Genomic DNA, 72089 nt, shown 5'->3' on the forward strand with positions numbered 1-72089 from the left:
TTTTTAATCTGTCACATCAATCAAATCCTACACTAAATCTCACAAACTTTACTTCCAAATCCACTCTCACTTACCTCCAAATCCACTCAAATAAACAACAAAAAATTTACCTTCAAATCCTCTCAAATTCATTCAATTACTCTCTCCCAAATCCATTCAAGTGAACAGAGCCATAATGAAAGAACATTTGTCATTATATCATATTCGCTACAATGAAACCATCAATTGTTGTAGAGAGAAAATTCATGTGGAGTTTGTCAAATGGTAGTAAGAGACTACGATTATTAAAATATCTTATTCAATTGAGATACATGTTACTGTGCTTGGTAAAGAGTGAAGACACAAAAACAGTCAGAGGTGCACTTAATGTTACTCGTTGTGACGTGTTCTTATAAGATCTTTGTCTTTGTATATGGAAGAGTAAACTATGGTTACTATGTTGTCAAAACATAAAATTCAAACTCCAATGTGTGTGGTGATGATGATGCACCTTCTCATTGCCCAATAATAACTAAAAAAAATAATATAATCAATATTTCAACTTATGCATCACACTCACTCACTCTCATGTCTTTCATATTAAATTAGTTAACACATGTATATAACACACTTGGAGTTATTTGTGAGAGCAAATTAATCGTGTTAATAAAACTTAGATAAATAGTAAATGATTTGGCATTGAACACTTAGTTTTTTTTTCTTAATTCTAATATAGATCAATATTCAATATATTTTTAGGAAATTTTCTTTTTCTTGAATTATTTTATTTTTGTTGTAGTTATTCAAGTTCAATATATTCATAGAATTAGTAAATTTTAGGTAAATTATAAGTATTCGGTAATATTATTTGTTGTTAGTAATACATTTTCTATGAATATAGTGTTCCATTATTTCTTAAGAAAGATTTTATTGATTTTCTTCAATGATATTCTCATATACAATAAGATTTTGTGAGATTAGAAAAATCTCAAGTTGGTTCTTCTTGTAATTTGAAAAGAAAATAGTTATGTTAGTTCACCAAATTGGTTATCCTTTCTCATACAAAATATGATATGTTTAACTTTAAAATAATTTGTCATTGAATCAGTTTAACTCAACTAATATATTAGACTTGTTTCACTAATCATATCATGCACACCATTTTCAATTTAAAACATCCCATTTTAATTAATCAAATTATCATTGGGCATGAAGAACTTATTAATAACCTAAAACATTGGTAAAAACCAGAATACTCTACCATCATATCAATTAACTTATGAAACTTATAGGAAATTAAATTAGTTTCCCCTTGTATTGATCAAGTTTTTGACTTTGTAGGAACTTCAAGAGCTTTCAATCTCACAAGGTGCAATACATCACTAGTGCAAGAAAGAGATTTGACACTGGTTTTTTTTTACATTAAACTTCGTTTCTTAGCCGAAGCATATCCAGGCGAAGTAAAAAAAAGAGGCTTTTGAGTTTGATTCTAATCGATGCCTATACCTCTAGAAGAGGCTTCAGTTGTATACGACCTGAAGCATAAAACAATTAAAAAATATACGAATAGGCTTTGGTTGAGTCCTAAAACCAAAACCTATTCCCTTTTCAAATATAAAAATTATTCAAATTTGGTAAAATGTGAATAGTAGAATAAACTTCAGTTCTGAAAACAATTGAAGCTTATTTAGTTATTTGTTTTAGTTTCCTAAACAATTGAAGCTTGTTCATTGAAATTTCAAAAATAATATAAAATTATTAAAACTCTTGTAAGAGAATATACTTTGGTTCTAATAGTAATGGAAACCTTTTCTTGACAATATGTTTTAGTTTTAGCAATAATTGAAGCCTATTCGTCATATATTCTTCTATTTTGGTTATAATTGAAGCCTTTTCTAGATTTTTTTACAATAATTTTTTTTTCTACCTACATTACAAGAACTTCCTTTACCATGACCTTGACCTCATTGTCTAATAGCTTCATTCCATGAAGAACTGTGACTGCCTTAAATAATGTTCCATGGGCCACTAATGTCCTCCCTATATAATCCACAACATATAGTTGACATGGATGAGTGTCGTCCATGTCATCCCTTGGTGGGGGTGGAGCTAAACAACTCCATTTTTTTGCTTCTACTTGTCAAGCCAATGTTAATGTTATTTTATAAAAAAATAATTATTCAATTCATAACTTAGCACAAAATGATTACTAATTTTACTTTTGGGAGACACAAAAGATTTTGTTGGAGGAGATACTTGCAAATGAATGACGTAAGTATCAAACTTCTGTTAGAACTAGCACATAACCCTTTTAGTCACTTGCCTAGAACTTCATGATAAAGTTATGCTTTGGCCTTATGAGTGATTTGCTCCATCAGTCTTTCATCATACTCAATATTGTGTGTGTTATATAAAGGGAGCCTCCACAACATTGGTGAAGAAGGCCATGGAAAATTACCCTCAAAAGTGGGGGCTAGATTCTTCCTTTACCTTTATTATCTTCTCTTTAAGTTTTCTATACCCATCATGAGACAATAAGTGTGTGGCTTTTCATTTTGAGCACTTATCTCTTGGATTTTTGTCTTAACATCCTATAACATATAAAATATATTTTATGAATTAGTTCAACCTATACACATTTATCAATGGAGAAATGGATGATTTCAAGTAAACTAACCTTCTAGAAAATACAATTTTTTGAAAATTGAAGCTTGTACATGCTCAATAATTTCAAAAATGTCACTTCAATTTTATAGATTTTGCTTGTCTAAAACTTGAGGTATTATTAAGTGAAGTTAAAACAAATTTTTGCACTAGCACATGTATACAAAAAGCTCACATTATCAATCTTAGCAATATTAAACAAACAAAATTTCATCTTAAACCTCGTTGAGTCACATGTAACAACTTTATACTTATGCATGTAAAACTTCTAAAACTAATTTTATAAAAAGGTAAAGATGAATTTTTCAAATAAAAGTTTTAGGAATTCTGATTGATTAGATCAAAATCTCTATGAAAAACTCTAGTATTCAAAAAGATAATTAGGTTGGTAAAAAACTTAAAAGAGTCAAAAACAAAGATATATAAGTTTTTATGAAATAAAACTCAACTAATTTATTTATTTATTTATAAATTTTATATCTTAATAATAAAATATTCAAGTTGACTTATCATATACAATTTCTATTCTTAACTATTTTCTTGTTTCTTACACATAAATTATTTAAAAACTAAATTGAATTATTATTTTAATTTTAAAAAAAATCACTCTTAAAGATACTTCATTTTAATAGTTTAGATAATTAAAACTTAAACCGTCAATTCAATTTAAGTAAAATGTAATACAATTTATTTAAATTATTATAATTTTTAGACTTAAATTTTATGCATTTTACACCCGTAACTATTAGTTAACCCGAAAATATTATTTTATTTGTTTTTGATAAGTTGTACACCAAAGTAATTAAGCCATAAGATTAGGGTTTTTGAAAGAGGACTGTCGATCGCACGCACAGAATCCAATTTACTGTTCTTTTTAGTGATTAATGACATCTTGATTCTCATAAAAAGAGATAAAGATGGTCTGGCCAACCTTTTTAGCTTATTTTTCTCTCTCTCCTTTTCAACCCTTAACGGTCACTTCCTGTTCTTGATGGCTATGGAATGGACTTTCCCCTCTTCCTTCTTTTTTCCTTCTCCCTTTTTTTATTTATTTTTTATTCATTTCCTACGTGGAAATTATTCTTCCACGTAATCATGACCTGGAAATTCTCTCAGTACTTATCTCCTTCCCATGCTTCAACTCTTTGGAGCCATGCACACTCTTTTTCCAATAAACAAACAAGAAAACGACAACAAACATCACATTGTTTTTTTTCTAAACAATGACATTACTACGTTAATTAAGAACAAGCTTAGGTTATTGTTTTGCATTAAATACATGCAAAATCACGCCGATGATGAAATGAACAGTCCATAGATTTCGTATTTGATTATTTATATTCTCGTATGAGATATAAATTTGGTTATAACGTTCTCATCATTTAAAATCATCATATACTATGTTGATTAATTTCGTCCACGTCCCTTTCCATTATGTTCTCTACCCTTTTCTTTTCTTTTCTTTTCTTTTCTTTTCTTTTCCAAAAACCAATCATTGTTTCAAGAAAATGGATGGTTATTGAAAGCCTTTTGAGTTTTGAGTTGAAAGATAAAACGCAGTTGCTTATACGATTTGTTCTACTCCATTTCTAATCATTTTAGACAAAATTCATTAAAAAAAAAAATATGTTATATAAAATAAGTTTTTGACATCTTATTTATAAAACAAGTTATTGATACCTTAAAAATGATTTGTATCTAATTTTTTGTTTTTTTTTTATTTTAAGTTAAAAAAGTTGATATACTAATTTTTATAATATCACGTGTTAAGTTTAGAACTAAATTAGTAATTTGTTAAATGTATTAATATCATTATGCATGAATTTTAGGAGTGGAAAAGAACTTATTTAATGCTGTATGCAATTATTAAAATCAGCATCCAACCAATTATCTTATTGGATATTCATGACGTCCTCTTTTTGAAACCAATGGCTCTCTTACACAGTTTCACATTAACCAAAGACAATCAATTATTAAACATTCATCCTTCGTTGTTGTTATTGTTGCATTTATTTCTATACCAGTACATTGTACTTTCTTTTACGAGTACCTTATTTTAACTTTTTAATTTTGAAACTATATTTTAAATTTATTATAGTTAAATGTTACAGTTTAAAAATTCTTAATACGTAAGATCTGTAATTGAACTATGCTTTAACTTGCTTAAAAGACTTTTAATATTTTCAACGTAATTTTTATAGAACAAGTATCGAACTATAAAAGTTAGAACAAAGAAAAATCTTATAAAAGTACATTTAAGTGTACTAATACTAATGTATGGACGTTTGGAACATAATGTTCTTATTTAACCCTAATTTTAAAGTAATATTAAAGATTCATTTAAAGGAGTTTATTAGAAATGTAAAGTAATTTAATATTCAAAATATTATTAATACAATCTATCATAGTTTTTTTAATTTATTTATAGTAGAATTTTAACATTTTTATCATTTTACTAATTAATAAAGTAAACTTTTCATAACAAATAAGTAGAAAGTAATTACATTATGTTCCAAATAACCTTGATAAATTCTAACATCACGCGCAGCTGCAACAGGTGAAACAGAATTTTGTTTTTTCTTTTACATTTTATACTTTTTAAAGTTATTCTAAAATAATGTTTGACACATTTATCATTGCATACGTAGCTCACATATCAAATTAAATTATTCATTTGAACATGTAATAAATGGTTGTTTTAATTTAATCAACTTTTTTTTAATTTAATCCTAAATATATCATTGAATCAAATAAATTGTTTTCAAGAACTGAATTAGATATTTTAAACAAACTTTGTTAGACAGAAATTATAATAAAAAATTATTTGTCCTGGGAACAACAATAATTAAAAGATATTTATAATTGTGACAATAATATATTTTATTTTATTGGGAGAATATATGCTAATTTGAAGAAGCAACTGACTCTGGTCTTTCAAAGCAGATAAAAAGGTTGGAATCAAATCACTTTTCTTGAAAAGAATTGATAGATTCCATGGTTTTTCAAGGAAATGAAGATTGAAATTATTATTAAATTTTATTTTTGTCAAAAAATGGAGACAGAGAAAAGAAAGTACACGCGCCAACCATGGAGCGTGGAAAGATAACTGGCATTCTGAAAACTTTACAGAGTGGATATATATGGCTTGACTTCATTTCTAGCACAACCTTTTCCTTTGTTTTATAGAAGTGAGAAAAACAGAACAGTGAGACAGAGAGGAGAGAGAGTTTCAGACCAACCTCCTAGCTTCGTCATTGTACCTTTCCAAATTTGCCTTTGCCTTTTTCCTTGTTCCCAGCTCCTTCTTTTACAAAGGTTAGGGTTTTACGCAAGTTTCAACTACTTAACAATAATTATCAGTTTATTATTATACGCCAATTTCCCCTTTTTGATGCAATGCCTTGTGTGTGCTTACGTTCCCTTCCTTTTCATCACTCTTACACGCCAAGTTTGTTTCTCTTCACCACTTCTCCAACAATTGTAACTACTCCTTATAGCACAATCTCAGAACAAATTCTCTGCATTTGCCAACCTTGTTTTGCTCTTCATTTATTTATTTTTTACTAGTGAGTTAGCCTCATTCATTATTTTATTTATTTGACAGGTTTTACTTTTTGTTTCATGTTTAATGCTTGGTGTCAAAGTATGCATTTTTTTTTGTTTTGATCTCGGGGTGTGTTTTGCTTATTTACGGCGTGAATGGATGGGGTGTGGACTTTTTTGGTAGGTTTGATTTTTGGATTTGTTGAAGTGGTGATAATAGCTTCAAGGGAGTTGACCGGGTTCTTCTTCAGTTAAGAGGATGGTTCTGTGATTGGGTTCACTGAGAGGAGTGTGCTGAAGATTAAGGGTGTGGTGAAGATCAATGGATTGGAAGAGATCTGCTTTGGAGTGCCAGAGAGTAAAGATCTGTGGACAAGTTCTGTTGGGATTTTTGTTGATCTGCATAATTCACACTTCAAGTGCCGTCACCGATCCCACTGATGGTAATGATTCTTACTCTTTTGACATCTTGAGATTTGGCATTTTGCGTGGTCTTCCCATTGAACGACTGTAGATTCGGTGGTCACACTGGTGTAGTGGACCGTTGATAGTGCAGACTTCTGGGACTTCTTTTGTTTTTAATATTGTGTGTTTCTCAATGGTGGTTGAAGTTTATCTTCTTCTCTGCTATCTGCTGGCGATAAAATTGGATTTCATGTATTCTTAGATGATGTTTTGGGGTTGATATCCTTCTTCCCCTTTAAAACAGAAGTTATTACACTTTGTGTTCCCGTGGCCCATAGTAACAATTAGCATTATATTTAATAATTAACACGATGATTTTAATATTAATGTTCAATAATTGGTCCGTTCATCTTTAAATGAGCTGAATGGTGAAGTGTGATTCGTGTAACCAACCAGAATATTTATGAATTACTGCTTCAACATATTCTTCATTTGTCATGTCATACATCTGAAGTCTTTAGGAGTTCTAAAGTTTTCTGATTGTATCAGTTGCTGCAATTAATAGCTTCTATGTTGCACTGGGATCCCCTGTCCTTCCTGGGTGGGTTGCTAGTGGAGGAGATCCATGTGGAGAAGGGTGGCAAGGCATTTCTTGTAATGGGTCATTCATACAAAAAATGTATGTTATATTGTTATCCCTTTAGCTTCATGTTGATTTGTCGATTAGCATCTGAACAAAATAGATAATGACAAGTTTTATTATCATCTTATTTATGACAGAGTTCTAAATGGTGCAAATTTGGGAGGAGAACTGGGAGATAAACTGTCAACTTTTGTTTCAATCTCAGTAATGTAAACATCTCTCTCTCTTTCTCTTTCTCTCGTTCTTCATTTATCTGTGTGCACATGCATATATGCATGAACATGGACATGTTTGCGCATCTATTGCTTTTTCCCTACTCATGTATTTTTGTGGTCATGCTTCTTATAGTACATATAAATTTCTTCTGCATCCTCTTTACTGTTTGCTATGTATTTTGGAGGTAGTGATCTAAGCAACAACAACATTGGAGGAAATATTCCATCTAGTTTGCCAGTTACCATGAAAAACTTGTATGTAATAACCCAACTCTGATACTAGCTATTCCTAACAATTTGTGCAAAAAGACGTGATGGATTGCATTTTCAGTTTTCTTTCAGCCAACCAGTTTACTGGAAGTATTCCAACCTCTTTATCCACTCTGGCTGGACTGACAGACATGTGAGTTTGTTGCTTCTCCTGTTTTATATTAAATTTTATGCAAGTTCGTCCAAATTATATTGAGTTATCTCTTTGCAGGTCTCTTAACAACAATTTCTTAACTGGAGAATTACCGGATGCTTTTCAGTCACTTACGCAATTGATCAATCTGTATGATCCCATTTCATTTAGCTCTTTTGTACGAAGATTCTCCGCTTCCTTATACATTAAAATATTTCATTAAGGCATTACCTATTGTGCAGTGATTTATCGCATAATAATTTGAGTGGAGCATTGCCTTCTTCTATGGATAACTTGTCATCTCTGACCACCCTGTTAGTATTTTGTCTTAGCCTTTCATATTATGACCTTCTATTTTTTGCGCCAAGCAAGCTCACTATTTCCTTGTTGGCAGACGCTTACAAAACAATCAATTGTCTGGGACACTTGATGTCTTACAAGACCTTCCTCTGAAAGATTTGTACTTCTCTTAACCATGTCTCTTGCTATGTTAGTTTATAAAGTTGTTTTAATTTTGGATTTTATTCCTTTTGAAAAGTGTATAGGGTTAGATGCTATCTTTCTGATTTTAGTACTACTTGATTCTCTGAAATTTATGATTTTCTGCCCTTTTTGAGCAGGAATATTGAGAACAACCAGTTTGCTGGCCCAATACCTCCAAAGTTGCTGAGCATCCCAACCTTCAGGTGAAAGTCTTAAAAAATCAAGAACTTTATGTATTTTGCTTCTTTATGCTTAAATGGGATGATACCTTGAATTAGTAAATGGGAAGATGAACATGGAAGTAGGTGGTTCAGCTTGCCTTTTCTCTAGTTAAAAGTGGCCAGGAAAAGTAAACACATTATTTATGATTAGTCTCACAGTCAATATTACACACCATTTCCAATTTGTAATAGTTACTGTGCATTAAATAAGACGCACACTTGTGTTGCATTCAGATTGGTTATTTGTGAGGGCATTAACTTGTGTGGGGTATACTGTTTGGGATTCTGGATCAGTTAAATGACATAAGATGTGAGTAGTTTAAGTTGTACTGAAAGTAATACTGGGCGGTTGGCAATGGCAGGACTTACGTTTTGTTTTGGTTTATCATATCTGGCTATCCTGTAGCTTGGTATTTTTTCCTTGACTATTGTGAGTTGTTTATTTCTTGATTGAAATTTATTCTATAATTATTGATTTTGGTCCCCTCAGAATTTTTGGATTTTGAAGTATATATAGTTATTTTGTAGCTTTAGTTTTTAAAGATGATATTTGTTATTTAGGCAAGCTGGAAACCCATTTAATGTTAATGGTACAACACCTCCAGCTTCTTCACCTCGCTCCCCAGCACTAGCACCACCAGGAACTCCCATTTCTGGGGCACCACCGGGAACTCCCACCTCTGGGTCACCACCATCTTCTGGCCGTGTACCTACTAAACAGGCCGATGGACCAGCTGCAGCAAATGAATCGCACACTGGGAAATCCAAAAATTCCACAAAAAGGGTGGTTTGGATATCTATTGGTAGTGTGTTAGGATTCATTATTTTGTTACTAGGATTCATTCTCTTTATTCCAAGATGCAGCAGAAGAGAACGGGATGGCAGAAGGTCCAAGCATCAAATTGGTGCGTATGGGGCTGAAAGGGAAATGACCAGGGATAACGGGAGTTCAGTCCAACCACCTAGTCAAATGGAAAAAGGTAAATAAATATATCCATTTCTTCATTTTTTTTATCTAACATTTAATTACTCATTGGAATGATTATCCAATTTAAACCTTTTATTTTTAAACAATTATAATTTATTAAATTAGTACCAGTAGGGGATGTTCCAAGGCCAAAAGAGGACCATCAGGCGGAGAATAGGACAGCCTGGGCTAATCCAAGGCAAAACGAAGGTCGTCAGGCAGAGATCAGGACAGTCTCGGCTATTCCAAATCCACGGAGTAAGCAAGAGAATGATGTGCAAAGAATGGCAACAATACCAAAGCCAAGAGATCATGAGATAGATATTAGTACACTAGAAGTATATTCAATGCCTCCTCCCCCTCCACCCCCGCCACCTCCTCCACCCCCACCTCCACCTCCACCTCCTACTACTGAGAAGGTGACTGTTGAGCCAGCCACATCCCGCAGAGCAACTAACGTCACTACGCACAAAAAGAGTGCAGTTCCTCCTACTTTTGCGAAGTTTTTTGGTATTGCATCCCTTCAACAGTATACAAATAGCTTTTCTCAAGAAAATCTTATAGGAGGAGGCATGCTTGGTAATGTGTATAGAGCCGAGCTTCCTAATGGCAAGGTAGCATTGCTGCTTATCAATTACATTGAATATGTCATGTCTTAACTTTTATCACCCTTGAATTTGCAATAATGGCTACGGTTATCTTATCGATACTTTGTCCTTTTCAGTAGCAGTCTCTCGAATGTATTTGTAGTTGAACAGACGGTGTCTTCGTGTTTGTTCTTATTTCAACATTTCTAGCCTGGTGTCAAAATATAGTGTAGTATGCTATTTTTTATTAATGCTGTTGGTGGTTTATTTTCTGATGGTTACTCTTGCATGGTAATGTGAATTGTACACATTCGAACTTTCTTATTTTAAAAATCTTATTCAAGCACTACCCTTCCCAGAGATGCAATTGCGGTATATGTATTGATGGCTCCCTCTCTTGCTAACGCAATTGCTTGTTTCTGCATATATTGATCTATCAAAGTTTTAACCACTGATATTTGTGGATCACATTTTGATTCTAGTCTCTCTGTTTTCCTTACTGTTACTAAAATATTGGATTCATATCTTACGCTTGACTTTCTTTATAAATTGTTAGTTTCTTGCTGTAAAGAAACTGGACAAGAGAGCTTCGGAGAACCAGAAGGATGATGAATTTCTTGAATTGATCAATAGTATTGACAGAATAAGGCATGCAAATGTTGTTGAGCTTGTTGGATACTGTTCCGAGCATGGTCAGAGGCTTCTTATATTTGAGTACTGCAGTAATGGGTCACTGTATGATGCACTCCACTCAGACGATGACTTCAAAACCACACTCTCATGGATTACTAGAATTCGAATAGCTCTTGGGGCAGCCAGAGCCTTAGAGTAAGTCAAGTAGCTATTATCATGAAGAAACAAATTTGCTCAAGCTTGTTATTTTAGCTTAGGTTCAAAGGTTTTTGTTTGCAGATTCTTGTTATATTTCAATTGTCCTCGTTGAATTTATTTAAGTCTGAAAGTAATTTTACAAAAACTTGATCATTAAAGAGATAAGTATGTTTGAACCTTACCAGAACTTTCTGAAGTGCAACTCGATAAAACTCATGCTTACCATCAAAGCTCAGTGCTTCTCGATGTGGATCTTACTGTTACTCAACAAACATTAGGCTCTGTTCTATGTATGAAAGAGAAAGAGAAAGAGAATTAATAGTTAAACACAATTTGAAGAGCCAACTGAAGCCAAAATCATAAGATGTTGTAGTTGACCAAATCATTGTTTGTTAAACTAAGAAATCTCATATTCAGTTTCTTTAGAGAGCTTAAGGAATTTCTATAATTTATGGAAAAACGTATTTGGATGTTGTGTGGTGTGAACTTATTTTTTTAACTTTTAATATGTTTTATGATACAAAATTTGATGTTCTCAATGTAATATTTCTCTTGTCCTTCAACAAGATATCTGCATGAGCTATGTCAGCCACCTGTAGTACATAGAAATTTGAAGTCTGCCAATATTCTGCTTGATGATGATCTATCCGTGCGGGTCTCTGATTGTGGTTTAGCTCCATTAATAGCTTCAGGATCAGTCAGTCAGGTAAGATAGCATTTGATATTGTAAAAGTTTTTTCAACATAACGAGGGACATGATAAACATTTTACTGGTTTGATGTCTCCATGCTACTGAAGGAAGATTTCTCCTTAAATAGCTTATCATTAAATAAGCATGTCAATGCAGTTTGCATGATATAAGTCTGTTCATATTCTGTGTATTGTTAGCTCTCGGGGAACCTGTTAACTGCTTATGGATATGGAGCTCCTGAATTTGAGTCTGGAATATACACATACCAAAGTGATGTGTACAGCTTTGGAGTGATCATGTTAGAACTTTTGACTGGCCGTCAGTCTCACGACAGGTTAGAATGGACAAAATCATAACCAAAGTACTTCAGTCATATGTTTAACAGTTATTATTTGGAACATCCTCCACAGGACACGTCCCCGGGGTGAGCAGTTTCTGGCCAGATGGGCAGTTCCCCAACTTCATGATATTGAAGCCTTATCGAACATGGTTGACCCTGCTTTGAATGGAAATTACCCAGCAAAATCATTGTCAAATTTTGCAGACATTATCTCTAGATGCCTTCAGGTGATCCTTTATCTGCATGAACTTCAAGTTCCAGTTATTATTAGCTAATTTATTTCATCTTTATTCTATGGAATTAATTTTTTTCCTTGAATGTATGTAATGCAGTCTGAGCCAGAATTTAGGCCAGCAATGTCCGAGGTTGTCTTATACTTACTAAATATGATAAAGAAGGAGTCTCAGCTAGGTGAATCAAATGAAAAATGAGAATGGTGATGACATTTGTTTTTGAATTACTCCTAATGTGCACAGAATCACTTGATGAGTTTCAACTAGTAGAGATTTCATGTCATGGGAGCCCAATTAGTTGTCTCCATGCTTCATTATTTCCTACTAACCTATTCAACATTCAATGTCAAGTTCTACCAGGAGTTTTTGTCCTATCAACATAAGAGAATTGAATTGTTGTGATCAACACTTGTGTCTGTAGCCATCGTATCTCATAATTTCATAGTTGATTAGACTACTGCCATGTTAGTATTGTAGAGGTGTGCTAACTAACCCATTTGTTTTGATAATTGTTTCCAAATTCTTGATAGTGATGTAATTTCGTGATGGCATCCATGTGCTTTTTAGGTTTATCCTTCACAATAAAAATTTGTCGATCATTTGTACCAAATCATAGATAGGCATTGTAACTTGATATTTATTGTTTTTTGTACACTTCAAAATTATATCTATTGTTTACTTCTGCTGTGCCCGTTTGATCTATTGTTTATTATCATTGTGTTTAGATAGAGTGAATTGTTACTTTTTCTCTTTGAAAGATCACAATTTATTAATTTTAAGTGCAAAATAGTTGTTTATATCTTTGAATTTTATTTCTTAGATATCCTTAGGATATCTTTGTTTCAGGGATTATAAGTCGTAAGTTAAGAAGTTCATTAAGTTTAAGTCTTGAGTTCTTTATTCTTCTATTAGAGTATTAGGATGCCAAATAAACTCGTTTCGTGGATATTATTTGAATCTATTTTTGTTTCTTTGTATTGATTGGGTATGGAAATGAACATGAGAATGTACATACGCTTCTCATTCTTGTCTTTAATGCCATAATACCATTCATGTCCTATTTTAGTTTTCGATTAAATTATTAAAATACTCATAATCTATATAATCTTTATTTTTAAGATACTTTTTCTTTTATAATATCTTTTGTATAATATGTTCATTTGAGTATTTCAATTAAGATATTAAAGGATTATTTATTTTATTATATTTTTAATTATACATTTGTTTGTGATTTTATTTAATGATTTATCATATTATTTTTAAGATACATTTAGTTTTTTTTTTATGTTGAATATTATTTTGATATTTTTTATATAATTATTTTTATTTTTCAACTCATTATTATATATATAATTTTATCATTGTAATTATATAAATAAATTTTATTTATTATAACATAATAATTTAATTTAATTGTTATATGAATTTTTTTATTACTATCCAATATATATTAAAGTTTAAAAAATTAGATATTTATATTAAATTTTAACTATAATTAGTTTATTCTTTGTTATTTGTGTGATTTTAATCAAGTGTCCTGTAATAATTTCTATTAATGTATAAAAGGATATTTTATTATAATTTAAAAAATTTAAGTAAATAGATTTTTAAAATATTTTTTTGTTTGAATATTTGTTTACCTTTTGTGTTTTTAAAATTCTATCAACTAGGTTTCGTTAATATGTACAACACTAGTATTCTAATTTTACATGTATATAATTATAATTTATTTATAAATGTTTGTTATTGAAAAAATAAGAATATCATCTTTTAATATTGAATATTTTGATAATACTATTTTTTTATTGTAATTTTTTATTATTTTATAAAAATTAATTAATTGATATTAAAATAGTAAAAAAAATAGTATATATAAGTATGAATATATATTTATTATCCAATGAAAACGAAAATGAAAATTTTCTGATATCCATTAAATTTGGATATGAAAAGGGAGATGGATTTTTTCTTTGAAAACGAGTGAGATACTGAAACTTATCCACGTCTTACTTGCCATATCTGTGTTAGAGTATGCTGATATGATATATAAGGCAATATATGAAAATAAAAAATTATTTTTGTCTTAAAAACAGTAACAATAAAATAAAATATTAAATAATTAAAGTGTGGATATTATAAGATTTAATAACTAAATGAAATATCAAATAGAAATCTAACATTTGTATAGAACAGAGGTAATGGGATTTGAATCTAGAATTCCACGTAGGATAATCATTTGCCAATTGGACTAATCAAGGTATTTTTTCGCCTCGGTCAACACATATCTTTCTCGTACCTAAGATGATTTGATTTAGGTCATTTTCAAAGTTGTCATTATAAATATTGATTATATGATATCACATTGTTTATACAAATAACGTTACTTGTTTAAGTTACGCTGTTTTATATAAAAAAAAAATGTTGCTGAAAGAAGAAATAATAATATAAAATGTAGTATTAGTAAATGATTATTAACAATCTTAGTATTACAGTAAATGTTTGTGTAAAATGCTTAATCTATGTAAACAAAGGACAACATATTCAAGCAATGATGCATTGTAAATATTATTAAATGGTTAAAAAAATAAAACGTAGCACAAAACAATATAGACAAAGAAGATTAACTCTCAAAACTACGAAATAAGATTACAACCTATCATAAACAATAAGTATGTAGGAACATTGTTGCTATATTTTCTCAACCTATCCGAATTCCTATATAAATATATACAGAAAAAGGTGTATTTCAAAGAGAAAAGGAACATATAAAGGCTGAAAAAACAGATATAGACTCAAATGGGTATTAGGTATGCATGGACATCATTAATTAAAATCATGGCCTCTCAAATCAAAAAATAAGAGAAGAAAAAGAAAAATCATGTACTTGTGGGAAATTAGATGAAGTGCTTCTTATACTATAGGACCAACCAGTCAGTCAAAGGACCAAGCAGCTGACCATCTAATGAGAAAACGATTAACCGGTTTGAAAATTATTCTTAACAATAATAACCATCAATGGGAAGTTAATAAAAATAGTTGTCATTTATTGACAATTAACAGTCATTTACTGGTTATTAATGAGTCAGATGGTAAGTTCATTATAATAATTTATAAATATTTGTCTGAGAAAAAAGACAATTAATTTAACTTTAATTATTAATCTTTATGACAATATTATTACGCAAAGTCATTGACTTGAGTGTCTTTTGCAGACACTCTCGCCCACGGCTAAGACAAAAGAAGAGAGAGAATAACACAACTGGATGATGGAGTAGACAACTTTGAATGTTTTGGATTAAGGATCTCAACCCTACCAAAACACTTCTATATCTATATCTATTTAGAAGGTCCACAACATTACATCTCATACAAAGTTATTTATCTAAACTTTGGGTAAATTTTATACATGACTTCTCTCCACAACTCAATATTTTCTTCTAAGATATGTTAAGTGTATAATTCCTTATGCTGAGTATTAAAAATGTAGAAAAAATATATTAAAAATATGATTTAGTTTTTCACCTTAATTCTAAAGTAGCCTGAAGTTAATTCATAAAATGAACATTTAGTTAAATTTGAAGTATTTTATAAGTTTGATTATTTTTTAATTGAGTTTTTATTAATTTTATTTTCAATTGAGTAGCATTAAATTTGTATATATATCAATTGATTTTTATTTTTTTATCTTTTTTAGTTGGATAATTATTTTGAACCATTATGTTACTTGTTTTCATATCATAAAAAGTGTGAAAATTTGTGATTATTATAAAATGTAAAGTTAATTTAAGACTATAGATGACCTATTATTTTGTTCAAAATTATAATTGATGGACTTGTCACTACAATTCATGTATTGGTTGTTGTATGTGATGATGTGAAAGTTATTAGCATGATTATCTCGTTATTTAAATATTTTTAATTAAAAAATAAGAATTATTTATCACTTTATAATAATTTTAATAATATTTTATATTTTAATTACAAAATCTCATCTTTCTTAGTACGTGGATATAAGTAAGCAAAATGACAAGACAAGATAATAATTACGTTGTTCAGTTAAGATAAAAATTAAAGTATAAGAACTAATTTGAAAATATAACAATTTTGAATGCTCAATAAATAAAATAATAATAATAATAGAAACTAAATTAAAAATGTTTAAATGTATGAGATGAGAGATTTCAAACTTAAATAAACTTAAAATTAACTATACTTATGTTTTAAGTAACATAAACATGGAGATTAGCTTTTAAAGTTAACCATTAATATAAAACCAAGTCATTTTTCTTCTGTGAGTAATGGCCTTTTGTTTGGTCTCTAAAAGTATCAAAATTAAAATTAGTTCTTAAAACCACGATTTATATGATACACCTTAATTCTTAGATAAATGAAAGTTAATTAATACAATACTTTTTTTCTTTCTTTTTCAAGATGATAAACGATTGTTAATTACATCAAACTTCAAACTTTTATTAAAGAGAGAAAGATCTTTCAAAGAATTTTCTTTATAAGGCTTGCCTCTACCGACAAATTTGATATACTATTACAATTAAATTTTTTATCTTTAGTTTTGACCGCCAAAATTGTACGACTTTGGCTTTTAAATCTTTACTATTCGGTGTGACCCATAAATTTTAGTGTTTTTCCTTTATAATCTTTACCATTTGTCTATTTTATGCCTAATACTTCTTATTGCGATCCATATTGTTTTATAGTGAATTTTGTTATTTTAACATATTTTCATTATGTTGATAAGAATTTGCGTATCATATGTTTCTTTCATATTATTTTGTATAGGAATGAAAAAAAGATTGAGTCTAGCATATCAGACCAGCAGTTCGATAAAAAAAAAATACTTAAATGACTTTTTCAATTCGACAGTTCGACTGTTTCTCTCAATCCAACAGAAAAGTTTGGACAGTTCAATAGCTCGACATTATTAAAAAATTAAAAATAAAGAATTTGTTCTTATCTAATCTAGCACGTCAGTTCAATAACCCAACATCATTAAAAAATCTAAATGCAAAGAACTCGTCCTCGCCTACGTGACAGGCCAGCCCGACATAGATGTTATATTCAAATAAGTGATAATTATTTAATTATGAACATGTTTTGGTATTTAATGGGAAATTAAAATGTAGAAACTAATGTTATATTCAAGGAATTGATAAATTATTCAAATGCAGCCTAATAACCTAACACTAGCTAGGTAGCTCGCTTGGAAGTGTGCTCGACATGAATCAGTTTCAACCCGATAGCTTGACAGGTCGGGTTGTAAAAGTCAATCAGTTATTAAGTGACTGGTTAGTTCAATCCAACCTGTTTTTAGTGGGTTAGGCTTAAATGAACTAGATTGACCCATTTTGTCATTCCTAATTTTCGTTACACTTTTATCTTTTATTAATCTAACTTTCTACAATTGTTCTTCAAATTCTCCAACAAAAAGTGGTTGAAACTAATTATACTATTATTTTTTGTTTATCTACCAAGAAGAGTGCTTCTTCTTCCTCTAATCTACCACTTATATTATAATATATTGCTTATGAGATATGAATGAGAAATTTGCAACTCTTTGGACGAATTTATAATAAGAATTTTCAATTACCAAAATATTTTAAGATATGTAATTATTAATAAATTTCACTGATTGAAAAATCTATGATAATTAAAATTGTAAAATCTATTGGTAATTCAAATTTATCGATAGCTAAAATTCTATTGATAATTTCAAATTTTTTTGGAGTAATAACTAAAATACTTAATACAAACAAACAAGAAAAATTAAAACTTGATAAATTTGAATTAACCTATACAAAATATTTTAAAATAAAAAAATTTAAAATTATGTCAGTTTTTAAACATGAAAATTAGAAAGTTCTTTATCAAAACACATAGTAACTAATGAAAAATTCAAGTTAATTATTTATAGGCAGACATTCACATGAGAGGCTACATGGAAAATGAACTATTACTTAGCATGACAATTAAGCATAGTTTAGTTTATTAAACCGTTAAAAGAGCACCGTGACAAACATATTATACCATTATTATTTGGTGGGAAATTATATGGAAGAGATACATAGACAGCCACAAATTGATGAAGAAACAGGGTTAACTAAAATTTATGTTTCTGTATGCAGTCTCTTCTTTCTCCTTTAATAATTTATTTTCATATAGTTTTTTTTTTTCTCCTTTCTAACTCCAATAATGCATGATTTAATACAAGAAACTTAAACTTGTTTATTAAAAATTTTAGCCATCAAATCAAATGTATTATTATAATACTAAATTAACAAATATTCATCTTTATTCATAAAACTATATATCCAAACTCATATTTCTAGACATGTAAATCACCCTATGGACAATCAACTTGAAAGAAAGTGGCAAAGAAAAATTTACTCTAAAAATAAAATTAATAAGTAGCATTCTCTTTTAAATAACTTTATAAAGAAATAGAGAAAAAAATAAAAAAATATTTAGAAAAATAATGATTCTTATAAAATGAAATTTAAATAATTATTTTTTATTTATAAATATTTTAACATGAATAAAATATTCATATTTTATTTTATTTAAACTATTTTTACTCATAGGCCAATTTAACTCGAATGTTTTGTTTCTAGGTTAAATTGAATCAAGAGTCGTAATCCACATTTAAATTAAATTTAATAATGCTTTTATTTTCATATATGAAAGTTGAAAATGAATGAGAGGTCTATGTGAAAATCACACTTGATGAAATAAATAAAGAAGAAAATAATAATAATAATAATAATAATAATAATAATAATAATAATAAATGGAAATATTTGAATGAATTGGTAACGGAACACTTGTAAATATAATTAATGATATTATTATATAAAAATATTATATATAAAGAGTTATTAGATGCTATATTTAAGTGAGTAATTTGGAGGACATGAAATTGATTAAAGTTTAGCCTAGATTTCACTATCAAAAGCAAATTTGGCTGATGGTTGCTGCAATGTGTTGGATGATTAAATAATTTGTGCTACGTGACGTATCGTGTTAAATCGAATTGACTCCTCCTAATGCACCGAAAGAGAAATCTTTTCTCATAAAATGGAAGAGTTTTCTTTTTTATTTTAGTGGCTAATTCATCACCATACAAGCCAAAAAGTTAAGTATAATATACTGATAATAAAGAAAATGACAACTACCAAACTGTAGAATATTACTATACGTGAGATATTCTAAAGTAATGTAATAACATTAAATTTAGATAAAGTATGTAAATTTGCTAAATACTAGTAAAAAATATATTAATTGTTGAGTTTTTTTACTAAAAAAAATATCGATATTAATGGATTATAAACATTTTATACAGAAAGTTACAACATTATTTGAGAAAATAGATGTGTAAGTCTTCTTTGGTATATATTACTCTTCATACTATTTTTTTTATTTAATATAATACCAAACTTTTATTTAAAATTCTAACAATCTCACGAGACATGGTTACATGAAACCTTTTGTTAGAAAAACCTTTTATATAATATTAATTTGTTGGTTTTTCACTAAAAAATGTCTAAAAATTCAAGGGTGTTGCTCCCTACACCACGACCCCTTACTCCCTCCACCTCCCCATTATTATTTTGCCCTTCAGTAAAATTTTATTTTTAGGGTTAATATTTTTGAAATTTTACCCACTCCCAACCCATATACCTAGTATTCTACATGCAGCGGCAAACACACAATCTCTTCTTTCTCTTTAACGTTGAACTTCTTCCTCTCATTTGTTGTGCTGTGTGAGACTGCAGTAGAATTTCATTACGTGGTGTACGTGAGAGGTTGCAAATATTAGTGGTGGTGGAAGGAATTGATACAATGCCAAGAGTCGGTCTTGGTGGTGTGATAGTGTCAAAGGTTACAGTAGTGCTTCGTCCAGGTGCGTAATCAAATAATCCTAAAATAAAGATTTAAACTTTAAACAGATGTCATCCTTCAGTGGATGTCAACATCGTTTAAGGTGAAACGGATGTCGACATTCGTTTAACCTTAAAAGATGTTGACATTCGCTGAAGGATGACATCCGTTTAAAGTTTAAATCTTGAACATTGTGACATACTGGAAGAGGTGCTGTGATTATTAAAAATAACAAACCTACTTTTGAGCTTTAGCACTAGTATGCAGAACATGGTTACATGATGTATCATCAAAATATCATATTTTTTTTCTTATTCAATGCTAGTGTCTGTAATATAATTTGGGTTCTGTTGTCAGTCTAATTTCTGCATTCTGAGTGCCTCAGTTGTATGATACAGGTCGGTTACCACACAACATTATCACTTGCAAACCATGTGAAAAATTTGCACTCTCTAGATTTATCTTGGTGCATAAGTTTGACAGACAATGCACTTGGTTTGATTGTGGATAGCTGCGTGGCGCTGAGGTTACTCAAACTTTTTGGATGCACTCAGGTATATATATGTATCTCTGATACATTTATATGTGGACGTATAAATTATCGAGTTCACCATTCATCATTGACATGGGTTTTTATAAAGAAATGTTTTTTGCATTTTTGCAGGTAACAGATGCATTTCTTAATGGTCACTCAAACCTATAGATGCAGATAATTGGTTTAAAAATGTCTCCAGTTTAAGAACATGTCAAAGTTCCAGATCCTCGTCAGGGTGCTTTGAATTATTCATCAGCCTCTTGGGATTTGGTATAAAATTAGTATCAAAATAAAAAACATATAGTTGCAGACATTTATATCATAACTAAGCTTATGAAGATATTTCAAGTAGATCTTTTTTGCCAAGCCTATAATTTTGAGACTGGAGGAAGATAAGGTACTTTGCATTTAATGTAAATGTCCGGAGTTCGTGGAGCATTACCGTTTCATCATCAGTCCACGTTCTGGAATATTTTTATAAATGCTAAGTAGCTAGCCTCCTAGGGGCATGACATCAGGCTCCCTCGTTGCTTCATTAAAAGTTCAATTCACATTTTAAAAAATATTGACAGAAAGGTTTCATGAAAAATATCTGTTTCGATCACTTTATCTCTGACCTTTTGTAACAGAAGCAAGAGAGTGTATGCTTAGCTAGTCTTTGTAATCTTATTTGTACCATTGCTCTTTTTATTTAATTTTATAACAATTTATGCATATTATGTGATTAGTCTTCTAACTTGTGAATGTGTTATTTAATTATTTTACTGATTAAATAATTTGAATCATAAATGATTAAATAATAATTTTAATCTGTCGATGGATGTCGAACATCCGTTGAAGGCCAAACGGATATCCCACATCTGTTTTGGCCTTCGCGGTTCTGTGAGACAAATCAAACACAACAGCAGCACATGATAAACAGATATACAGATTTAAACTAACCTAGGATGGAGATGAAAAACCAGGTCTACCACTATATTTATGCTCCTTCTCTACGCTTCTCCAAATCAACACCAATAATGGAAGGAAGCAAACAAAAAGGGAAGTGGAGAATAGAAGGTTGAAAGAAAAAGAAAGAGAAGGAAGAAGAAAACCTTGAACAAAGATTGGAAGAAAAGAAGAGTGAAAGATGTGGTGTGTGGTGGGGTGCAGCTATAGTGAGAGGTAAATTAAGGATTTTAAATATGTTAAAAAATTTCAAAAAGTAAAAAGTTAAAAAGTTAAAACATAATGATAGTTTTAGAAATAAGATAAATTAAGGAAAGTGAAGGGAGTAAGGAGTGGAAATAGAGGGAACAACACCCAAAATTCAATATCATTGACTCATAAACAACATTTCCCTTTCAAATAAGATAATAAATGTGAGTCTTATTTCTTACATAATACTTTTTAGACTTATTTTTAGTTAATATAAGACTAAACTTTCATTTAAAATCCAATAATGATGGGCTATCTAATTTGAACATAAATACTTATAATAAAAAGTGTAAATTATTCAAACTAAAATTAATAATGAAGGATTTTAAATAAAGACTATTAGAACTAATTTTAAAAATCAAAACTCGTGAATAAAAATTATAGGACTAGTTATTGTTCAACCTTAAAATATTATTTGCACTAACAATATATTAGCATATACTAATACACATAATTATTTTTATTTTTGAATCATTCTTAACTTTTTTTACCTTGAAAATAGTTTTATGTACTTATTATTATGTCCAGTTTATATTTTATATACTTGTTTCCTTTTCTTTCTTTACACTAAAACACGAATTAGTTTAAAACAAATTCTTACAATATAATATTTTCTTTCATAAGATCAAGTATAAATTCGAGACAAACATATTCAAGCTTCCAGTTCATCCAATTAACTTGTCAATTTTATAAATAAAAACCTTAAATTTTGTCTCAATTAATTCTTAAATTTACATATGCACACCTAACTTTTAATTCCATCTAATTAATCCTTAAATTTACTCTTAAACTACCAAAAAAAATCTCAATCATTCATTGATTTTATTTAATTTTATAACCCTCTTCCAAACATTAAATCATAATAAAGTTAAGATTAAAAAATATTTACTATTTTGTTTCATGTAGTTTTTTTTAAATTAATGTTTTATTAATTATATGAAAGAATGAAATGTAAGAAAAATGATTATAAATAATTAACATTAAAGATGAATAAGTTATTGACTTTTCTTTTTGTTAGTTTTTTTATCTTAATTTTAAGGTGAAATAGATTTTAAACTAATAAAAAAATAATATGTGAAAAAAAATGTTAATTTAAGATAAAATTAGAAGAAGTCTATTTGTTTGTACAAAAGTAAATTTAAAAGTTAATTAAAGGTTAATTTAAAAAATTTATAACTTAATTAAATAAATTAAAGTTCAACGTATGTAAAATTCAAGAAACACTGCAGTTTTTTATCCCGAATTTTATTCTTACATTACCTAATAATGATACAACATAACTACAAAGTTTTAATAAAATCTCATTTTTAATAAAAAAAATTTAAAACTTATTTTAGAAGGAAATAAAAGACAAAAGTGTTTCTAAATACTAATAAAATAACGAATTCCCTGAAAGAATATTAAAGTAAAGTTTTGTACCAAAAAAAAGATAAAAAGGTGTTAAAGAAGAAGATGGTTATATAACAACGCATGCAGATTTTTCGTTTGTGGAGTTTGTCAGAAACAAACAGAAGCGGAAAGAGAGGAAGCCGTAGATTACAAGGCTTTCTTCTCTGTCTGTCACTCTCTTACTCTGTCACGCACATTGCACCAACAATCGCATCCATTTCTCTCTTTCACTCCAATTCATGAGTCGCTACGATCCCAATCCCTTCGACCAAGAAGAGGTCGAGGTTAATCCCTTCGCGGTTAGTATTCATTTAACCTAACCTCCTTTCATTCGATTTTCCGCTGCCTAATTCATTCTTCGGAGTCGCTATTCGCTGTACCTAGATCCGTTTCGTTGCTCCAGATCGTTCCTCAATTGAACGAACGCCTTTTTGAATCGTTAGAAAATTTTCGGATGTGTTATTACTAATAACTGAACTGCGGAGATATCAATAAGGGTTGAGTGGATAAGATCTTAGTTTTTCGAAACATGCGGATCGTGATTTTTAATTAGTTTTAATTTTAACTGTTTTCGTTTCAGTTTTACGATCTGGTTGATGGACCTGTCGTATGCTGAACGACTTGAATTCTTTGTTATTTTGACGGTGTATTCTTTTTTGGAATGCTCTTAAATTTGTTTTGTTTGGGGATTTGAGAGATCGAACTGCCGCAAACAGTGGTTCTGTCGGGATTAATTTTTGGCCGGCTAAATAATGTAATTGATTTGTAAATGTGTTTGCTTATGTGAAACTGTATAGTTTTTCCTTCCTGGTGGTGTCTTCTCCGTTGAAAAATCTATCAATTGTTTTTTATTTGAACTTTAGTGTTATCTTTCGAAATAAAAAACAGTTTTGAAATGTATTTATTTATATGATGTTACATATCTTTTCGGTCAGAAGAAACAACTATATCGGGTCAACAAGGGAAATTCGTCAACAAGGAAAATTCGTGCTAAAAAAATTAGCGACCTTGATGCTTTGAAGACTCTTCTCTTGAGGATGAGGTGGAAGAGTCATTGTACGCCGTTTTTTTCCTAGCCTGAAAAAAAAAATTGTTATTTTCGAATTCGAAATTTGAGAAAGTCATGAATCTAACCAAGAAAAAAACGCATTTTACCAATTACACTAGTAGTTCTCCCAAGCACAAGATAAAGATATTTAAATCACTTATATACAGAAAGGCTAAACTCGCGTTTGGGCTGATTCTGTCTTTTTGGAAGGAACAGAAAGTATTTATCAGTCATTCCCAGGCAGGGAGTTCCTCAATGATTTAAGAAGAGACCGACTTCTCATAATTTTTTTCAATGTTATTGAATTATTGATTATTTGTTCAGTGAATATTAAATGAAACATGTTCTTCTAACTATACCGTGATTGTTGCTTTTGTTGGTTTGAAATTTCAGAAGTGACACCTCATATGCTGAGCTCTTGTGGTCTTGCTTATTTGATTATTAATTTAGAACTGAAACATTTTTCCTTTTTATTATTGATATTAGGATGGACAGGCTAAAGGAAAAGGGTCAAGTTATGGTGGAGGTGCATTTTATACCACTGTAAGTTTGCCTTTTCATGTTGTTAGGATATTTATCCTATTTTATCATCATTATAGTGGGTCAAGGGTTACCTATTTATCATGATTATATTGTGTCTAGGATTACCCTATTTATCATGATTATATTGTGTCTAGGTTACCCTATTTATCATGTACTTGTGTATCAATTTATTCATATAAATAGAAGATTGTGAGAGGGATCAATCAAGACCTCTAATGTACTTATGCATTTATACACTATTTTATGAAATAATATTTAAACAAATAAATTAATCAATGTTTGTTGACTTTTGGTTTTAATCCTCTGTATTATAATTATGCAACAGTGCAAGGGCGATACTGTCACTGGTCTTACTCTCTAGAAATTCTTACTTTGAAGCTTTGGTTTCTGTATTATTTCCTCCTTTGTAATTAATCTAGAGATTTATATATACTTGATGGGTCGCGAGGGATCAATTGGTAGTTTGGTACTCTTGTAACGTTACTATGGATGAAATGGGTTTGTATTAGTTCTCTGAGATTGTAGTTTTGGTTAGTAATGACACATTGTTTGCTATCTTTAGTATTTTCCCCATTGTAACTAATCTAGAGATTTATTTATACTTGATGGGTCAGTAAGGACCAATTGGTAGTTTGGTGCACTTGTTATATTTGTAGTTTGTTGTTTTTATTATATTATTGGCACATGTTGGCAATTAACGATGTGCACTCTTGAGTTACCTAAGATGATTACATGTTGTAGAATACTAAAAAGTTGGAAAGGATTCTAGAATTCAGTGATAAGGATCTTTCATAATGTACAATATTTTCAAGTGTTTAAAATTTCTCACTTAAAAGATTGGTATTATTGCTAAAAAATGGGATTTGAAAACATTTCTGTGCAATAGGTTGTAAAGTTATACACTAATGGCAACTCTGTTTTTATGGAGGTTTTTATGTGGTATGATGATAGGAATTAATTTCGTGCGAGAGAGGGAAATCAATATTCAGCCTCACTTGGTTAGCTGTCTGTCAAGATGATTCTTCCATTTAAGTGGGGAAACTAGGATGTGAAAATTTTGGGATCTTAGTGTTAAACTTCATGGTGAAAGGGCATGAAGATATTCATCCCTTTGCATGAAAGTGATGATTTGTGGATGAAGGTTCTAGATTTAAGGATGGGTTTTCGTTTTTTGTGACAAATGGGTGTATCAATAGTATGAAAGGTATAAGAGTCCACTGGATGGGGGCATTAGAAGATAGTCAGGAGGCTCAAGAGTCATGTTCAGTCATCAGCAATGAAGTGGAATCGAGGACAGGGTTTACTAACTTGGAAGGGAAGATGTGATATCTATGGAATTTCTTTGATTTGAATTGAGATTTGCTAATTTTTTTAGGGCCTATGATGAGGACTATGAAATAGCAAGAGTTTGTGGATAACCATAATGGCCCTATTTCTTCTGTTAGGATCACCAGATACATTTTGGGTAGCAGAGAAGTCAAAAGACAACTTCTTAGGTCACTCTCTGTAGCCTAATGCTTATTTAATGTAGTAGTTGAGTGATGATTTTATTGAGGTGGAGACTGGAAAGAATTTGTTCCATATAAAGTTTGCATTAGGGGTTAAGAAGCAAAGTTTACCCAGTTTCCTTGGAAGGTATCTTAAAGTGTTCTTGGTTGGCCTAGGCTTTTTCCCTGTTTTGATTGCAAAGTAAGTAGGTCATACAAGTCTACAACCAAATGGTCAAGTGTTAAATTTTGGACGGACTTACTAATAGAATATGTTTTTATGTTTTTTGTTGTCATAAAATTTAGGAACCAGTTTGTGGTAGTACACTGCTATTATATTATGGTTTTGATTTTTGGTATTTTGTCTTTTTCTTTTCCTTTTCCATTTTGGGGGATCACTTAATGTAGATTTATGCAATACTATTATATGATGTTCTTTTCTGATGATTTGTCAACAGGATTATTTTGTGTCCTTTTTATTCCTACTGTCACTTTGGGGTTCATTTTCTAACAATTCTGTGTTTCTTTTTAAACATAATATGTAAAAGGAATAGGAAAAATGGTTTTTGTATTAACCTAGTACATTCTTTTTCTGAATTTGCAGAATTCTGGAAGTGTTCCCCCTGCAAACTCAAAGCTCTCACCCCTTCCTCCAGAGCGTTATGATCGTGGGGCAAATATTGACATCCCCCTTGATAACTCCAAGGTAGGGTGATTATGAAAATTTCGAAATATATGGTAAAACTATGTTCCTCAATGTTGTTGTTGACCAAAGATTTAATTTGCACTTCCTAACTTTAGGACACCAAAGCAAAGGAGAAGGAACTTCAAGCTAGAGAAGCTGACTTAAAAAGAAGGGAACAGGTGATTCATTTTGTTATCTCATATGATATCTTTAAAACCAAGTACACAACTTGAGTTAGAAACTTGGTTTCTCAGATTCAATATTATATACATGCAAAATAATTATGATGAATCTATAGACTCTTAGTTAGCATCAGGGACTTAATTGGTAGGAAGGGCAACTTAGGTCAATTATGTTCTCAGTGGCCATTTTTTCTTAGTCTTAGTGTTAGTATTTTGCATGTCGGTCAACCTTCTGTTGAGAATCTTGTTCAGTACATTAGCTAACCTTGTTATGAATATGACTTGGCCATTATGCTATAATAGTTTTTGCTGTATTCTAGAGATTGATTCCCTTGTAATGCTCTGTAGGAACTAAAACGAAGGGAAGATGCCATAGCACGAGGTACTTTGGTTCATCTATTCTTATTGAAATTGGTTAGACTGATGCCTATATTTTAGTGTTTTAACTTCTTTTTTCTTTTGCAGCTGGAATAGTTATAGAGGAGAAAAATTGGCCACCTTTTTTCCCCATCATTCATCATGACATTGGAAACGAAATACCAATACATCTTCAAAGGACCCAATACATTGCATTTTCGACATGGTTGGGTATGTTGAATTCGAGAACTGTCTTCTAGAATGTGTGAAGTCATATAGCTACTCACTTGATGACATGTAATTCAGTTGTAGGTAAAATAGGCATTGGTATATATCTAATGCAATCAATTGCATCAGTTGCTAAATGAATTTATTGAAATTGTTAAGCATTCCTTGTCTTCTGCACCGACAGACAATTCAAGAGATCAGTATGGTTTAAAATTCACGCATATTTCATCCTGAAAGGAGTTTCACTTTAGTAGATTTTGTCTGCTCAAAATACTATTGTCTTGTGTGTATATGTTTCTTTTTATTCAGTTAATTTTTCTTTTTTAACTCGGTTAATAATTTGTTCCAATGATTCACAACAAAATTAAAGACCCTTTCCACTAACATTTTATTTCTATCTTTTTCTTTTAGTGGGGAGATGTACTCTTCTATCTTCCTCTGTTCAACCTATAAAACCTCGAAAGTGTCCGTCCACCATTTCACTTGAAATGTGTATCATTATGATATTTTAGTGTATTTTAGATAATCTCTTAAGAGTGGTTTCCACAGCTTTCATAATTTGTTTATTATTTCATTAGGACCAGTGTTATTTAAAAATGGCCATGGCAGATTTCAGGGGCAGACTTTTCATAGACTGTCACATCATGGCTGTGGATTGTGTTTTCTGTGATGGCACTCAGTCCCTCTGTTGGGTTCAGAGCGGCCATGGCAATCCCGTGCTAAACTCTGATTTTCTCTTGTCTTTGGTTTCTATTCTGGGTTATACACCTGATCCAATCCATTAGTCCGCCCAGTTTCTTTTTTTTTTCTTTGAAAAAGGTTGGGTTGCCAAATGAAAAAGTAGAAACATAACCTACCCCTATGACACCCTATGCTGCCAACACACTGCCGCCATCCACTACAAGGTCATCTTGTTTTTCTTTCTTCTATTTCCTCTTTGTTTAGTGCCATCACCCTTCTCCGTTTTCTTTATTTCTTTTTCTTTCCTACTCATACTTATTCTTATACATCTGGGACACTTGATCACCTATTTTCCAGCAATCTCAATGGCAACTGTTATTTTAAGCCGTATGTTTTGTCATTATTTAATCTCTTGAACTGAACTTGGTGGTGTTTTGATTTGATTTAATTGTTATTTGAATTTCTAGACTTGCTATTGTTATTAATTATTAATTATGTGGTAGTCTCCCATTATTTTTGCTTTACAGTTATATTTCTGCATTTTTAATTATCTGTATGCATTTACTTCATGAGGCTTAGTTTTTTCAACTTTATAATACCTGCAGGTTTGGTTCTGTGTCTTGTATGGAATATTGTGGCAGTTACTACTGCTTGGATCAAAGGAGAAGGTTTGTAATGCAGCTGGATTTTGATGCATCAATCTTGTTTAGTCATGCTTAATTTACAACTTGTCTCTTCTTGTAGGTCCCACCATCTGGTTTCTTGCGATTATATATTGTATTTCGGGTGTCCCAGGATCCTATGTGTTGTGGTATCGCCCTCTTTATCGTGCTATGAGGTAGTGTTCGATTATATTTAATGCAATTTCTGCAGTTTAAAGTAGGGATGTGTGTTGAAGAAGTTTTTGAGCCTATTGGCTAAACTGAAAAAAAAAAGGAGGCAGAAGATATCTATGAAGCTAAACTATAGCTGAATTACGAGCATAAATCTTTTACTGCTAGAGCAGTGTTTGTGCCTTAGGTAATGTGTGGGGCAAGAGTGCCAGCCTTTGGAATCCATGCACCCACAGTTTACTTTCAGAAATACGTTCATCTGATCTTTATTTGGAAGGGGGGGCACGCCAAAAGAAGAGTGGAAATGATGAGATGGATGGAGGAGGCGGGTGGAGTCTGTTGATGCAAATGCTTATCATGAACAGAAATCACTCTATTTTCTAATTTCTGTTAGTTTATTAGTGATTTTTTGTTTTTCCAATTTGTTGCTGTTGTAATTGTGTGCCATCTTGTGTTACAGGACCGACAGTGCTCTGAAATTTGGCTGGTTTTTCTTACTTTACATGGCAAGTCTTTATGTATTTTCCTTCTTTAGTCTCGCTAGTTCTATTCTGATTTTGTTACGTGCTCATTTTTTTCCCTTTCCCTCAAACAGATTCACATTGCCTTCTGCATTCTCGCTGCAGTTGCTCCACCAATTATCTTCAAAGGAAAATCTCTGACGTTAGTGTCCTAATTTTCAATCTACGGGATAATATTTTGAAACTGATATTCTTCTGTAACTAGTGTTTTACTGATATGATCTTCTGGAAGCAAGGAAATCACTAAGGATGACTTGAGCGTCTCGAGCTTCTTACTAATTTCCCGTGTGGTGTTTCATCCATATACTAACAATATATTCTGATGACCTTGTTGTAGATCATTAGTGTGACAAATACATTTATTATTCTCATTCCACTTCTACTCAAACTAATGGTTACATTTTATGATGTGGACAGGGGTATTTTGGCTGCGATTGACGTGTTGGGCGATAATGCATTGGTTGGGGTACGTTTCATTTCTATACATATTTGGACAAACTTTTGCAGAAATATTTCTACAAGAAAAAAAAATAAGAAAAAGATTAAATGAACTTCTCAATAAACTAAAATTAGTTTATACAGAAATTTAAAATAAGAATTTGGAAAAATTACCAGGGTTCTACAAATTAACTCATGCATAAATTAATTTTAGTTTGTGGAGATATTCATTTCTATTCTAAAAGTGTTTATGAAGAAGTTTGCCTCCGTACCAGAATGATACATTTACATGGAAATGATGTTTTACCTGTGGTGGTGAATTGCACAGATATTCTACTTTATTGGGTTTGGATTTTTCTGTCTTGAGTCAGTGCTGAGCATCTGGGTTATACAGGTTTTTATCATATTATGACTTACTCCAACTTGGTATTGCGTTAAAGTTAGTTGAGGTTTTTTGTTTGGCTAATTGATTTGATATTTGGATTGCAGCAAGTATACATGTACTTCCGCGGCAGTGGCAAGACTGAAGTTTTGAAGCGTGATGCTGCGAGAGGGACAATGATGGCAGCTCTATAACATGGCACTTGCAAATGTTTTCCCCATGCTTGCCAGAAAGATTATTTCATAAGTTACCAAATCCTTACACACTTTTTGCGCTTTGTTTAATACTGGACTTGTTTTTCTAGGCTTTTGGCTAGGTTTCAGTCAAACCAGATCATTAAGATAGAAGAAGCTTAGTTGTGCATATATAGAAAAACATTGTTTGAGATAAGCACCTTTACATTTTTTTATGTCAGCATTGCTTATATTTTTATTAACAAAATACTCAATCTATTCCTCCCTCTTTCTTCTTTTGTTCGCTTCACTAAACAATCCAGAATCGAATCAACTATAGGCTTCGTACATTTGTTAAAATCAGAACTTCTCATTTGCTTGTTTCAACACTTCAAAGTAATCAGAAGCTACAATGAACAGTAACCCAATTAAAATAAATATGTTTTGAATAGCTCTTGATAGATTGCTGTTTTTATGAAAATGGTTTTTCATACCTGTGTTGGATCCTGATTTTAAATAATTTCAATGAATAATTAATGATTATTTTATGGTTTAAATGTTTTTATTTTCTATAAAATGAACTTTTTTAATTATATATTTTTATGACGATAAGAAGATTCTCTTTTACACATTTTATGTTTCTATTTTATCTGTAATTATATTTTTAAAAAAATCTATAATAAAATTTAAAACACTTATGAATACACCTAACAATATTGACACCTTATAGTATGTTATAATATAACAATTATCTGCTTAACTTCTATTTTATCTTTAATTGTATTTTAAATATAAATTTTTGTTTTAGAATTTATAACTATTACAAAAGAACTTTACTGCTATTTTGGTGTATTTATTAATATAAATATTTCTTTTTATCCTTCTGATTCTGAAACTTGTTTTTTAAATTCAATGACTACCTCCAAAAAAAACTTTATTTATTTTGTTAATTTACCCTTCTAATTTTGGAACTGACTTTAAATTCGGTAACTACTTCCGAAAAAACTACCTACTTGTAATAAAATCATAACTATATATATATATATATATATATATATATATATATATATATATATATATATATATATGGGGTTTGCTAACGCGCGTACGCCTGTTTTTCAGTTTGTACATTTTAGCAATGTGTACCGGGTTTTAGTAGACAAAAATATCCTTATATACCATGGATTCTAAGTTTTAAGGTTAAGGGTATTTTAATAATTTTCATTCTCAAAACTAAAAAAAAAAAAAAGAAATTGAAAAAATCAGAAACACCCTATTGTAGCACCAATTGAAAAAATCAGAAACACTTGTCGTTAAACAATCTTACAAAAAAATGATTTTATAATGAGTTTTGATCTTATAATTTTTGTCTTATCTAATTTTATCCAATTTTCACAAGTATAAAGGAATTGGTAATTGACCTGGAAAAAATCAGAAATACTTATTGTTAAACACAATTTCTTACAAAAAAATGATTTTATAATGAGTTTTTATTTTATAATTTTTGTCTTATGTAATTTTATCTAATTTTCACAAGCATAATGACATCAGAGGAATTGGTAATTGGCCTGGAAAAAATCAGGAACACTTGTTGTTAAACAATTTCTTACAAAAAATGACTTTATAATGAGTTTTCATTTTATAATTTTTGTCTTATATAATTTTATCTAATTTTCACAAGCATAATGACATCCGAAAGAATTGGTAATTGGCCTGGAGGGTTTTTTTAGAGATGATGATTCAACATATGCAGATGATGAAATTAGAGAAATTAGTGAAGATGGTGAAATTGAAGAGATCTTGAATGAATCTTTGCCTGAAGGTGAATATGTCAATGACTCAACTCTTTACAAAGGCAAATTGTTTAAAGGCAAGTGTTTCTGATTTTTTCAATTGGGGCTACAATAGGGATGACAGAGAAAAGGTTGGAGTGAGAGAGATGAAAGAGAAAGGATTGAGAGGAATGAGAGAGGTGAGTAAGAGTTTGGGGGTTTCTTTTTTTTTTTAAGTTTTGAGAATGAAAATTATTAAAATACCCTTAACCTTAAAACTTAGAATCCATGATATATAAGGGTATTTTTGTCTACTAAAATCCGGTACACATTGCTAAAATGTACCAACTGAAAAACAGGCGTACGTGCGTTAGCAAACCCATATATATATATATATATATATATATATATATATATATATATATATATATATATATATATATATAAAGATAATGATTTCTTTTTAATAAGACAAGTCATTAAATTAAGCCAAATGGAACTTTTTCTCTATCTTATGTTAACCAACATTCTCATTAATTTTTTTTTCGTATACAAGTTTGAGTGAGTTAAACATGTTTCAAGGTCGTACAAAATAATACGTTATAGATTGAATTTTAAATATTTTATATTAAAATACAAAGTTTATAAATAGAAAATTCAATTATTTATAAAAAATCGATTATTTGAATTTCCTTCTATAAAGATTATTATTTCTAGAGTAGAGTGGAATAAGTATATCTATTAGAATTTTCATTAGAGTAGGTTCTCTCTATCCATTCTCTCGAATAAGTTCTGTACGCTTATGTATGTATATGTAGAGAGCTTCTTATCACTTTAATTTGGGTTGACTCGACTTTCTTTTTAGACTGATTTAGATTGACATTTGGTCCATGTTAACCCAACTCGACCTTTAACCTGGATCGACTCTGCTTGACCTTCTGCTCCAACCGATTTGGCTCAAACTTCGACTTAGGCCGAATTAACTTGACCTTCAACCCAAGTTGACTCGGTTTGACCTCTAAGATGAACTCACTCGGCTCGACCTTCAGCCCAAGCCGACTCAACTCAACTTTCAACCTCGACCAACTCGACTCAACCTTGTAGCTCAACTCGACATTGTCTCTAGGTCGACTCACCTTAACTCTACCCGAGCAGACTCAGTTCAGTCTTTGGATTTGACCGAAGATCGAGTCAAGTCGATCTAGAATCATAGTCAAGCAAGGTCGGCTCAAGATAAATGTCAAGATGATTCGATAGAGCTGAAGGTCAATATGAGTTGGTGTTTGGGACTTGTGGACTTTTAACGTCCTGAGAAATTTCACAACTTGTGAAATTTCAATTTCCTTTTTTGGTGAATTTCAAATTCTATTATTTTAGTTATTTCAAATATCTTATTAAAATTCCTCAATTTCAATTTGTTTTAAATTTCTTCATCCAACCAAGACATTTTACTTCAAAGAATTTTGAATTCTCCAAATAAATAATTTACTCTCTTAAATTGTCCCATTCAAAAGCAACAATAACACCTAGGGTTTAAGCGACCACATCTAAACTACCATAAATTCTCCCTTTTATTTCAAAGCTACCTGCTTTTGGTTTTGATTTCATGTTGAAAGTTTATTATAATGGCTTCCCAACAAGAAAACGGGTTGAGTGTGGACCTGATTCCTATTGGGGTTGACACAACAACAGAATCAGTTGGATATTGACCCGAGTCTAGTTGGGGTGGAGACCTAGAAATTGCAGATAGTGCAGACATAAAAGTATGCGACTCTGGGTTGTGTTGCTCCTATTGAGAAGGTGTGGAAAAGATCAATTTTTTGGGGTTCCTCTCTTTCTTTTTTAATTAAGGAGAATGATGATAAGGAGTACGATGATAAGGATGACAACGAAAGTGATAATAATAGTGAAAGCAAAATTGAAAACGAAGGTGGAAATGAAAATTCAAGGTCTGAAAGTCCTTATCCTAGTAGTGAAAGCATTAGTAGTAGTGACAACAATACTAGTGATAGCAAAGAGGAGAGTGATGTTGGTGATGATGATGACGAGGTAGATGTTGAAGAAGGCGAGATTTCTTCTAATAAAGAAAAAGTGGCTAATTAGAGCATGGTTGATGAAGATGTTGATCATGATGATGAAGATGGTGATGCCGGAGTTAGACCCATCAGGCCAAAGAATGAGCTTAAGGTGTTATTTTATTTATTTTAGTCATATTGCTAATTTGATTGCTACATTAAAATTAACATTTAAATAAAATATTGTCTATTGTAACATCCCAAATTAGTAGAATTACTCTACTAATTTAAAATATTTCAAATTTGACATTAAGTATAACATGACAATATATACCTATTTTTTACAAAATTCCACATGAGGTTCATGAAAAAGTTTTAAATACAACATAATTGTATTCTAAGTTAAAGGATATATCTAAAACATTAAATGAAATAAACATAAAAAATCATTTATATCTACATCACTCCTTTGCTATCTCATTATTGAGGACTCTCACTTGAATCAAAATCAATGTCGATATCACCCTCACGTGAAATGTATCAATTGTCATATTCTTCATTTATGTTTGTTTTTAATAATTACAAGTTTATTTTTTCTCCCTCATCCTAGACATGAGTAAGAAAATCATAAATGAAGTTTGGATTTACATGTAGCAATACTTAAAGTTGTATTAGTTTATTGTCTTGGAATGAAATCTCATGCTCAACTTGACTTACTATGTTATCAAATATTCTACTACAAGCTTTTGTCTTGATTGCACCTAACCAACTTTGGTGCCCCCTCTAAATATTTTGTGTCTGGATCATATGCTTTATTATACCTCCGTGATTGGTTTACTTGAATGATTCCATATTTATTATCTATTTTGGTTCCTATATTAAGAGTATTATCAAACTATTTACAATGAAAGAGAATTAAATTCATCAATATTTCATAGAAATCTAACTCTAATTGATCATTGGTTCCTCATACATAAACACCATAGTTACAAGAGTTCATGCCTTCACTCCAAAGAATAGTACAGAATTTGTATCCATTGATGGCTAGATGGTCATGATTCAACTTTTCTGTTAGGCCCATGCCATGTTAAAGATAAGGGATCTTGATATTATTTTTTTGATTTAGAACCTAATTAAGAGATTACTGTTAAATTATATTAATATTTAAGATTGGTTCATGTAATTTAAAGTATAACTTTGATGTAGAGATTCTAATGTGATGATTGTTAGAATATAATGTATTAAAGTTATAGGGATTATTTTAGAGTTATTAAAATTAATCCCTCTCTTCTCACTTCAATAAAGGGCATTTTGGTATTTTATTAAAGTTGATTAAATATCATAAAAGAGAGAAAAGGTTTGACTACGGTTGACAGGTTAAGTTTCTGAAAAGAGAGAAAGAAAGGTTACGTTCTCTAAAAAGAAAAGAAACTATGACATCCCTCAGAATTTCTATATCATCAAGAAAGCATTAAAGAGGAGTAAGAGAAGGGAGAACATTGATAGGAAGAAACTATACAATGGATCCAAGTAAGTTCTTTTCCACTGTGTATGAGAGAATAATAAGTATCATGAAAATTCAAGATCCTGTGTGTGTTTTTCATTCAATTGAAAATTAAATAATTTCTTATAAGTGGTATCAGAGCCAGGTTCTGAATTTTATGATTTTTCATGAATGGTAATTTTTTCAATTTTTTGAAACCCTAATTTTTGAATTGTAAAAATTTAGGGATTTTAATTTTTCAGATGTTTAATTATTTTATTGACATGAAAGAAAATTAAATTCACTGTAATGTGAATTTGATCCAGCCGTAGGGTTTTATTTGATTCGTACGCAACAATTTTAATGCCAAAAGTTAAAATCTTGATGAAAGAGAATTTAATTCATTGTCGCAAGTAACGTGAATTTGATTCGTAGGGTTTTATTCAATTCACTGTAACGTGAATTTCATTGCCATAAGTTTTTTTAACTTTTGAGTGTTGCATTTACTATTACATGATTGTTTCAATTCACGTGAATTTCATTCACCCTGGAAAATTATTTTTATTCATTGTTGCATTAAAGCAATTTTAATGTTGCACATTTCCAGCCGCAATTTTTTTTTTATTTCTCTTCCATAAAGCAATTTTATGATTGTGCACATGTTCTCATAGTAAAGCACTTTTACTGTTGTGCTTATGTTAAAATTTTAACATTGTTGTGCATTTAATGGAAATTAAATGTGAATTAAAAGTTTGAAGGTTTCAAATGCTTTTAACTTGAAGAGTGCATATACTGACATGTATGATATAATTCTTTGTTTTATGAATTATATGTAATTGTTTATTAATTTTGGATGAAGGAAATTCAATTAAGTTGACTTTCGGATGAGTTATAATTCTAATCAAAATTAAAAGTTTTAGCAATTCCGCTGTTCTTTTAAATTGCTCATGTTATTGTGAAAATTATTCATAATATAAAGGATGTTAAATTATGAATATATATAGTTATTAGTCATTGATATAAGGATGTTATGGATTACCCAAAGGTGAACCATTGTTTAGAATTGATGACATTAAAGTGAAACATTTCATGTACTTAGTAAATATGTTTGTATATCCAAAGATAACATACATATAGACTTAAGTATGATTGATTGTTTATTAAAGTGTATATGGAATTTGTCAGTTTAAGAATCACCCAAAGGTGAACTTAAATGAATGACTTAAATGATTACCTATCAGTTTAAGTGTCACCCAAAGGTGAACTTGAATGTATGACTAGTGTAGTAATTTGTTTGAATCCATTAATTTTATCAAAGCATTAATGTATGAGCTTGTGTATTATTTCCAGCTTACATGAATTTATTAAGTTTGAGCAACAATGTGGTCAAGTTTAATGGGCTCAATTATTCTGATTGGTCAGAACAAATCCAGTTCCAACTGGGTGTGTTAGACTTGGACATGACAATTATGATGGATGAAATGCACGCAGCCATTACAGAGATTAGTACAAGTGATGAGAAGTCTCTTTATGAGGCTTGGCATAGGTCTAACACGCTGTCACTAAACTTGATGCGCATGTCTATGGCAGAGAATGTAAAGCCTTTTATGCCTAAAACAGAAAACGCAAAGGAATTCATGAAACTGATCAAGGAGTACTCACAATCAGACATAACTTACAAGTCTATTGTAGGAACTCTTATGAGTGAGCTGACTACCAAAAAGTTTAACTGGTCACATCCCATACATGACCATGTAACTGGAATGGCTAATATAGTAGCAAGATTAAAGTCAGTGGGAATGGAGGTGAATGAGTCTTTTCTGGTACAGTTTATCATTAACTCTCTTCCTCCAGAATTTGGTCAGTTCCAAGTGAACTATAACACTCTTAAGGATAAATGGAACTTTCAAGAAATCAAAGCCATGTTGGTACAAGAGGAAGGGAGATTGAAAAAGATCATTCTATCCATCACACAACTCATGAAGGTGCTAGCTTCAGTAAAGCTAAATCAGGAAAGAAGAACAAGAAGGACAAAGCCCCAATGAAAGTGAATAAGGGCAATATCCAGAAGGACCATAAATGTTTCTTTTGCAAGAAAGTAGGTCACTTCAAGAAAGATTGTTCGAAAAGAAAATCTTGGTTCGAAAAGAAAGGTACTTTTTATGTTTCTGTAAGTTTTGAAGCAAATATAATTGAAGTGCCTAATAATACCTGGTGGTTGGATTCTGGAGCTACCACTCATGTTTCTAATATTATGCAGGGATTCCTTTCAATCCAGCCCATAAAAGGAACTGAAAAGTATTTATATATGGGGAACATAATGAAGGCGCAGATAGAAGGAATTGGGACTTACAGATTGATTCTAGACACTGGTTATTGTCTGAATCTTGAAAAATGTCTCTATGTTCCTGGTTGTGCTAGGAATTTAATTTCTGTTGCAAAGTTGGATTATTTAGGTTTTAACTTTAAGATTGAAAATGGTATTTTTCATTTGTATAAAATTTCGTACTATTATGGTTCTGGTACATTATTGGATGGTTTATATCGTTTAAATCTTGATGTTAATTTTTCTGAATCCCTGTTTAATGTTGAACATGTTGTTGATAGAAATTGTGGTGCAGGAAAAGAATGTTCTGCTTTCTTATGACATAAAAGATTAGGTCACATATCCAAAGAAAGGATGTTGAGGTTAGTTAAAAATGAAATTTTACCTCAATTGGATTTTGATGACTGAGATGTATGTATTGATTGTATTAAGGGTAAACCAACAAAACACATATCAAAATATCCCGTCACAAGAAGTAGTCAACTTCTTGAGTTAATACACACTGATATTTGTGGTCCTTTTGAAAAGAGAGAAATAAAGGTTATGTTCTCTAAAAAGAAAAGAAACTGTGACATCCCTCAAAATTTCTATATCATCAAGAAAGCATTAAAGAGGAGTAAGAGAAGGGAGAACATTGACAGGAAGAAACTATACAATAGATCCAGGTAAGTTCTTTTCCACTGTGTATGAGAGAATAGTAAGTATCATGAAAATTCAAGATCCTGTGTGTGTTTTTCATTCAATTGAAAATTAAAGAATTGCTTACAATTATACCGTAGGAAAAGAATCATATGTGAATACATGTAACTTAAAAAGCTACGTATTGTTTGAACCATTGTGTAAAATGCAACAATGTCTTGGTCAATTTCAACATTAGAAGTAGTGGGACAAAGCTCTCTTAAAGATTCAATAAATATATATATATATATATATATATATATATATATATATATATATATATATATATATATATTTGCAAACAAGAAAAAAATTACTAAAAAGATACAAGTTAACATAATTAACTTTGATGTGAAAGGAGTGAACACCAATACGGTTGAACCTCGTCACAATTTTGAAGAACATACAATATTTTGCCTCACACTAGGGACAAACAAAAAGCATTTTCATTTTCAGTTCCTAAACCATTTTGACATCATATAGTAGTAGTTATGGATCGGGATTTCGTGCTCGCAACTCCTTTGAATGTTTGCTCACATTTCCATATCATGGTTCCTTCTGTTTCACGTGTATTCCATATGTTTTTACCTCCATTCTTGTTATGTTCCAGCCAAGTTCCAATTCTGCTTTATCTTTGTTCCGCTCTATCTTTCTTATAAGAAGTGAAATAACCTAGGAGAAGAAAGCATATTACAAGTCCAAGTGAAGTCCAAGTGAAAAGTAAAAGTTTAGAGAAAGAAAGAGAATTTGAAGAAAGTAAACTTTGGGTAGAGAAAAAATAAAATTAATACAACTTTTTCAAATCAAGCAAAACAAATTATTATTTATTATTTTTGAAAAAAACTATTTTATTTTAAATTTAATATTAATTATATGTCAATTAATCACAGAAGTATTAAAATTATTGATATTTTTGTAATTAATAATATTTTTGAATATTTATTTTACATAATTAGAATTATTATTATTATTTTATTAGTTGGTTTTATCTTTAAATATATGATTTTATCAGTTTTTATTCTTTATTTTTTATTAATTCTAAATATAAAATTTTTAATAAAAAAATAAATTAAAAATTACTTTAATAATGAAATTCTCTTTTCATCATTATATAAATAAGAGTTAAATATGATTTTAATATATTAATAAGATAAAATTAAAATTGATTTCTATTCGAAATAATATATTCCATCAACACGTATGCCCTGGTCACATCATTTCACACGTGTCATCCACACGTGGAAAAAGTGGGGTGCAGCAGAGGCCCAATTTCTAGCCCAATTTATCTTCCTTCAAACACAAAAAAACCCCTGGGAAATTTTCTTCTCTTCTTCCTAACGTGGGACAACACCAAACTAATTGCGGCGCCACCTCTACCCACCAGAGCCGCTGCTGGCATCGCCCCGGAGCTCTCGTCAGCACTGCTTGGAGCCACCGCTGTATTTCCTTCCTATTGGCGTCTCTTCTTCTTGCCAGGGAGCAGCGCCAGGATCAGCCACCATGCCATCCATCCTGCCACAGCCGCAACCGGCGACGACGATAACTACCTTTGTGTTTTCATGTTTTTCCTTTCTTTGTCTTTTGTGATGGACGAAGATGATGGAATAAGAAGCTGAAGAGATGTTTGCTGTGTTGTGAAGAAGAAGAAATTTTTTGGAAATGTTTAAGGCAATGATAGAAGTGCAGCGAAGCGAGTGAAGGGAAACTGCTGCTACATAAAAATACACTTTTTTTTTTTAATTTTGATTTAATTCATAAAATTATGTTTTGCCACGTGGAGTCAATAGGTTATATGTTTCGTACGTAAGTAAGACAAAATTTACCATTTGAATGTAAGACCAAATAATGACTAATTATTTTAATTTTACGTTATAAATGGGAAGAAAATATTTAACTATATAAATATTTATTAAATAATTTATAACGGACTATAGACACAAAACTTCGGGTACAATTTTATAAAATTTAGTTATTTTAAAATTAATTATAAATTTAGATAATAATGACTAAAAATTTAAGTTTCTAATAATCAGGTAATTATGAATAAAAAATTAATTTTTAATTTTATTCTTTTTATTGATTAAAACATAAAAAAAAAAATCAATGTTGAAAATATGTAGTAAAACATAAATCCATTAATCATGTGAATCATTTGAGTTATGGCTGTTTCCATACCTATAAATAGCTACCTTTTTTAATAATATTTTTTAAATTGTACAGAAAACAATTGTGTTACTATTCGCTATGTACATTTTAAAACAGAAAACACATTAAAGTAAAAGTAGGATTTTTAGCGTGTTTAAGTTCATCTTAGATTATGGCAACTCCCATTAAAAATTTAATAAATATAATTATAGAAAAATTTTCAAATATTTCATTTATTTTAAAAATGTATTTTGATTTATGTTTAATTGAGTTGCGGGAAATTTAAGTAATCTTTATGTTAAAAAATGTATTTTCAATTAAGAAGAAGATTCAAACAAAAATCATTTCGCTTCAAAACTAATTTAATCAAATTAATTTCACAAAATATTTTTATTCATAATAAAGAACTTTTCAATCCTTACTCATACATATATTTACCTTATCATAACCAAATTCTTTTTTTTATTAAAAAAATAATTTAAATGTTTACTTCGTTCCCATGTTAAGAGACGAATTTCTGTTTAATAGCCGGTTTTAAAAATAAAGACATTGAATTCCTATGTTATGAAAAGTATATGAATAAGATCCACAAAAGAAAGAACAAGTTCAACAAATCATCAAAGAAAAAGTTAAGCAAGAGAGAGAAAAAGTTGGACAGCAGAAGACAGAAGAGAAAAAATACGGTCACATCAGCATAAACTTAACACCGTTGCTGTCAACTTAAGGTCGTTGCTGTTAACTTAACGGACAGAACCTTATTCATACACTTTTCATAACATTGGGACCCAATGTCTTCATTTTTAAAATTGAGTACTAAACAAAAATTCACATCTTAACATGAGGATGAAGTAAACATTTAAGCCTAAAAAAAATTCATTTACCTTTTATGTGGATAATAGTGAAGAAAATTGAGCATAGAAGAAAATAAAAGAGTGTGTTTGATAAAGAAAATAAAAATAATAGAAGAAACCAACAAATAAACTAAAACCACTCCTTATTTCACTTTTTATTTTTATTTATTTGTATTAACCTAGTTATGTCTTTCATATTTCTCTATTACTTTCCCTTAAATTAAAAACCAGTTATTTTCATAATATTTATCATATATTTGTGTGATTTAGAAAAAAAAAAGGTTTATAAAAATATTTGTGTAATTTTTCAAAAAGAAAGATTTAATTGGGAAAATAAAATTCTATATATAACATATCGTGTTTCTTTCCTATAGAGGTTGCATACAATACAAAAACCCCTAGCGCCTAGGGTTTAAGCGACCACACCTAAACTACCCCAAATCCTCCCTTTGATTTCTGAGCTACCTACTTTTCGTTTCGATTTCGTGCTGAAAGTTGATTACAATGGCTACCCAACAAGAAAACGGGTTGAGTGTCGACCCGATTCCTATTGGGGTCGAGACACCAGTGGCTTCGCAACAGGAGAATCGGTTGGATATTGACCCGAATCCAGTTGGGGTGGAGACCCAGGAAGCGCAGACAGAAAAGTTTGCGACTTTGGGTTGTGTTGCTCCTATTGAGGAAGGCGTGGAGAAGATCAATTTGTTGGATTCCTCTCTTTCTTTTTCGATTGAGGAGAACGGTGATAAGGATGACAGCGGAAGTGATAGTGATAGTGAAAGCGGAAGTGAGAGCGAAAGCGGAAGTGAAAATTCAGGGTCTGAAAGTTCTGATTCTGGTAGTGAAAGCAGTAGTAGTAGCGGCAGTAGTACTAGTGATAGCGAAGAGGAGAGTGATGATGGCGACGACGATGATGACAACGAGGTACAAGTTGAAGAAGGCGAGATTAGTTCTGATGAAGAAAAGGTAGCTAGTTGGAGCATGGTTGATGATGATGCCGATCATGATGATGAAGAGGGTGATGCTGGAGTTGGACCCATCAGGTCAAAGAACGAGCTTCAGGTGTTATTTTAGTCATATTGCTTATTTGATTGCTGCATTGAAATTAACATTTAAAGAAAATGTTGTCTACTGTGAGCATGTAAAGTGTTGATCCTTTCATGTCATTGTAAGATGTTTATTTTAGTTTGCTTTTTCTTGGAGAATATTTTTGTTCCAGTTTTTGTCTCAGTGATAGTTGTGTTTGAGATTTATTTTTTCTATTTTTGCAATGCTTCCTGTTTTCCGGGGTTTACACAGTAATTATTGAAAATTTGAAATAAGATAAAGTTGTTTTCTCTATTTGCTGTATAAACTGCTAAAACTAAGAAACTGAGTGAAAACAGAAGGCATTTTTTTCAAACCAAAGACGACAAAGTCTGACCCTTTATACTGGAGTTTTATTAGGAATTTTGTATTAGAATACAAGAAATTTGAAGATGTCGTGATGTTCAATGCAAAACACGCGGGCTGAAGAAAGTCAATAAGTGGAACTAGTCTGAGTAACTTGATGATGACTCGGGTCATTGTTATTTGCAATTTTATTTTGCTTTTGGGCATTCTTTTGAATGGTTGTCAACATATGCAGAATCTGCCCGCTGTTCCTCCTGTCAATGCTGCTTTGGAACCACACCATAAAACGTTGCCAGTGGGAATCATTACTTCTGTAAGTCAACAGTAGACCTATCTCAAATAAAAATAGGCATTCCATTATTGATTTCAAATATAGCTTCTTTATCTGCTTTATTAAATGTGCGTGTTGTGAAAATTGCAATGGGAATATAATAGGAATGGTGCCAAATATTGTTGGAATAATCTTAATGAAGTTTCTCATTTTTCAGATTCTTGGTGCTCAAGTCATTGTGGAAGGAGTGGAGAAGCATGACCCTCTTAATGAGGGTTCTATTCTTTGGTTGACTGAAAGTCGAAAGCCACTAGGTTTAATTGATGAAATCTTTGGACCAGTCAAGAACCCTTTTTATATTGTGAGATATAATTCTGAAAGTGAAGTTCCTGAAGGGGTCAATGGGGGAACCTTGATCTCGTTTGTTCCAGAATTTGCTGAGCATGTGCTTAATAACAAGGATCTTTACAGGAAAGGATACGATGCATCTGGTGCGAATGATGAAGAGTTATCTGATGAATTGGAGTTTTCAGATGACGAGAAAGAGGCTGAATACAAGAGAATGCATAGAACTACAAAAAGAGGTGTAAATGATCAAAATCATGGCAAGAAAAAAAATAACAGAAAGAAATTTTCACCTAAAGAGCATGCAGCACCATCCATGCCTGATGCACCTGCCGCACCTTTGGTTAGTCATGGAAATTGTCTTCCTTTTCAAGGCATTGGACAAGCTCTGTTGGGTGGAACTGCCACAGTTTCATCATTTCCCTACTCAAACGCAGTGCCCCCCAACTTTGGTACTCATGGAATTTGGACACAAGGAACATTTCCACAGCGGCCACAGAATGCTATGTTTCCTAATGGTTTTCCTGCAAATGGGGTATCATGGTTCCCACAAAACACTCAAATTCCTCCACAGCTGCCAATGCCAGGAATTCCATTTCAACAGCAAGTACATGGCAATCAGGGATCTCTTTCCTCAACTATGCTACCTGGGATGCAGCCCAATATGTTTGCTCAATCCATATATGCAGCAGGGCTTGTTGGTCAAAACCAAATGACATTTGGGATGGGATCACCCTTCCCACAGATTCAGCCACCAGCACAACAGGGATTTCCATCCAATTCTGGCGCTCCCCCTCAGTTTCATGCACGTCCATCTGGTAATCGTGGAAGAAAAACATTCCATGGTGCAGGAAGGAAAGGGTGGCGACCAGCCAAGTGAAGTTCATTCATTGTGTAATCTATTGCAAACTGAACTGATATATTGAGTCGGGCTATTTTCCAAGAAATGTATTGCAAATGTAAATTTCTTGTAAGCCTGTTGAATTTTGAAATGAATTAGGCAAGTTCTTGAAGTAGTCGAGTTTCTAATCTCAAATTAAAGGCATCCATCATTTGTGGTTGAAAGTTATATGGATTTTGACTAGATGGGTGCTCTTTATTTTGTCTGTGTACTTTCCATGGCTGAATCATATGCCAATGAATGTTTTATCTAACCACATCCTAGAAAGTCCAATTTATTCCTGCCACTGATGGAAACTCCCTTTTTAAGAATCTATCGTAATAACTAGAAACAATTCCAGTATTTGTAGAGAAAAATGAACGTTAGCGTCCCTAATGTACTTCTTAAACTAAGTAGAATGTGTCTTACTAGAAACAATCAAGTTAATAATATATATCTCTTATAGAATCTTTCTGTGCAAAAATAATTACATAATATACCAAAACGGCCAAATAAAATGTTGCACTAGCCAATGATCAGAAGAATAATTGGAAATATTTGTACTAAAAATGGTCTTAACAATCTCTGAAACCTACAAGCTCAGGACAAATATTTTATACGCCATCTCCATTTATTTTTGTAATCTAAAATGCAAGTAAACCTTGAAGCTTTTTCAGGCTTAAACCATTTTATACCTCAGAGGGGGAGCTGGAACGAGTTAAAGTTACAAACCTAGGGAAATCAAAAGGCATAATAGTTTTATTGTTCGATAATTTGTAAGACTTTATTTTCAGTAAAATCTTGAAAGGAGCTTTTATCTCACATTTATCTTCTTTTTCAAATATAATAGATTATTATTAAAAGATTTCTCATTCTTTATGTTATCTCATTTTGTAAGATAAAAGCTACTTTCAATTTTTAAATTTAATAATTAAGAACCAATTTAAGAATTTAATACCTCTTAATAGACCAAGTAAACCATTCTCACAAATGAAAACCAACATACATAAATGCTTAATGTTTTGCATAGACCATTGACAGGCTGAAAGACATAAACGTGCCCTTTGTTGCTGAGATAACAAAAAGACGATAAAAGTATTCTTTAAAAAGAGAAAACAGAATAAGCAACCACTTACTTTCCTTTGGAATCATTTATACTGGAACAAAAACATGTGGCTCATATATAAAGAAAGCACACTCATGTCCAACCCTCCTACAAAGGCACTATTGAGGACTAAATAAGAATGCATCGACTAGGAGGCAATAATTGTCGAAAACACGGAGCTGGTCGGGTACTGCATTATTATGGCTAGGTCACTATCCATTTCAAACCTGCCACCTCTTTTATTAACATCTTTTTTCCTTCATGATAATATATATAAACAAACATAAGGAGAAAGAGAGAGTGAAAATAAATTGCTGAGATTGAAATTTATGATCCAGTCACAGTGAGAACAAGGAATGGTGAACTCAGTCAGACTGGTAATGAGCAATTAGGAAATTAAATTAAACGTATTGTTCTTATAGGGAGGCATAAATAGGTCACATTAACAAGTGAGAAAATAGAAAATAGCATATAATATGAAGGAGTCAAGCTTTGGCATTGTTTGTAAAGTCAGCACAAGTCTGGCAACTGCACTCTGAAAAGCGGCAGATATCACAGCCAAAACAGACACAAGAAGTGCAACCTTTGCATGTTGGAGAACGAGTGCATCCCCTGTAAACTCTACGACTTGCTCTTTCCTCTTCATCATCACATGTAATTCTGAAAAATAATTACCATTATTAGTTGCTCCAAAAATTTCAGTAATCACAAATATGCAAATAACATAACAAGACCAATAGGATAAATGATAATGCTGGATATACAATAAAACCATTTATCTACTGTGCTTTTACCAAAATACTTTCAGATAACTGTTTGTAATGGATAAGAATATAAGATACCCATCAGGAGCTTGTCCTTCGTCTCCAAAGTGGGGGGTAACAATCCATTGTCATTGGTTGCAAAGAATCTTTTATTATTAAACAAAAGGGTGGTGATCAGTCTGACATGGGGTGAAAGGAGAAAATGGACATAGTGGACTGATAACTAGAAATAACGTGCAATGGCTGATCAAAGCGATGGTATACATTTAAGTCAACAATAATGAAGTTCTAGAAGCTACTAGTTTCAAATATAATAATAGCATAAACAGCAGTATATATAACTGCAGAGGCCAAAATAGTCTAAGCAGTAAGAGGCATTAGCAGTGGTGGATGGAAGATGAACATGTAGGCAAAACACTTTTAAAAAACTATATTATAACTTTTGGGCTAGATAGAAAACATATTTTTGTTTTCCTTTTCTGTTTTTACTTTTAATTACAAAAGTGTCACCTTCTTTGTACTTTGTCTTCTGTTTTCAGAAATTCAAATGGGAAATAATGAAAAAGGTTTTATTTTTGCTTTGTATCACTGCTTCTTGTACAAACATCTGAAAACAGAAAACAAAGTAGAAACAAGGCACCATTTTTGTAATTAAAAATGTAAATAAAAAATGTTATCTCAAACCAAAGGTTCCTGTGCTAATGAATAGTTTTCATTCTAAATTCAGGAGAAAAGAAAATCATGGGAACAGTACGACCCATACAACCTAACTGTCATTAAGGAGACTAAGACCTATTTTTCTACTACATTCCTATAACAAAATTGCGCCCAAATTGTCTCAGGAAATAGTCATTAAATTATTGACGAATGTGAATTTTTGCTAAACAAAGATATTCAATCTACTGCAAACACATCACTTCACAATTTTGAAAACTTAATTATTAGGCATTATATTTCAAGCTCTTTTGTCGTACACTGGAATTGCACTCATCATTCCCCTTGCCAAATGCCAGCTTCAGCATATTTTTGCCCCTCTTCCATGAATCCCTGTTTAAATCATTAAATCCAGAATGCACAGCTTCTTGCCAAATTGAAATATTGGTACTTATGTTGTAAGAACAACAGATGCCATAATTTAAGACTGTACACTATAGCTTGCATAGCACTCTGCAAATTAGCAACTATTGGCTACTGCAGATTCAAATCTTACTCATAAGTAAGAAAAGATCAATGAACTGGAACGTGGCCATATCACTACCGATAATATAACATTTTAAATAGGCAGTGTTATTGGCGTAAATAAAAGCGTTCAAAGCATGGTGAATTTATTAACATCAATAAAAAAAAATAGACATTACAGTAACAAGCCATCAACAATCAAAACATGACTTGCTCATTTACATTTAATTCTCTAAAAATGCACCATATAGAAGAGAAAAAAGAACATACTTGTCATATGGAAGATCAGAACATTTCCAATTTGCATCTGCCAAAGCATCATGGTGAATGCGGCATTCCTCTTTTGTTCTCAGACGAAACCTACGCTCTTTGTTGCACCTAGAGCAGCGAACAAACTCATCACGGTGACAAGCACGGCCATTTTGGGATCTATGGGATCCATTTGCTGCTTTTGACACCTGATTGTAGTATTTGAGCAGTACTGTTTTACACAGTGGAACCTTCTCACCATTAACAATCACCCAGACATTATTCTTCCATTTCCTGGCAGTCTCTCTTCCAGAGTGTTTCTCAAATGCAGAAGGAGTCAACTTGGCTATCAATAAAGCAACGTTAATGCAAATAAAAAAGGTCATTTGGGAGACAAACACTAACATAAAAGAAATAATAATAATCAGAAGCAACACTAAATAGCAAGCAAAGTCTAGAATCAAAAATCACAAAAAAGGTTTTTTCTTTTTCAAGAGCTAGGCTATTAGAGCTTACTTTCCCCTCTCAACTTCACCAGAGGGCCCATAAAATCCTTTTTTCTATTTATTTATGAGTGAATTTCCAGGACTCTTATCCACACTTAATCATGTGATCACTTCACTAATTGTAGATCTGTAGGTGCTTTCAAGTTCAAATCATATTGGCATGGCTTTACATTACTCTATGAAAATCATTTTCTTAAGCCGGTATTTCATGTATATTTTGTAGAAACGATTACTTAAATACATCCCATGCTGCGAGGCGAACAAGATTCACAAAGTAACAGTCATTATCTTTGTTTTTATTTAATGCACATGCATCAAGATATTAATCCTTCTATACATTCTTGTGGAAGCAAAAATAACGCAGACATCTGATACATGGAACAAATACAACTAGACAAAGCATATGCATAGTGATTGAAAGAATTAGATTCTATTTTCAGTCTCTGCCGAAGGTACTCGTTCAACTCAGTACCCAACAATTAAAAACTACTCAAGTGGAACGGATGGTTCATGCCAAATACAAATATCAATCAATCACATTCATTCCTAACATAAGAGAATATGCCATCAGGGACAAGAACCAAACTCATGAGCAAAACTCGTTACATATTGATTAATAATAATACCATAGGATCACACAAACAGTCTACTCTGTCAAACAGACTTCGATCACTTTCAACAAACATGGAGTAACGGTATAACATAATGGTTACGCCACGTTATTATTATATACAAACAACAAAAAGGTCTCCTTCATAAAGAAAACAAGACACGTTTAAACACACAAAAAGACAGGTGTCGTTTAAAAATCTTCAACAATTGCACACAACAAAAACAAACACCCTCCAAGCCCGATCGTGTAGTATACCAAACCAATAAGTTCAGTGAGACAAATCAACATACAGTTCAACTGTATGAACAAACCATCACAAACTCACAAACCGAAGCAGATCAAAACAACCCCATAATGACACCCATCAACGTCAAAAAAACTCACCTCAACACAAACTTCAGACATGCACAACACAAAAACACTCACAAAACAAAACTAAACAAAAACCAAAACCCTCCTCTTTGGAGAGAGAAAGAGACCTTCTTGACAACCAGGGGTGCATTCACAAGTGATTTCAAGGTACCCATTAACGAAAACCCTAAGTCTTCCAACAGCGTCACCATATCTATGGCTCGTGCACCCACACGTGACTTCGACATAGTCCCCAACACGCTTCACCCCACTCACCTCTCTCAGCTCCTCCTCGCTGAATATCGTCGACCCACTTTCTCTCTCTAACCCGTTAGCCATTTTCCCCTCAAAAGACTCTGTTTTTTACCAGAAAACGATGTGGGTGTAGAATCGAATACCAAGGGCAACGCAAAGCCGAAGATGACCCAACACCACGTTAAGCCTTGAGATCTGACACTGAAACGTTGAAACGTTTGAGAAGAGAGAGAGAAAGAGAGGAATAGAGAGAGATAGTGAGGGGTTGGTGATGGGGTTGAATGAATAAATGAATGAGCTGGCGTAGCCAAACAAATGTTGAGTGAGGTGAAGGGGTTAAAAGGCTTAGGGTGCTACTTGCTATGCATGATATGATATGTCATGGGATGAGGGAAGATATTGATATATAAAGAGAGATAGAGAGAGAGAAAACAAAAGTTTATAGGAAATCCTCTCATGAAACCAGACTAGGTTTTTGATATTCGTGTGATACTATGTGTTTCTGTTTTTATTATCTTTTTATTTTAACTCAACCATTTTTTTGGGGTCAGTTTCTTAATATTATGATTTTGCATTAAATAATGAAACGAATTTAGAGAGAAAGGCCCTTTTAGAAAAAATAAATAAATAAAAAACATAAAGCCGATATGGAATGAGAATTTGATTCTCTTCTGCATAACTGCAAGCCATTTTACCACATCATGGATCTGAGTCAAACGGTTCGGTTCAAAGTTTTTACTTTTAAGGTAATGCAATACAGAAGTAAAGAACTAATGTTAAACTGCTGATAATATTACTTGGACTAATTTGATCCTATATGTTTATAGTGACAAGGAGATTTTACGTTCCAACACATTATATATTACACGCCTTATTCAGAATTTAAATCCTCTATATGTTGTTTTGTCATATTCTATATAATCAATAACATTACTTAGTGATCGTATATACCAAAGACAGTGACTACATTAACTCATATGCATACGAAAGAAATATGGTAACTTCTTTCGATTTTGTTTTGATTACTACAATTACATCAGACGTTACTCCAGCCGCAACCACCATGGTGATAATATATGGTATAAATATATACACGTTAAAACTTGTAACAACATAAGGTGATGAGAGGAGAATTGATTCTATATCTATCTATCTCATATATGGCAGAAGACTTTCTGAATTCCAACACAACAGTTAATGTGTGAAAAATTCATTCAGCAAAATTGGTAAAGTCTTTATTTGAGAACTTGATACAGACACACTGAATAAAGTTCTCAACTCTTTACCGGGACTCGATTAAAATGCCGTCATAGTTTATCAAACGAATATACTTTTCCCTTAATCAGGTACGACATGAAAAATCTCCCTCAGAAAAAAAAAAACAAATATTTTGTTGATTATTCACTACAGTATTACAGAATTATATACATATATATATATACACACATATATACACATGTATATATAAATATATATATATATATATATATCTCAGTTGCTGCAAACTGTCAGGACTAATGCTTTTAAAGCTCTGAATTTGTGTTAGTTGCTATTGCTAATGGTGTGGCAGCTTTCATGTGCATAAACGCTCTTGTAGGAGTCCAATAACTAGTTTTTGTTGTATTATACCTTGAAAATCTACACCATTGTAGTAGATAGAAAGGTTTTAAAAAATGTCTGCCATTTTAGCCCCAACATAAAGAGGTTTAGAGTTTCCATGACACAATAATACTATTACAATCTACACCATTTCAGTATCATAAAAAAGAGCAACAAAACTGTGATTTAAAACCTGTTAAATAACACAGGTGGTCCTAAACTCTAGGTTGCATTTGCAAGGACTAAGGATGTTACCATTTTTAATTTCCTAAAATGCACACCATTGTCCAGTAGTTACCCCGAGCTAAAACAAATTCGTATTCATCCACGACATCCTAATATTGTCCGTTTAACGTCCTAAGAGAAGCAACAACAACCACCACAACTTTGACGCCGCAACTTAGGCAGACAAATTGCAAATACTAGGTGGCTGATCTGGTCTCCTATCACTCTACTAGCTAATCCAATACATGTCTGTTCTGCAACTAAAAGTGCAGGCAAAGTGTGCCATTCAATAGATTTGATTCTGGAGAATATTTAGCAATTAGAGAAGCCGTTGATTAAGAAATCTATGTCTGGTCCATCAGTTATTATTTCACTCTTCATATTTTGTCTCAACTGAACCACACAATTTTTTGCTCCTCCTACTGTATGTTTATCTATATGTACTTCCAACTTCATCAAAATCATCACATTTTGCACTGTCTGAGTTAAACTCTTAAAAGTCCCAACAGGTTGCCACAATTACTGGGTTATATATTAATTACAGATTAATCAGAACTAGTAATTTTGTGACTGATCTAAAAGGTTCTTACCTTAACAGACTATTTGTGTGTAGTTTTCTTGGCTTGTAGAGGAAAATCTCCAAATTTTTACTGTGTTTGTTTTTGTGTCCCCATCCATAAAGTGATTGATCAAGTTGAGATTACAAAGAGACATCTTTATCTTGGAAAGGAACTTGGTTTTTACTTTGAATTACACAACTTAGCCAGTTGATTGGGGCCCTCGGATAGGGCAGGGGGGGCGCATGAAGTTGTGTTGGTGGTCGAAGCTGCTATAATAACATCATGATTTTACCAAAGTGCACAAGATATGTATTGATTCCATGGTCTGATATTTTATCATGGGATGTGGAATATCCCATAATAGGAAAGAAAATGCAAAAGGTATATTTTTTACAGTGAGAAAAAAATTTCATGAGGGTTGTAAAATGGACCATATTGGGAAAGAAAAGGTAAAATAGGTATCCTTCACTGTGGCATGCAATCGTGGCGAAGGTATTTGTGAAGGGAAGGCACCAAACTGTTGTGTTTTTTTGTTGAAAGTGTTGAGTCGAATTAACTAGTGTTGGAAGAAGTGCAGTAGATAATGTGGTAGATGAGATGAGTTTTACAAGTTATGAGAGTGGAAAAGTATTATTATTATTGTTATTATGTGTGGTGTGTATTTTTCAACGACAAAGTACTGATTATAATGATGGTAGACTTTCCCACTTTAATGATCACACAGTCTTAGGACTGTGTATGAGAGTGGCTCCGTCAAGACTACTTTTGCAACTTCACATGAGAGATTCCATTCGCCACACTGCCCGTGCCAATCCAGTTTAAATCTATACTACTTTCTACACTCCTTTTCAAAAATATTTATGTCCAAGAGATCCGTTGTTAAACTAAAATTTCTTTTAATTAAATGTTATAAATTAATTTTATTTTTCATAAAAACTCATACACATTCCAAATATACCCATATTTACCTGTAATTCATATATAATGAACTTTAATAGTCATTAATTAGATTTTATTTAAATATATTACTTTCACTCCAGAGATAAGAACTCACAATCCCTCATGTCACAATTTACTAATTCCACCCATCATTAATCTTTAAAAAAAATGAGACTCATCTAATTTTGTGATTAGCAAGAAGTGTCTTTAAAATTATCAGGTGGTCCAATTTCCGTGGTTATCACTAATCTCTCCATGAATAGTAATGTATTACTATTAATTCTCTAGTAAGTTTAAAAGATTAACTGGGCTTAGCATGAGAGAAGAGAAATAGGGAGCTGATTACAAAATTTAAAAAAAAAAGTAAAAATATAAATAGATTGATTAAAAAGAAATAAAATAATAAAAGCTTAGTCCTATTTGATTATAAAAGAAAAAAAAAATGATTTAACCTGATCTCTGCTCATACTGTAATACAAATACGACAGTATTATATATGTGAAAAAAATTCTACACATATCTGACGTTGCAAACAACTCACATTTTACTCAACCCATGCACTTTGATTCCCTCTCTTTATGATGTAGAGCATTTTGTTTGTACCAAATAGTGTAAAGTACATCTCACATAAACTACGGTTACATTACGACTTTAGGCTATTTTTTAATAACGATAGAGTAACGTATATATTTATGTTTATTTCACAATTATTATAAAAATAAATTATTATAAAATAATAAAATTTATTGTTTTATAAAATAATAATAATAATAAAATAATGTCATGTAAATATATATATGTCAAAGTGTTATTTCTATTTTTTATTAACAAAAACACATGCTTCAAAAACTTGAAAATTTTAAAAACCAATATAAATTATTAATAAATAGTATAATTAAAAAGTTACATAAAGATTTTTTTTATTTGATTGATCTTAAAAAAATATAAATGGAATAAAACAGTTACGTATATTTCATATATGGAAAAAATAATTACAATTAATTTTTAAAAATGGATTTTTGACAATGATTGGGAGTTTTAACACTTTTAATTATTAAACAAATATTTTTAAAATAGTGTCCATATTTTGACCAAATTATTGTTATATTATCTTAACGTGAAAAAATTGATTTCCAATCATAGATATATAAGTGTTTCTCCATCCCTTTTACTCATAACTACTCCATCTATTTTCTTCACATTTTTCTTATACGAAGACTTTCTTGAAAATTCAATCTCTCTCGAATTTACTTTTCATGAATATGTACCTAATTTTAGTCATTTGATTGATTTAATTTGATCTTCAACGCATCTTATGGAAATATTAATATATATATTAAATGAGGAAATCTTATAAATATATTTTTTTATCATATCATTCATCTCATATTTTAAATTCAATTTTTCTATTGTATCTACCCATGATTAAGGGGAACATTAAACTTTTTCCTTCAAAAGAATCTTAACATGTAAAATTTCCCTTAGCAGTGAATTGAATATGGCAATGAGTAACAATGCATAGAATACTTAACATCTCGAAAAAGGAAAGAAAATAGAAAAAAAGAAATAAAAATATGAAAAATGAGATAATAGAATAAGAAAAAGAAAAAGTGCGATATGGAGATGATCGTTGAAATTAAAGAAAAGATTTTTGAACTGTTAGGTCGCCACCATTAACCAATCTAGTATATTGAGTTGACACTTTTTAAAACCTTCCCACGGAATCCAATGAAAATTTCTGCATCTGAAACAACTTAATCTGATGGATGCAGCTACTGCTACCAACGGCGTTAGGCATTGACAGTGAAAGATCATTCATCAATGCTTTTTTTTTATAATGTTATAAATTCTTTTTTTTAAATATAATTTTATTTTATTTTTAAACCCAAGATTGTACATATAAAGATTTTATTAGAAAAAACGAGTTGAAACGAAATAGTATGATGTGACGATTAGTGTTGTTAGACGCCACGTATGGTTGGTACCTACCTAAGGGCCGTGACCTATGGCAACTACCTCCTGCCGAAAGGACACCCTAAATAGCTGGTCCTAAAATCTCATCACCATCAACTTCCTAGGCTTCTCTCTACTCACTCAGATTTTTTCCAGATTTTTTCACCATAAATACTATATATAGATTCAATATTTATTATAATTATATATGTATTTAAACATTTATTCAGATAGAATTTTTTGTCTGAATTTAATTTCAAAAAATATGTCTTTCAGAAGAAACTGATTGAAGAGTATGTAAAAATTTAATTAAAAAACAAGTTAGAATTTGGTTTTTAAATTCCGAACTAGATTTTTAATTTTTATTTCACTACTTAAAAAAAGGAAGAAGACATTTTTAAAAGAAAAATTGCAAAAGAAAAAGCTTAATTCAGATTTCGATTTTTTGAAAACTGAGTTCTTGTGTGGAAAAAGTATCGTACTATATGCATATTTCACGTAATATGTTATATTAAGTAAATTTTAAATTTAAGTGTACTGTTTGTGTGAAAAAATCAATATTTTTTATAGCAATTAAACATTTTCACTTGATCAAGTGATTGTAGTGGGGTGTGATTGTGCCTTGATATGATGGTCATGCACACAGAAGGTAGTATATAAAGCCAAAATGAGGATCAAAATTCCATGACCTTGTCTTCCCCTTTGACAAATTAAATGATAATGTAATCTTATGCTGATGTTTCAAATGATTATGTTTTCTTGCTGCTTTTCTACACCTACTTCAGCCTAAAAAAATCTACTGTAACAATTATATTTTTTTATTTGGTTAGATTAAGGATGTATTTACTTGTGAAAATAGATTTAAGGAGGAGAAAGTATATGAATTTAAGACTAAAATTTTTGTTTTTTTTAAAGGATTTGAAAGTAAAAGTGGATAAATTTGAAAATAAAATTGTAAAAGTTTTGGAAAGATTTAATAGACGTGATAGAATAAAAAAATGTTTTAATAGATTAAAATGTGATATTACTTTCTTTCCCTAATAGTTATTATTATTATTATTATTATTATTTTATTATTATGATGATCAATATTATTTTAATTATTATTAATGTTATTTATTATTATAATTATTATTAATTGAGTGTATCATAACTTACTTATATTTATAATTTTTTTTAAATATACTGTTGAGCATGTGGTGAAAATAATTCAAATATATAACAATTAATTCATTGCATACAATTTTTTTAAATATAAATTTTCTATTATTGTGAGATTGAACGAACTTAGCCATCATAGGAATTAAGTTAGGAATTGATCGTCAACAAGGATATTCAATCCTATAAAATAAATTGGACTAGGTGATTTTTGATAAAAAAAATTTATTAATTTTTAATTAAAAGTACTATGATAATAAATATAATTTTAAGTAAATACTGGTCTGATAAATAATTATATTGATTTACTTTCTTATTACAATTACTAATTGATATTATTATTTGACATATATAGAGGGACAGAAAAAAAAAAGGTAAAGTCTGTCTTTAATATACGAGGTTTTGACATTTTTTGTTAATTACGGGAATGTGAAAGTTATTCATTTAACATTGTTTCAGTACAGATATGGAGACCGAAATACAAACCAAATAAGACCAGAATGCTCCTCCTTGTGATCTCGCTGATGATGCTTCCTCTCTCTTTCTACACTCTATCCTTGGAATACGGTGGGCTGGGTACCTGCAAAGGCACTCCGACGCTCAAGTCAACAGGGGTGTTGTTAGAATAAGAAAATCTTTCCTAATTTTCTCTTAGGGAAAAACGTACCTTTTTTCTGGTATGCTGTGTGTATTTAAAGTAGTAAAATAAACCGTTTACCTGAGATCTCGGGTGGTTACTGGAGTTGGCTATCTATAAGTTATAACTGCCAGATATTTAGTCAAGTACTTCCATGATTCGCGGCGCTTGTTAGCCAATATGCGTAACTGTTTACCTGTAACCGCTAGACCGCGGTATCGCGTTCTGTATATCACTCATCCTGCGTGCCAACATAAGTGGACGACTTGTCGCACGAATGCTTCATGTCGCGACATCACTTATATGGTTGTCGAGCACCAAGTGGTTGACAACACCATATGGTCAGATGTCGTTACGAGTCGGGCACCGAGTGGTCGACAACACGTGGTCGAATGTCGTTATGAATCGCCTGGGTTATTGGTCGACCGTTGGTGGATTAGGTATCCTATAGTACATGCCCCCCAAGTCCGAGTAAATGGACGACAGAATTACGAAGGACTGTTGAGTATTGCTGGGTAAAACGAGGAGGCGTGGAGGAAACGAGAAGACGTGGGGGAGACGAGAAGACGTGGTTGACCGCTGTGCGTGGCGTTACGAATTTTAGGGTTTTCCCGCGCCTTTAGGGAAATGAGGGGACGCGGATTAGTAGCCGTTAGATAAAAAAGAATCCTACGATGCCTGACGGTTGAACCTTTTGGCTTCTTCAACACAATTCAGAAGGCGCGGATTAGTAGCCGTTAGATAAAAAAGAATCTTACGGTGCCTGATGGTTGAACCTTTTGGCTTCTTCAACACGATTCAGAAGGAGGTTATTCACTTTTGCGGAGGAACAGAGTTTGACAGTGTGCATCCTGAGCGAGATTGTTTCTCTTCTATCCTCACTGCTTACCCTGTTACGAGACGTTACCAGGTAACCCTAAAATCTCCTTCATCTTAGTTTGTTTAGTGTTGACCATGGAAGGAAAGGGGCAGAACATTGGGGGCGGGACGCCGGGGCCGTCATCTACGGCGGAAAGTTTTGAAATTACCACATTGCCTTTTGGGGAGGAGGCTTTTACATATGGAAATGTGTGTGGTGAAGGACCGGGGGGGCGTATAATATCTCCGATTAGTGGAGATGAGTACGCCTGGGCGGCGCGTGAGGTAAAAGAACTTAGAAGCCAATTTAGGAGTAGGGTTGTGTTAACAGACTGGATTGAAAATAGTTGCGTGTTGCGAACCCTAGGGTATCAAACTTGTATAAAATTGATGGCTTGCCGGGATGATGAGAGAGTGTGCCATGGCAGGGAGAATGCTGCTGAGGAATTCTTTTATTGTTATTCTGTGTTATTCTATGATTTGTATCTGAGACTGCCTTTTACCAGCTTCCAAATGGATGTTCTGCGTACCCTAAACGTTGCACCGAGTCAGTTGCACCCCAATAGTTGGGCGTATGTGCAGGCTTTCGCCATAGTGTGTCGGGCACTAGCTATTAGGCCCACTGTAGGTTTGTTTCTGTATTTCTTTAGATGTAGACCAGTAGCCACAAAGGGATGGGTGTCATTGATTTCGGAGCCGGGTAACGCGCTGTTAGAGCTATATTTGCAATCATATAGGAATTTCAAAGAAAAATTTTTTAAGGTGTCGATTACCGCTGTCGGTCGACAGTATTTTTTCGATGGTGAGGGGAACCCTAGATTTCCCCTGTACTGGACGCAGGACCCGCTGAGGTTCACCTCTTGGTCGGAGGATAAGATGACGGTTGAAGAATTAGAGGCGTTGAGTGTGTTGACTGCGTTGCCACGCCCCCTTTCTTCTCGTCAGCTTATTAATTGCCTCGAGTTCGACGACGCAGGGGCGAGGGTGTTTGGTATGTGTCCTTGCTTATCATTTTTGTAACTTGTTATGTTGTTGCTGACCATGCTGGATGGGTTTTGGTGTTTTGCAGAGATAATGGGGAGGAAAGGAAGTGGTCGCAGTTGGTTTCAGACCATCGACGATGAGAGGGATGAAGGTAATCGTCCAGGGTCGTCCGCTGAGCAACAATGCCCTCCGGTGCCACCATCTGGTCCACCTCCCGTCGTGGTGGCAGCGGCTGCGGAGACGACATTAGCTGAGGTGCCTCTCGTGCGCAAAAGGAAATCCAAGACAGGCGACATCAACCGCGAGGCAGCAAAGAAAAGTAAGGAGGTGGTTGAAGAAAATGAACGCCCCCTGCCGCAGGGCATATGGGATCGTGCCTTCATGCCTGGTCATAGGGTAGACCTCAACTTGGATGTTTCAGAGAAGAAGGTGATCGAAAATATGAGCGAGCAACAGATTGCTGAAGGCTTACTAGAGATGAACACACGAGCACAAGCGTTGGCTTGGCATCTAGCGTATGCCTCGGATAGGGGTCAGATGCGATCTGAGTTAGAGAAGGTGCGCGCCCAGCTGAAAGAGCTCGCCGAGATCCATGCAGGCTGTGAGGCCAAGCAGAAGCATACTGAACAACTGCTGAAGGAGGGCGAGATATCGTTGAATAAGGCTCGAGAAGCTGGTGTGGCCCTTCAACAAGAACGTGATCAGATGGGCAGGGATTTGGATCAAGCGAAGAACTCAATGTTGCTAGTGGCCCGAGAGAGAAACGCACTGAAGGTAGAAATCTTTGAAAAAAATGAGTTGATCGAGGAGTTGAAGGATGCAATCATGGACGAACATAAGAAAGGATTCAGGAAGGCCTTGAGGCAAGTCGAGCACTTGCTTCAAGTATCAACCAAGGGAACCGAATTTGACGTCCGCAAAGATGTATATGAGGGTCAGCTGAAACCCTTGAAGGAAATCCCCGAAGACGCTATCTTGGAGGGTGAAGAGGATGAAGAGGGGGTTGTGGCTGAGGAACCCGTGGAAACAGCTGCTGTGGATGAGGCAGCTGCCGAGACGGTTCAGGATGTTGCGGGCGTCCCCACCAACATTGTAATAGATTAGGTGTTTATGAATATTGAAATGTATATATAAATACCTACGTATGTTTGGGTGTGAATTTGAAAATGTAGAACTCTTTGAGATGTAGGACTCTTGGAATATGTTGAATATCTGTGAATATTGAGCGTTTATCTTTGCTGATTTTGCGCTTTGTTAGCCACAAAGGCCGTTAAATATCTATCGACGTCGAATGTGTCGTTCACGCTGTGTATGGCCGTCGAGAGCGAGTGTCGCGTAGGGGATTACTGGGTATCCCAAGTGGACTGGGTGTTCAAGGGTGAACATCTACCAGAGGGAGTGTATCCCAAGTGGACTGGGTGTTCAAGGGTGAACATCTACCAGAGGGAGTGTATCCCAAGTTGACTGGGTGTTCAAGGGTGAACATCTACCAGTGATGTATTTGTGTGTGGAAGTGTCTGAGACGATGACCCTGGGACTTGACATTGGAGATATGACAAATGACACTAAGTAGAATCATACTGAAATGTACTTGTTATTCGAAATAAAATTTAATAATGTTTGAAAAGAACGCACAAAAAATGAATGTTAACTGAAGTAATATTTGAGGTGAGTGGCATTCCAGGTATTGGGTACCGGTTGTCCATCGAGATGCTGGAGGCGATATGCACCGTTCGACAGGTCTTCTATGATTCGGAATGGTCCCTCCCAGTTGGCTGCGAGCTTGCCGTGTGCTCGGTCCTTTCTGGCCTCTCCTCGCTTTCGCCATACCAGATCGCCAGCTTTGAAGGCTCTGGGTTTGACCTTGGTGTTGTAACGGCGAGATAGCATTCGCTTCTGTGCCTCTGCACGTATGGTGGCGATCTCTCGACGTTCAGGAAGGATATCAAGATTCAGCCGCAACTGTTCCTCATTCAGTGACATATCAGTGATGTCGCGTCTTAAGGAAGGCTCGCCAACTTCGACGGGTAGCATGGCATCGGTGCCGTAAGTCAGGTTGAATGGCGTGTCACCAGTAGATTCGTGAGGAGTGCATCTATATGCCCACAGAACTTCTGGCAGTTCCTCCACCCATAACCCTTTGGCGTCCCCGAGTCGCTTCTTTAGTTCTGTCAGTACGGCTTTGTTGGCGGCCTCCGCTTGGCCGTTTGTTTGGGGATGCTCGACGGATGAGGTGACATGTTTGATGCCCAAATTGCTAAGGAAATCTTCTAACTTGCGCTCGATGAATTGTCGACCGTTGTCAGTAATGATCTTGTGAGGGAGACCGAATCGACAGATGAGATGCCAAATAAATTTCTGCACTCGTTGGGCACTGATAGTAGACAACGGCTCGGCCTCTATCCATTTCGTGAAGTAATCGACTGCCACGAGTAGAAACTTGTTTTGGGCCTTAGCGATCGGTAGTGGTCCAAGTATGTCGAGACCCCACTGAGCGAATGGCCAAGGAGAGACAATGTTGTGCAAATCTTCGGGAGGCGCGCGGATGTCGTGACCATGGGCCTGACAGGAGATACATTTCTTGACAAATGTTTCGCAATCGCGGTCTAGTGTAGGCCAGTAATATCCGGCGCGGAGTACACGCGCTCTTAGTGCTCTCTTGCCCGAGTGAAATCCGCATATCCCGGTGTGCAACTCGCGCAGTACATAGTCGGCTTCGTCCTCTGATAAGCATTTCAACAGAGGAGTGCTATGGCCGCGACGGTATAGGTCGTCACCTATACATACAAAACGTGCAATACGTTTGGAATCTGCTACCGTAATGCTATCTCCTTTATCCTGCCTCTCCATGAGAGCTTTGACGTTTTGTCGCCAGTCTGCCGCGGGTGTCGACACATTGGTGACGAAAGCTTCCACCACAGGACGGTCGACCGTCATTCTAATGATGGAAGACAACTGTGCTCGCTCTTTAGAGTGAGTTAACTTAGATAAAAGATCTGCTCTTGTATTTTGCTCTCTAGGTACATGAGTGACGCTAACCTTGACGAATTGTTGAAGTAAGGTTTGGACTTTGTGGAAATAGCGCAGAAGTTGATTATCCTTGACTTGATAGGTTCCGTCCACGTGGCTGACTACTAACTTTGAATCCATCCGACACTCTAAATGATCAATTGAGAATTCTCTGGCCAAGGATAGGCCGGCAATCAAGGCTTCATATTCGGCCTGGTTATTGCTAGTTGGAAATTTGAATATGATGGCTTGCTCTATGACCAAACCATCAGGGCCTTCTAGTACGATCCCAGCTCCTCCTCCCCTTTTGTCGGAGGAACCATCTACACTGAGTAGCCACGGGGTAGGGGAGTCCTCAGATGTATGTATTAACTCAGCTGTGAAGTCGGCCAAATGTTGACCCTTGACGGATCCTCGGGGCTCGTAACGGAGTCCGAACTCGGACAGTTCCACGGACCAGGCGACCATCCGCCCTGCCAAGTCTGGTTTACGGAGGATCTTGGCTACGGGGTGATCTGTGCGGACTACTACTTGATGGCTCTGGAAATATGGTCGAAGTCGACGAGAAGCTGTGATGAGGGCTAAGGCAAGTTTCTCAATTCGGGAATATCGCTCCTCAGCCCCTTGTAATGTACGACTGATGAAATATATCAATTTAAGGGAGGGCGCTTCCTGTATTAAGGCGGCACTAACAGCATGCTGTGAAGCTGCAATATACAGCTGCAAGTCGGACCCATCGTCTGGTCGGGCCATAATGGGAGGACTCGTTAGGATGTGTTTGACAGTGTTGAATGCTGTCTCACAAGCGTCGTCCCAGTGTTGAGTGGTACCCTTTTTCAAATTCCGCAGGATGGGCTTGATGTGCTCAGCTAGCTTTGGAATGAATCGAGATAGGGCGGTGAGTCGACCTACCAGACGTTGGACCTCCCTTAAGGTTTTTGGAGCAGGCATGTCGAGGACTGCTTTGCACTTGTCCGGATTAGCTTCAATACCTCGACGTGTAAGCATGAAGCCTAAGAACTTTCCTGCGGGGACGCCAAAAGTACACTTGGAAGGATTGAGGCGCATGCTATACCGTCGGAGTTGGCCAAAAACTTCTTTCAAATCTTGCAGGTGTTGCTCCATGGAATTGCTCCGAATAACCATGTCATCGACATATACGTCCATGCATCGTCCTATCTGATGATGGAAGACTTTGTCCATGAGGCGTTGGTAAGTGGCCCCGGCATTCTTCAACCCAAACGGCATTACTTCATAGCAGTAATTAGCGCGTTCGGTGATGAAGGCTGTCTTGTCTTGATCGGGCTTGTACATTGGGATCTGGTTGTATCCTGAGTAAGCGTCGAGAAAACTCAATACGACATGACCCGAGGCTCCGTCGACCAGGCGATCGATGCTGGGCAGGGGATACGAGTCTTTGGGACAAGCTTTGTTAAGATCAGTGAAGTCGACACACATTCTCCACTGACCGTTGGATTTTTTGACCATAACTACGTTCGACAACCACGTAGTGTACGTTAGTTCTCTGATGAACTGGGCGTTCATCAACTTCTCGACCTCAACCTGGACAGCCCGGCGTTTTTCTTCTCCGAACCTTCGTTTCTTCTGGGCGACCGGTCGAGCCTCCCGGAAGATCGACAATTTGTGCGCCATAACCCCTGGATGGATTCCTGGCATGTCGGCGGCCGTCCATGCAAATAAATCTGCATTATGTCGTAGTATATTGCTTAAATCGTGTTCTTCGCTTGATGTGAGGTCGCCACCAATGTTGGTGGATTTAGACGCGTCAGTGGTAAGGGATAAGAGTTTGACTTCGCCTTGTGGATGAAGACGCTCGTCTGCATCGGTCCGGGGGTCTAAGTCGATTGCAGCTGTCTCGGCTCCTTTCGCCCTTCTAGGTGGAACGAAGGGGGTGACTTTTAGCCCGGCCACATAACACTGTCGGGCTGTTCGTTGATCTGCCCGCACGGTGCAAATGGTACCATGCTCTGTCGGGAACTTCATGGTGAGGTGGGGAGTGGAGACAATTGCCCCAAATGCATTTAGGCAGGGTCGTCCTAGCAGGGCATTGTACGACGCATTTGCTTCGACCAGCAGGAATCGAACTCTAAGCTCAGGTGCCTCTCGACTTGTTCCGAGCCGAGTGCGCAGGTCAAGGTATCCCCTTGTGTCTACTCTTTCTCCAGAGAATCCTACAATTTGTTCGTTAAACGGGGCTATGAGATCCTCCGACAGGTCCATTTTCTGAAAGGTGGACCAATACAGAATATTGACCGAGCTTCCCTGATCGACGAGGACTTTGCTGACATCATATCGAGCTATGTTAGCTGTGATGACCATAGGATCATCATGATCAGGGTCGGGCGCGTGGAAGTCCGCCTGCGTGAAAGTAATGTCAGGAATCGACCTAGATTGTCGTTCGACCATATGAACGGACTTCAACTGTCTTAAATGTCGCTTCCTTGCTGAAGCTGACACACCTCCTCCTGCGAAGCCGCCAGATATGGTATCAATGCGGCCTCGGACTGAGCGTTCTCTATCCGTCCGTCTAGGCGGACTGCGCGTTCGACGGCGGTGTCGATCCTCTCTAGGGGGTGATCGCTGGGGGCTTCGTCTAGGAGGATCTCTTCGGTGAGGTGTTGCGGCTCTTGTGGAAATTCTATCCTTGACATAATTCTGGAGATATCCTGCCCGGATGAGTCGTTCTAGTTCGTCTTTCACCATGTTGCATTCTTCCGTGTCGTGTCCATGGTTCATATGGAACCGGCAGGTTTTACTATTATCCGCGTTCTTTGGGGTAGCCTTTCGCCGTACGGTTAAGAGTTCGGCGTGCAAGGCCTCTTCGAGCACTCTTGCTCTCGGGGCATTGAGGGTCGTGTAATGATCATATTTGGACGTCCACCCCGACTCTTTTCGGGGTGCGCGATCTGACTTGTAGTCGTTTGTCGATCGCTTGGTCGGTTTCTTTGCCTCATGGTTGGAAGTATCCGGTTGCTGTTTTCTCCTAGAGTTCCGGAGATCCTCGATGCGGATGAATTTAGCAATTGTGGATTGCAGTTCCTCCATAGTTGCCGGAGGGTCAGCGTACAATTGTTCCGCAAAGTACCCTGGTCTCAAACATGACGGCAGGTTGTTGATGATAAATGTGTGACTGATATCTTTCACGCGTCGGGCTGTTTCAGTGTACCGTTGCATGAAAGCTTTCAAGGATTCGTCCTTTTCTTGCTTGGTGTGCACAAGTTCTGCCGCAGTCATCGCCGGTTTCTTATTGGTCGCGTACTGCTTTCTGAAGAGGGATTCGATTGTAGCGAAACAATCTACGGAATGACGTGGAAGAGTGTGGAACCACTCCAAGGCCTCGTCCTTAAGGGATAAGGAGAAGGCTCTGCAAATGACAGGGTCACTATCTGTGTAGAACGCCATGGCGTCTATAAAGTTGCGCAGGTGATTGTCGGGATCGGCGGAGCCGTCGTAGCGTTCTAACACTGGGGGAGGTTTATCTGGCATGGGCGCTTGCATGATGGCTTCCGTGAACGGAAGTAAGTTGGTGAGGCGTATGGAAGTAGGCCCTTTCTTATCCCCGCCAAAAGGATCAGATGGTCCCCCATGGTGACTCTCTTCATTATTATTCTGTCTGTTCGAGGCAGACAATTCTGGCGGTGGGCGTTGCGCCCTCAGTGCTGCCAGCTCCTCTGCCTGTTTGCGTTGGATTTCTTGCTGTTCCTTTATGGTTTGTTCTTGTGCTTCTATCTGCGCCTGCAGCTGCTTGATCAAATCCTCCATTGTTCTGGTGGTCGTTGTTGGGATTGTAAATCTGGGCCCCACGGTGGGCGCCAAAATGTTTCAGTACAGATATGGAGACCGAAATACAAACCAAATAAGACCAGAATGCTCCTCCTTGTGATCTCGCTGATGATGCTTCCTCTCTCTTTCTACACTCTATCCTTGGAATACGGTGGGCTGGGTACCTGCAAAGGCACTCCGACGCTCAAGTCAACAGGGGTGTTGTTAGAATAAGAAAATCTTTCCTAATTTTCTCTTAGGGAAAAACGTACCTTTTTTCTGGTATGCTGTGTGTATTTAAAGTAGTAAAATAAACCGTTTACCTGAGATCTCGGGTGGTTACTGGAGTTGGCTATCTATAAGTTATAACTGCCAGATATTTAGTCAAGTACTTCCATGATTCGCGGCGCTTGTTAGCCAATATGCGTAACTGTTTACCTGTAACCGCTAGACCGCGGTATCGCGTTCTGTATATCACTCATCCTGCGTGCCAACATAAGTGGACGACTTGTCGCACGAATGCTTCATGTCGCGACATCACTTATATGGTTGTCGAGCACCAAGTGGTTGACAACACCATATGGTCAGATGTCGTTACGAGTCGGGCACCGAGTGGTCGACAACACGTGGTCGAATGTCGTTATGAATCGCCTGGGTTATTGGTCGACCGTTGGTGGATTAGGTATCCTATAGTACAAACATGATTGAATGATTTTTTTCTTCTATTTGTAGCTTACTTGGTTTAGCCGTTAGAAATATTTTAAATTTTAATAAAAAAGAAATTGTTCCAAGTAACTTCTAAAAAATAAAAATCATTAGAGAATTAATTGTCAATAAACATAATAAAATATTATTAAGAAAATATCATTAAAATAATATATAAAAATCATTAGAGAATTACATCTCCACTTAATGAAGAAAATCAAATAATATATTAAAATCATAGATGAATAAGAAAATAAAAATCCATTTAAATTTTAGCTAGTATACCAAAAGCGAAAATCATAAAAGGTTTTAGTACTAAAATAAAATATGGTAAAAAAATTATGTATGAAAAAAACATGTCAAATAAATAATTATCACGTCAGTTTATTTTTTCACAGACACAAAAAAAAATTATATAAGTTGTTAACTATCTGTTTAAGAGATTTGATTAGAACCTATCAAGAAATAAAACTAATACGAAGGATATGTATATATTTTTTATTTTACTAAAATAAATATTTTAAAATATTTAGTAAAAAAAAGGTTTAATTGCTTCCTTTGTCCCCAGTTTGGTTGAATTGTGTCAAATTCATCCTCATTTTTAAAAAAGTTTCATTGTCGTCCTCACGTGGTGTAAAAGTTTCATTGTCGTCCTCACGTGATATAAAAGTGTCAATTGAATCCAAACATAGAAAAAATTTGTGTCAAAGTAGTCATTTTTCCTATACAATCAAGTACAGATATTCATTTTACCTTATCCAATTTAAGGCTTTTCATAGCTCCAGAGAAGTGACATATGAAAGGAAGACACAGAGATATAGGAAAAATGACTACTTTGACACAAATTTTTTCTATGTTTGGATTCAATTGACACTTTTACACCACGTGAGGACGACAATGAAACTTTTTTAAAAATGAGGATGAATTTGACACAATTCAACCAAACTGGGGACAAAGGAAGCAATTAAACCTAAAAAAAACTATATTTTACCAAAAGTTAGAATAAATAATTTATTATATTTTTATTTTTGTGATATTAATTGGATTAATATGAATCAATTTTAACTCTTTAGATTAAACTAGCTTTATTGGTTTAGATATATTGTTTTTACTTTGAAATTAAACCAAATCAATTAATTTAATTTAAGTGGTTCAATTTTGTCGGTCAATGTTTGTAATGAAAATATAACTAATAATTTATCTTTTCCCTCTAATTACGAACCCACGCAATTATAATATATTTTGTTCTTAGATTTTTTTATGTTTTCAACCTGATGATTGGATAAACCATTTAATTAACCTTCAGATTAATATAAAGTTTTGAATTTCATTATTCTTTATTCTATTTTATGTGTTAAGATCTTATTAGGTGTCTTATTATTTTGACCATATATCTATCATATAATTTATTCAGGTTTAATTCATGTCATCAGTTCTTAATGTTTGGTGTAAAAGTATTTGTGATCACGAAAAGAAAATTAATTTATTCTCTCAATTAACATTTCACAATTAATTTTGATAGACACAACATGCATAATAGATTTTGAGAAAACATTGAGATATCTACAACAGATTCACTAATGAAAATTGTTGTTTATACCTCAAAGTTTAACATTAGTTTCTTCATAACTGCTGTAATAAAAAACGGGATGACTTTTTCGTAATATTAGATCCGGTTATTGGACAAACCGATGTAATATGACGCTCGCTTATATCTATTTTACATTGGTAATTATATTGAAGCTGAGAAGTTTAAAAAAAAATTGACAAAACAAATCTATTACATTAGTTGGATGCAACAAATATTTCATACTAGACAGAAATATAGAAATATATATATATATATATATATATATATATATATATATATATATATATATATATATATATATATATGGGTTTCCTAACGCGCGTGCGTGTGTTTTTCACTTGGTATATTTTAGCAATGTGTACCGGGTTTAAGAAACCCCCCAAATCCTTACTCACCTCTCTCATTCCTCTCAACCCTTTCTCTTTTCTCTTTCTCATTCCAATCTTTTCTTTGTCATCCCTGTAGCTTCAGTTGAAAAAATCAGAAACACTTGCTGTTAAACAATCTTAAAAAAAATGATTTTATAATGAGTTTTCATCTTATAATTTTTGTCTTATCTAATTTTATCCAATTTTCACAAGCATAAAGGAATTGGTAATTGACCTGGACAAAAATCAGAAATACTCGCTGTTAAACAATTTCTTACAAAAAATGATTTTATAATGAGTTTTTATTTTATAATTTTTGTCTTATCTAATTTTATCTAATTTTCACAAGCATAATGACATCAAAGGAATTGGTAATTGGCCTGGAAAAAAAATCAGAAACACTCAGTTGTTAAACAATTTCTTACAAAAAATGACTTTATAATGAGTTTTCATTTTATAATTTTTGTCGTATATAATTTTATCTAATTTTCACAAGCATAATGACATTCGAAAAAATTGGGGTTTTTTTAGAGATAATGATTCAACAAATACAGATGATGAAATTAGAGAGGTTAGTGGTGAAATTGAAGAGATCTTGAACCTTTGCCTTGAAGGTGAATATGTCAATGACTCAACTCTTTAGAAAGGGAAAATTTTTTAAAGGCATGTGTTTCTGATTTTTTTCGATTGGGGCTACAGTAGGAATGACAGAGAAAAGGTTGGAGTGAGAGAGATGAAAGAAAAAGGATTGAGAGGAATGAGAGAGGTGAGTAAGGGTTTGGGGGGTTTCTTTTTTTTTTTCTTAAGTTTTGAGAATGAAAATTATTAAAATACCCTTAATCTTAAAACTTGAAATCCATAATATATAAGGATATTTTTGTCTACTAAAATCCGGTACACATTGCTAAAATGTACCAACTGCAGGCGTACGCGCGTTAGCAAACCTCATATATATATATATATATATATATATATATATATATATATATATATATATATATATATATATATATATATATATATATATATATATAAATACAATGTGATAACTTTTAATTAATTTTACTTTTCAACACTTTTGCATCATTTATGATCACATATAATACACTATGTTAACATATGAAAACCATAACGTATAAGTTCGAAAAACTAACGTACTTTTATAAAAATACAATCAATTTTTAAACAAAAACATCTTGTACAATCTTGTATCTTCTCACATCACATCCAAAATTCACACACTAATCATTCAATAAAATAGTTATGGTTGATAATATATATTCTACTTTTGAAATATTTATATGTTAAATTAGACGTGATGATTTTATACCTCTCATATAATCTTTTAGCAAATTATATTATAAGTCTTAATTCTACTTGACATCACATTTCAAAATCTAAGTTTTTTTATATGATAAGGAAAATTCCTTCTATTTACGAGACACAGTCATTTTTTATATCATCCCTCAAGATTATAAACACTTTCATCAACTCTCATCATCTAAATATCTTTCTTTATATAAGTCAACTAATTAGTAGAGTCAAGATAATATCTTTCGGAGTCTTTATTTAATACACAGTCTATAATCATACAACACAATATTTTCTCTTTAAAAATAACTATATTCATATTACAAAACCATTATAAGATTAGCAACTCTTACTAAATTGTGACATAAACCCTCGTTTTACTTGACTCCACATGTCTTTTAATAGATTATGGCATAAGCTCCAACTCTATTCAACCTCACATGTCTCTCAATAGATTGTGACATAAGTCTTAGCTCTACTCGACCTCACATACCTCATGCATTTTTATTTCACTATTAAAAACATATAATATTTTACAAGATATATATTTCCTCTCTCTTGCTAAGCAAGCATATAAACTCGTTTAGCAAGACAATTTTGAGAGTTTTTAATTACTAACATTTGTTCAACAACCATCATCTCTTACCTAACAAGTCACCCTTAAAGAACTATTCGTCAAATGAATGCTTGACTCGCTCAATGACCAATGTAACATCCAAAAATATTACAATATAATTTTTGATATACAATGAAATACAGTCATATTATTTATAAATATTTTATTGTTTAATATATATAGAGAATTAAAAATAAATCCATTAGATAATTAAATATTTTTTATTATTACAAATAATTATAAAATAATAATATAAATTTTAAAAAATAGTTACAATAATTACATAATAAAATAATAATAGAAATAAAATGATAGAATAATAGTTACTTGTTATAATATATTATGATTATGAATTAATAAAATAATTATAATAACTATTATTTACACATATAAGGTTTTAAATGATTTTGGAATCAATTAATTAAAAATAATAATAGTCTTACTATTAAATATAATAACATTAATAATAATAACAAACAATAATATTATAATAATAATTCAAAAATATCAGTATTAAAATTCTTTTAAATGGGTGGATTGATAGTGAGTGAAATGATATGTCTAAAAACACAAATTTTGTTAGGATAAACTCTAACTCATAAACTTTAATACTATGTCAAGAAGTGAGTTTTAAGTCTATAATTCAATCCTTACAAAACTAACTTATAAGGTACACTCATATATATACTCTAAATTGACTTTATCTTTAAGTATGATAGGACTTTAAACAATAATATATATATATATATATATATATATATATATATATATATATATAAGGATTGATATTTTTGAGTTATTATTATATATATTATTAGAAATTATTATTATTATTATCAAAAGTAATAGTAATAGTAAGAGATAAAAGAAGAAATTTATAATAGTTAAAATGATAATAATAGTAATATTAAATAATAGTGTATTAAAATAATGATAGTACATATATATATATATATATATATATATATATATATATATATATATAAAATAAACATATATGAAATAATAGTGATAAGATATTATTATTATTATTATTGATTAGAAAAAGTTGGATAAATTTATATGTGGAAGGTCTTATCTCTTCTATTTAGCAAATAAAAGAAACATTGGAATGTAAATGTACAACAAACTAGCAGAACTTGAAAATCAAACAACCAAAATAAAATTTCATCACGCTGGCTATTACATTGAGCCTTATAAATAGTGGTTTCGGGGAAAGTGAAATGAGAGAAATATAGACACTAAAAAACAAACTACAATAAAAAGATAGGAGAACAAAGAAAACACGGAAGAGTGAAACAGAGTTATATATAAGGATGTTTTGCATATGTAAGGATATTTTTCATATATAAGGATGTTTTGCATATATAAGGATATTTTTCATATGTAAGGATATTTTGCAACTTTTTATCCAACTTGAGTAAGCAGGAAGGAGACATTTATTATTTTATTATTTATTATTTGTTTAAAATTCTTTTTATTTGTATATTTATATTAAGTGAGGTGTTTATAACTTCATTTTAATTTATTTTTATCTCAAGTTACATATTAATTTCATTTATTTAATTTATATTTATCTCTAATAACACATTGGATTTATAAGGTTGGTCTAATTATAAAAGTTGTTAGGAGAATATTTATTTATCTATATTTATTTTTACTTATGCATCGATCCTATTATTTATTTAATTAATTATATTTTTTGTTTTTAAATATTTATTATTTTATTGGTCTATAGCATCAACATACGATAAGTTTTACTTACTTATATAGATTAGTCACTTCAAAATTAATTCAAATTTTTATAAAGATAAAGTTGGTGAATGTTGACCTTAA

At 32.7% G+C, this 72089-nt stretch overlaps 4 protein-coding genes and 1 pseudogene across 10 annotated transcripts; 3 read left to right on the forward strand and 2 right to left on the reverse strand.

Moving 5' to 3' along the window:
* The first annotated feature begins 5822 nt into the window (after positions 1–5822).
* LOC124833062 (protein STRUBBELIG-RECEPTOR FAMILY 3-like) lies at positions 5823–12883 on the forward strand. 7 transcript variants are annotated; one of them, XM_088092881.1, is made up of 17 exons: positions 5823–5958; positions 6371–6629; positions 7141–7270; positions 7372–7443; positions 7639–7704; positions 7781–7852; positions 7931–8002; positions 8095–8166; positions 8247–8312; positions 8473–8538; positions 9118–9536; positions 9650–10137; positions 10667–10938; positions 11509–11647; positions 11830–11966; positions 12043–12199; positions 12305–12883. In XM_088092881.1, exons 2-17 carry the CDS (start codon positions 6509–6511, stop codon positions 12401–12403), a joined length of 2448 nt encoding a protein of 815 aa, XP_087949007.1. In that variant the 5' UTR covers positions 5823–5958; positions 6371–6508; the 3' UTR covers positions 12404–12883. The 7 variants fall into 7 exon arrangements, with proteins under 7 accessions (XP_087949007.1, XP_087949011.1, XP_087949012.1 ...); XM_088092885.1 differs by having other exon boundaries at positions 9656–10137; XM_088092886.1 differs by having other exon boundaries at positions 9659–10137.
* Positions 12884–23301: 10418 nt separating this feature from the next.
* LOC124833063 (secretory carrier-associated membrane protein 1-like) lies at positions 23302–31064 on the forward strand. Its single transcript, XM_047307437.2, has 13 exons — positions 23302–23518; positions 24754–24810; positions 26902–27003; positions 27099–27161; positions 27513–27546; positions 27630–27752; positions 29036–29098; positions 29175–29268; positions 29724–29769; positions 29859–29926; positions 30202–30250; positions 30551–30616; positions 30712–31064. The coding sequence occupies exons 1-13, from the start codon at positions 23459–23461 to the stop codon at positions 30796–30798; spliced, it is 912 nt and encodes a 303-aa protein (XP_047163393.1). The 5' UTR covers positions 23302–23458; the 3' UTR covers positions 30799–31064.
* A 3980-nt stretch (positions 31065–35044) lies between these two features.
* LOC148197081 (uncharacterized) lies at positions 35045–35645 on the reverse strand (annotated as a pseudogene).
* Positions 35646–42425: 6780 nt separating this feature from the next.
* On the forward strand, positions 42426–45212 carry LOC124845508 (uncharacterized). Its single transcript, XM_047322610.2, has 3 exons — positions 42426–43109; positions 43675–43752; positions 43928–45212. Exons 1-3 carry the CDS (start codon positions 42552–42554, stop codon positions 44933–44935), a joined length of 1644 nt encoding a protein of 547 aa, XP_047178566.1. The 5' UTR covers positions 42426–42551; the 3' UTR covers positions 44936–45212.
* A 1129-nt stretch (positions 45213–46341) lies between these two features.
* Positions 46342–50386, reverse strand: ULT1 (Developmental regulator, ULTRAPETALA). The gene is made up of 3 exons (XM_047322611.2): positions 49831–50386; positions 48254–48578; positions 46342–46700 (listed from the first exon to the last, which is right to left on the reverse strand). Exons 1-3 carry the CDS (start codon positions 50039–50041, stop codon positions 46526–46528), a joined length of 711 nt encoding a protein of 236 aa, XP_047178567.1. The 5' UTR covers positions 50042–50386; the 3' UTR covers positions 46342–46525.
* Positions 50387–72089: the final 21703 nt, after the last annotated feature.

This window comes from Vigna umbellata, chromosome 6 (genome assembly GCF_029865625.1).
Source record: "Vigna umbellata cultivar VRB3 chromosome 6, Vumbellata_1.0, whole genome shotgun sequence".
Classification (NCBI taxonomy): Eukaryota; Viridiplantae; Streptophyta; class Magnoliopsida; order Fabales; family Fabaceae; genus Vigna; species Vigna umbellata.

Coding starts and splice junctions, on each gene's coding strand:
- LOC124833062 (XM_088092881.1), top strand. CDS start 6,509: ATGGATTGGAAGAGATCTGCTTTGGAGTGCCAGAGAGTAAAGATCTGT. Junction 7,853..7,930: donor CTGGCTGGACTGACAGACAT/GTGAGTTTGTTG, acceptor ATCTCTTTGCAG/GTCTCTTAACAACAATTTCT. Junction 11,967..12,042: donor GGCCGTCAGTCTCACGACAG/GTTAGAATGGAC, acceptor CATCCTCCACAG/GACACGTCCCCGGGGTGAGC.
- LOC124845508 (XM_047322610.2), top strand. CDS start 42,552: ATGGCTACCCAACAAGAAAACGGGTTGAGTGTCGACCCGATTCCTATT. Junction 43,110..43,674: donor GGTCAAAGAACGAGCTTCAG/GTGTTATTTTAG, acceptor CAACATATGCAG/AATCTGCCCGCTGTTCCTCC. Junction 43,753..43,927: donor CAGTGGGAATCATTACTTCT/GTAAGTCAACAG, acceptor CTCATTTTTCAG/ATTCTTGGTGCTCAAGTCAT.
- LOC124833063 (XM_047307437.2), top strand. CDS start 23,459: ATGAGTCGCTACGATCCCAATCCCTTCGACCAAGAAGAGGTCGAGGTT. Junction 24,811..26,901: donor GAGGTGCATTTTATACCACT/GTAAGTTTGCCT, acceptor CTGAATTTGCAG/AATTCTGGAAGTGTTCCCCC. Junction 29,269..29,723: donor CCTCTTTATCGTGCTATGAG/GTAGTGTTCGAT, acceptor CTTGTGTTACAG/GACCGACAGTGCTCTGAAAT.
- ULT1 (XM_047322611.2), bottom strand. CDS start 50,041: ATGGCTAACGGGTTAGAGAGAGAAAGTGGGTCGACGATATTCAGCGAG. Junction 48,579..49,830: donor CACCCCTGGTTGTCAAGAAG/GTCTCTTTCTCT, acceptor CTTTATTGATAG/CCAAGTTGACTCCTTCTGCA. Junction 46,701..48,253: donor TCTGATCTTCCATATGACAA/GTATGTTCTTTT, acceptor ATTATTTTTCAG/AATTACATGTGATGATGAAG.